This window comes from Cryptomeria japonica, chromosome 7 (assembly GCF_030272615.1).
Source record: "Cryptomeria japonica chromosome 7, Sugi_1.0, whole genome shotgun sequence".
In the NCBI taxonomy this organism is placed as follows: domain Eukaryota; kingdom Viridiplantae; phylum Streptophyta; class Pinopsida; order Cupressales; family Cupressaceae; genus Cryptomeria; species Cryptomeria japonica.
The window spans coordinates 9,214,269-9,286,357 of record NC_081411.1 but is presented as its reverse complement, the minus strand read 5'-3'; the positions used below and the strand labels follow the sequence as shown (position 1 = coordinate 9,286,357).

Genomic DNA, 72,089 nt, shown 5'->3' with positions numbered 1-72,089 from the left:
TTCTTGCCCTTGTCCAACACCAAGACAACTAGTATCAGTAGTAGTACCCATGCCAACCCCACCAATCACAACCACACTTGACTGAACAATAATAGGAATACTATCCCCAGATTCCCCACCAGTGGTAGTGGCACTTGATTCACCACCAATGAGAATACCATGACATGGTGGTGGTTGTGGATTTGAACCTGAAACAAATGTAGGTGGACTCTGAGGGTAATGAGTAGTACCTATCGGTGATGAATCTGAAGAATCAAGTCCAATGACTGGTTTATAAGGACCTTTTGATTTTGACCATGATGGAATTTGTACCTAAAGTGGATACCAAATGCCCTCTCCTCTGGGACCTAGACCACCACCTTCAAATCCCATTTTTTTCTTAATGCTTGCCCCTTTGCTATATTTGTCCTTCATTGCCTCATGGACTGCACCTAATATTTTAGGGACTGTAGTAGTTGTTTGAGTGGGCTCAACCTCAGGCTCATACTAATCATCATCTTCACTCTTGTCATGTGATGTTGTGGGATGCTCCATATTCCACAATTTGCTAAACTCTGCATCCTTGTCGATGCTCTCAAATTCTGCACTTGTCTTTGGTTCACCGAGATTCCTCCTTGTAGTCCAAAAATCATTTATTTTAGTTTGAGTCCAATAATTCTCTTTACATTCGTGCAGAATTGATTTGGGAATAGTTTCTTAGATGGATTAGCAGATTTTAGGTAGAAATTGTAGGACCTCCTATTTTGGATGCCCTGGCCCTCTTTTGTTGTCCTCTATTTGTGCAATGCCATAATTTGTGATGAAATTTCTTTTGTTGAAATGTTATTGTCAGCTGCAATTTTCTCCATCTCTTTTTTAACCTCATCCCAGGATTCCATGTTTCTAAGCTTTTCTAGCAATGGTTTACTTTCATGTTGACATAATGTTGAAGAGTTCCCATTTTTCTTAAGCCTTGCTTGAACTACATCGATTGGATCATACTGCTAGAGACCCTCACCACTAAAGTTAAAAACTGTCAAAAAATCATGTGCCACATTGAATGCTTTTCTCTCAAATGTGACCCCTCCACATGAGAAAGGCAAGGAAGGAAATATGCTCTTCTTTTGTTGACCATGGAAGTGCCTATCTATGCTCTCCAATTGTCGTACATACTCTAATGCAAATACCCTCTCTGTCACATGTATTGGAAGTCTATATGGTTTTACTGCCAATCCGTAAAACCTTAACACAGTGAATTCTTCCATGAAGAACCATTCAGCCAATTCTATTTGACTTCCGAGTTGAATGCAATCTCTACAAGACATAGGCAACCTAGGCATTGGAGTGCTTATACATTGGTGCCAAAAAGAAGTCTACAAAATGGTTGTAGTTCTTTCTATTATCATGCATCCTTATCTTTGGTGTCCAATCATATATTGGACACTTTGTTCTCTTCCCAGTTTTCTCATCAATCTTATAGCTCACAATTTGAAGCTTGTTGGTCTCGAATATTGCATGATACTTGGATAGAAGGAGATAGCACAAGTAGGATGAGAACCTAAATGTCTTACATGAACCTTTTTTGATCATTAGTAATTATTTTTGCATAGATTTTACAATGTGCTCAATAAAATTATATCGTACTGGCTGACCTACACAATGGATATTATAAATCATTTCAAGAAGGCTTGCACTCACTTCCCTATCATTTTCCAATCCCAGGCAAAACAACAGCAAGGAAATAGTATCCCCAACCCATGGAACAAAAATGTTAGAATCATAAGAAGGCTTGTGATTCTGATCCAACACAATACCAGTACCACTCTTTATTAGAGCTTTGATAAATGAATCTCTGCAACTTGGATCGAGACTCTCATAATTTCCTGCTAGCTTTTCAAGGTCAATTTGGACATTTGAGTTTTGGGCTTCAAATCCTAGGTTCAACAAACGAGCAAATTCTCCCTCGTTTATGGATAAAATTTCCTCTTTTGTATTTTTATTGACAATTGCTTTTTTATCTTCATCATAATTTTCAGTGCAGACCATATGACAAAATCAGGGCAAGGGAATACTTCAAGTTACACCATGCTTCCCAATCCAACATCCCACGATGCGATTTTATTTGTTTTTTGTTTTAACATTGGGTTGAAAACAGTAAATTTTGCCATGGATGCATCTGTCGCCTTACTAGACAATGTATATCTAATATCTATGATATGCTTTTCACCATGGATAGCAGGGTCATAAATATCATGGTATTCATCAGTGAAACCTGGTGTTTTAACCAGTTCGGTTAGGTACATTTTGTTTTTCACTTGGTTTTTTGTTGAACTACTGCTTCCCGTTTTCCCCATCACTATTATTGTTAATAATTCAAAATAATGCTAGATAAAAACCTAAAAAATGCTAACCCTCAAATTGGACCAGGTGATTACCAAAAGCAAAAAAGGCGGGATATAGGTGTTCTAGATTTTACCCAGAAATTGGAATTTTTATTTCACTAGATTGGCACAGACAATCTCTATTGCAACTTGCATTCCTCAATCTAGTAGTTGTTTCTGAATCTCCCTCGATTTACAGGTTTGTCTATGAAATGAAAGACGATTATGATTTACGAGTCTCTTATTTTGAAAACTCTAAAAAGTAAAACCTAAAGGGCAAAATATCTAGAATCATGTTGTAATTTTATTAATTACTATTAATAACTATTCAATGCCGAAGGACAAAACATTCATTACTTTTGTATAAATTCTGAGGACATTAAGAATCATGTTGCGATTTTATTAATTATTATTAATAACTATTCGATGCCGAAGGACAAAACATTCACTACTTCAGTATAAATTCTGAGGACATTAAATGTAATATGTTCAATTCCGGGTGAAGTTCCCCCAAATGTGTTCACTTCCCACATTCGGGCCGAAATCCACCCTAAGTCATTGATATTTGTTCATCCAACAGACGAGGGACCAAGGTACTTGTTGTGACTTTGCGGGTCTGTTTTTTAAGTCTGTTTAATAATTTTAAACTTCTGCTCGAAAAAGTGCTTTATAGACTTAATTATATTTAATTAAATTTAAAACATCTCAATTCCGGGCGAAGTTCTCCCAAATGTGTTCACTTCTCACATTCGGGCCGAAATCCACCCTAAGCCGTTGATCTTTGCTCATCCAACGGACGATGGTACCTATTGTCAGTTGTCATGGGTCCCATGACTTCTGCCAGTTTTCGTGCACGTCACCATACTCGTGTCACTTTTCCGGGAAAAGTTTTCAGAAAGTTGTTCACTTCCCACATTCGCCCCGAAATCCACCCTAAGTCGTTGATCTTTGTTCATCCAACAATTGATGGTACTTGTTTTCAGATGTAGTGGGTCCCACGACTTCTACCATTTTTCTGGCACGTCACCATACTCGTGTCACTTTTCGGGCTTGATTTTTAAGTCTATTTAATCATTTTAAACCTCCACCCGAAAAAAAGCTTTATAGACTTAATTATATTTAATTAAATTTAAAATGTCCAATTCTGAGCGAAGTTCTCAGAAAGGTGTTCACTTCCCACATTCGGGCCGAAATCCACCCTAAGTCGTTGATCTTTGTTCATCCAACGGTTGATGGTACCTGTTTTCAGATGAAGTGGGTCCCACGAGTTCTACCTTTGTCCTGACACGTCACCATACTTGTGTCACTTTTCGGGTCTGTTTTTAAAGTCTATTTAATCATTTTAAAATTCCGCCCGAAAAAGAGATTTATAGTCTATAGACTATAGACTTAATTATATTTAATTAAATTTAAAATGTTCAATTCTTGGCAAAGTTCTCACAAATGTGTTCACTATCCACATTTGGGCCAAAATCCACCCTAAGTCATTGATCTTTGCTCATCCGACAAACGATGATACCTGTTGAGAACTTGAGTGTTGTTAGATGTCATTGGTCCCATAATAAGAGACATTTAAATTTTAAAGATGTGCAATAGTTTGAGATAACTATTAATTATAATGTTAATATTATTTGTAAAAAATTGAAATTCAAATATAGTATAAAACATGAAACTTAGTTTCTAGAATAAAACAAATAACTAAATAAAAATATAAATTTTGATACACAATTTGAAAGGTAAAAGTTTAATATAAAAAATAAAACATTCAATATTAAATCTAAAATATTAATTTAAAGTTTAACAAAAAAATTTGAAAATATGTTTATGATATATAATTTTAAAAAATAGTTTAAAAATAAAATAAAATATATATATATATATATATATATATATATATATATATATATATATATATATATATATATATATATATATATATATATATATATATATATATATATATATATATAAGTTCAACATAAATTTAGTGTATTAATTTAAAAAAATGTGCAGTCCTCAACCTGTTAAGGCGAGAAAATTTGGAAAGTACAAATGCCAAGGTGGCGATTAATTGTTGCAGAAGGAGTTGTTTGCGGCATGTCGCACGAACGGAGGAAGGGGAGGATGGCAGAAAATCTTTTTCTTGATCTCATGGCATTAATGCCTTATCGTGCACATTCATTACTCGACCTATAAGACGTAGGCAAAATTTGTTACCTTTTGATCTGTGTACCAATTTTTGCTTTGAAGTAGAACAAATCTATAGTTCGTAGAATCGTAGCTTCTTCAAGACATTTTTTGCAGGAAGTATTTTTGAAATTGCAGGTGACCATGGAGGCCAATTTCACACTTCGAATAGACAAGAAGTTGGTGCCTTTTTGGGCAAAGTATCTGATAAACGAATGCAAGGACTGTTTAGGTTTAAGGAGGAGAAGTTGTGGGCGGCAGCTCGACTGATGCTTGTAGAGGAGGTGGCACATATCAGTCACCGGTATCGAACTAACATGGAGGTTTACTCTCTGATTCTAGCGTGGGCCTGTGAATTCGAACCGGAGGTGGAAAAGGTAAAACTCGCATTGGTCAAATTGATTGATGGGGATTTTTTTATTAACCTGGATTCAATCTTGGAGTGGGTGGTGCTGGGAGTTGGCATTCAAATTAAGGAAGTGGACAACCAAGATGAATTACTTCCTTTTATTCGTGGCCCAGAGGATGAAATAAAATACCAGTGCCATGAACGTGCCCGAGTGGGGTGGGAAGCGATGAAACTCTTTGTGAAATTAACCAGGGTGGATGAAGTCCTGAAGGCTTTGCATGTGGTGGCAAGGATGGAGGTTGGTAGGGAATTGAGAGATAGGGTTGAAGAAGGAAGGGCCATACAACTACTGGCAAGCTTGGAGGGCGACCCCGACTTCAGGTGCCTAAACTGCATTCCAAAAATGAAAGCTGAAGCGGAAAAAGGGAAAGCATCGACCTCCGAGGAGGGAAGGGATAGAGAGGAGGCGACCTAGGGGGATAGTGAGTGAGCGGCCTATCATATCGGCCAATGTTTTTTAATTTGCTTCCAAATGATTTATTACTGCTGGAACATTTGTTAGAGATATCCAACAATGAATTGATTTTTTTGTCTGCTCGCTATAAGCTATGGGTAGTATGGTTTTCTCTCTGTCTGCGTTTATGCATGAATGACTACAAATTTTGTATCTTGAAACTTTTGAATTAATAGAATGAAAAAACCTTTACCGATAAACTTTTGTATCTTGAAACTTTTGAAATTTTGTATTTTGAATGACTATATATTTATAAAATTATAATTAATAATTAATGGAACGAACTGAATTTTTTTTTATAGCATTACATAAAAAAGATCATAGTATTAAATTAATTTCCATTGTTTAACAAATAATTGAAATAACATAGCTCATATACAAAAAACATTTAAAAGAAATTAATTAATAAAAATGAAATAGAATTATAGAAAGCATTTTTATATCCATAAGACTGTAAGAGGCAAAGTGAAACAAACTGGAATTTGAAAAATTATCATTAATATTTATGCTTTGGAAATTTACAATTTTTTCGTCTCAAGTCTGAGACCCTCAAAAACTTAAAAGCCAAACTGAGTGAGCCACTGAGCCTGTTAGGTTTCGAGGACATAGGAAAAAAAAAACTACTAGGGGCCCAGGGGGGCGAGGCTAGGGCACAGGTAGTGGATGGTTTACAACTTTGCATTAATAATCTAGCCCTCCTTCCATGTAGAATTATTCAGACAACATAAGCTGAGAGAATTCTTCAAGCCAATTGTAGTTTGGAAAGTCGTCCAGGAGCAACTGTTTCCAGAGGAAGTCCCTGCCAATCTGCGCCCATTTCCTGTGACGCGTCAACTGCTCCGCATTCAGGTTCAGGAGAAACGGTTGCCTGGCCACTGGCACTATTTGGTCAGGGAGGAGAAGCTTGGATAATTCACTCGCCCAAGGGATCCCCACCCCTACTTTTGCAAAGACGACAATAGTAATGTCGTCTCCAAGGAAGTCTTCCTTAAAAACCTTCCTCAACAGCATCAGGATATCTACCTTGTCTCCACCGAGGTCCAGAAGAGGCGCTAAGAAACGAGATGTAATGTCCGTGTTAACACGGTACCTATTTTTGTTTCACAGAAACTCTCTGCCTAGCACCATTCGCAAAGCCTCATTGGTGAACGACACAACCTCCTTGCAAACTGATTGGAGGGTTGGGTCTCTAACAGAGCCTAGAAAGGCCCTCTGCTCCTCTGCAGAAGTGCTTCTCAAGCGGATGGGAGTGTCCATCTTGAGAAAATAGATTAACAAATTAAACAACCTGAGCCTATAAACCTAAACCAGAGGAAGAATTTAAATACAACTCCGACGATTTATCTACCAAATGGCAAAGGCTAATTGAAGATGAAAGAAGCAGAGATCGTATATAAATAGTTGAAGCTCTTGATTGTAATAATTACTTCTTTAACCGTATTAATTGCTTTAAAATTTTTAAAATCTTTCTTATCTCTCAAATCTTTCCCATAAATGCACTTTTGTGTGAAAATGGAAACAACTATAAACCAGTACCAAGTTGACAAGTATCACATTGGAAGTTGTGGGGACATAGTGGATTGCAATTACTGAAAAGATATTTATTAAATGAATGAAATTATCGATCGTGATTCGTGACATTTGATACGTGTTTATTAAATCCAATTCCATTCCGGGCACTTTCTGGTGAGCTATGTTCTTTTTAGAAAATTGGGCCAAAATAAAACTTCAGCCATTGATCTACGATCATCAAACGGTTTAAAATCATTGATAGATTTTAGGTATGTGTCACCCTTCACGTGTCAAAGCGGCCGCGGTTATTGATACATCGAGCAAAGTTCAAACTCAATGTATTAATGGCAATTTATGTGATGTGATGTGCCTTGTCTATTAATGACAACGAATAATTTATGTGATGTGATGTGCCTTGTCTATTAATGGCAATGAATTCATGAAATCGCCAATAAATTATATATTTTTCCATAAATAACAAAATATTCGCCAAAACAAATTCAATAATTTTCAAGCGGTGGATAAAAATCGCCAATACATTTAAATAATTTTCAAGCGGTGGATAAAAATTGCCAATACATTTAAATAATTTTTCCTTCAGAGTAAAAATTTTCGCTCATACAATTATATATTTGTTCCTTTTAACAAAAAATATTCACCTCCCACAATAAATATTTTCCCCATACAAGAAGGTATTATTCGCTAGAAATTAATGGAATTTTCGTACCCTAGAAAAAAATCGCCAATACGAAATAATTTTTTTCCCTAATTTAAAAAAAAATTCACCATCAATTATGAAAATTCCCCCCCGAAAATAATGTTTGATTCACCAGGATTTTACACAGTTGCCCGGGGGGTGGTTTCTTAAAGTTATCCCTGCTAGACTCACAGTGTCCTCATATCCTTGGACAAGTCATAGCATTACTAAGAGACAATCCACAGACAACAAAGAAATTAGGTGACGATACCCCATCCTTGCCTTTCTAGTCAAAGACATCCCGGAGATAAAATCTCTAGTCAGAGACATCCCGAAAAAGCTAAAAGACATGTCACCAAAAGATAAAATCAAAAGAAAACCAAGACTCGACACCAACATCCGCTGTAGTCCTCAAGTTTAGTGTCTCTTGTCACTTGTATAAGTCTATTTGATTGTGGTCACAATGTTTACTTTCACAAAAGGATAGATAGCACTGAACCATAATGTTGTATGAGTCTGTTGAAAGATTTGATTTGTTGAAGCCCATTGTTGCTGCTGTGTCTCATCTGAAACTGACTGAATCCATGAAACTGATACTTTATTGCGGAGAAGATGAAACTTTATTGCGGATTGGCGATGCAAATGTTGTTTTATTGTGGATTGTACGTAGATAGACTAAAGAAGACTGGAAGAAATTGTACTCCTCGAAACGTGTGATGCTTTCAATTCCACACCCATCACTAGATGTAGGATTTTCCTTAGCCACAGATAGGAGTTGATTTATTATGGACGGAAATGGGTGAAAAGGGAGGTTTATTATGAATGGCTAACCAATCTTAGGAAGATCAATAACAAGCCATGATGGGAATGAGTAAGTTTATTATGGATGAAGGGGTTGTGAGTGTGTGCAAAGTGAAGGATCAAATGGAATCCTGAAGGAGGGAGGAGCAATGTCTCTACACATGGTGTCGGTGACTCGGTTTTCACCATGGCACTTGCCCAGGGCACCACTGTAGTGGTTTTCACCGTTGGATGAAATGTTTTTTGTTTTCCAATTTGTTTTGTGTCACAAGGCGCCTGTTTGCCAGGTTTTCACCAAACTTAACAATTTTTTTATTTTATGATTTTTTTGTATTTTTGAATTTTTTTGATTTTTTTGTATTTTTGAATTAGGATATTTTGAAGAGCTATTTGTAAAACCTACGAAGGTGCATGCTATTGATAGGATCCTCCAAAGGTTCGTCCTCTGGGGTTGAGAGCTGATATGCACCAGATCCATAGACTGTTGTAACGATGTAAGGACCAAGCCAATTTGGTTCGAACTTGCGCTTCTTCTCTCTATCTTGCTGATTTTTGGGATTCTCCTTGAGAACTAAGTCACCCACCTCAAATGTATGAGGCTTAACCTTATGATTGTAGTTGTGTCATTCCTTGACTAAATGATGTGTAGCTCAAGTGACTGTCTTCCTTGATAAGGGAACAAAGATAGAATTACTAGCGTGTGGACTACATAGGCTCATATGCATGTCACCTAAAGAAGTTTGGGCATCCCTGATAACAAAGTCCTTCGAGGAAGTTCCATAAAGGTCCATGATGTATCGCTAGAAGGAAAAGGATGTGCGAAACAAGTGGATGAGTTATGAAGGTTTATGACTGCGAAAAGAAGTGAAAGTAGGATAGCATGATGGAGACTTAGGATCAACAAGGATGCTTTTTCACTTGAAATTTTAGAAATTTTGCCCCCAGTTATTTTGATATTAGGGGAGATCAACTCTTGCTCTTTTTTGTTCATAGGATTTTTATCCTTGACTTTGATTTTTGCAGAGTCCAATAGATTTTGATTTTGATTTGGACTAAAGGACTTTTCTTTATTTTTGACTTTTAGATTTTTCTTTTCAAAGCTTGATTTTTTATCCCTAATGAGTGAGGGCTTTTGTAATTCTTGTTTATCCAAGTCTAGGAGAGGAGTGGAAATGGAATGAGTGGATGAAATGGTAAGACTATGTGAGTTCTCAAGAGGGCTGGTGATATGCTCAATAAATTCTTCACTGGAACCACTTGTAGGACTATTGATATCAAGAGTTGCTTGCACCACTAGAGGAGATTTGCATTCAGACTTAGTAGCCACAACACTAGGTGGTTCACACCCAATTCCTTGCAAATTGTTTATAGATTGTTCTTGTCGACTGAATACCTTAGGAGATAGTGGGAGTTCATCAACATGAAAGATATACTCACCACATCCCAGGTCTTTAACCTTGAACTTTTCTTTGATCTCTACTTGTTTTGATGTAGAAGCTTTCAAGGATTCAGGATCAATATATGTTGAAGATGGAATAGCTTCTCGATTGACTGGTATTGTTATTTCTGATCTAGGTTGTAGATGGTTGCAATATATGAATGGATTTGGATTAGCTTTGACGGTCACTTCAAATCCATTGTGTGGAAACTTGATACATCGATGATATGTTGATGGGACTGCCCTCATCTCATGAATCCATGGACGTCCTAGCAATATATTGTATGTGAGATCCTGGTCTAGGACTTGACAAACCACATCCTTTGTAACTAGCCCAACTCTGAGAGGTAAGGTGACTGTGCCTCTGGATGAGCGCTCTTCGTCATCATATGCTTTTATGGTAATTTTGTTTGTAGAATTCATAGCTTTTTCAGAATATCCCAATTGTTTAATAGTGCTCAATGTACAAATGTTCAGACCCGCTCCTCCATCTATTAGGACTCATTTTATTCGGTGTTTGTGTAGGAAGGCTTTAATGTGTAAAGGTTCATTATGTGATTGGCTCACAGAGGTGTCGCCAGCTTTTGTGAATGTAAGGGAGTGTGGAACAGAAAGGTATCCCACCATGGCTTGAAATTGGTCCATGTTCAGATCAGTGGGGACAATAGTGTCTCTCAAAGTTTTGTCAAGAATGGCTTTATGTGCAGGGGATATGCGTAAGAGCTCGAGGATGGAGATAAGCGCGGGTGTCTTCCCTAACTGTTCTACAAGGTCATACTCAGGTTTGGTTGATGAGGAAGTGGTGTTTTTGGCTGGAGCACCTTGCAAAGTGAATTTACCCCGACAAGTTGTAACATTACATTCAGAGGTAGGTTCAGAAGAAGATCCAATGCCTTTTAGGACAATCTTGGGTCTTTGGGCAGAATTCTCAAGTGTTTTGTCCTTGATGATAATGGTAGAGACATAATTGTCCATCCAAATGTGATTAACAGTTGAATCATAGTTATAGGATGGTCTTGTATAGTTGGTTTGCTCATTTGTGGCTTTAGCTTTTCCCTTGTCATGTTTTGGGAATGGTTCTTTAAACATTTCATGTTCTTGATTGGATGAGTGTCCTTCAATCTCAATGTCACCTCTATCAATGAGATCTTGTATGATGTTCTTCAGTCGATGACAGTTTCCTATTTTATGTCCCTTGCTCTTATGAAATTCACAATATTCATCATCATTCCACCAATTTGGTTTAACCTTTGGCTCATATGGAGGCAGATCTGGAATTGTTATTATTTTGTTTGCCACTAGCTTCTTGAAAACTAATTCTAGTGGTTCTCCCAATGGGGTGCACTTCCTTCATGACTTTGAAGTTGTTTGAGTATTCACTTGATTGTTTGTAGAGCTTTATCCGGAAAATACGATTTTTGGTCGTATTGTATTGGCATCAACAACACCATCATTGACTGTGTTCTTGTTTTTATTCCAAAATCTTGGCTTGTCTTTTCCTTTAAAGTTCTCTTTGTTTTCTTTGAATATTTTGATGATGCCTTGCTCAATTAGGACCTTTTCTGTCACTAAGCCCTTTTCAATGACGTCCTTGAAGGTGGACAAACAAGCTTTTCTCAAGTCATAACCAATGTCTTTGTTAACATTCTAGGTGAACATCTCTACCATTTGTTTTTGTGGAATTTCATAAGAGCATCTGCTAGCTAGATTTCTCCATCTTTGTAAAAATGATGAAAAAGACTCTCCATCCTTTTGCTTGGTGTTGCACAAAGTCGTGATTGATATGTCTATCTCTATGTTGTATGAGAAATGTTGGATAAATGCCTCTGCTAAATCACCCCATGACTTAATTCCAGGTGGGAGTTGGGAGAACCATTCCATAGCTTGATCACCTAAGCTCTGTGGGAATAATCTCATGAAATATGTATCTTCCGCTGCTACCTCAATGCTATGAAAAATTGTCTTTTATGTGCCTTAGGATCCCCTTTTCCTCTGTACTTATCAAACTTAGGTGTCACAAAGTGTGTAGGAAATGGAGGCATTGGAATATTTTTTTCAAATGGATAGGGACATATGTCTCTCATTGTGTAAGCTAGCTTCAGTGTATTTATGTCCTCCATTTTCTTTTGTAAGTCCTTGATTTGCTGTTCCAAATTGTTCTTAGGTGGAGATCAACTTCTTGGACCATATCCCATACCTGAACCACCGGGTGGAGGAGGAGCATACTACATATACAGACGATATTGATCATACACATGTTCATATGGAGGAGGTCTATAATGATGTTGCGTATAAGGACCACTTGGTATAGAGTCATGGTGAGGAATGGAATATCTACTCAGATTATTAATATCATAAATGATGATGAGGAAAGGGTTGTAGATAATATGAGTTTTCAATTGAATAATCTGTCGAAGTTGGAATTTGGTATGATGCAAATTAATTTACAACTATAACATATGTTAATAAGGAATATGTAGATCATTTAGCCAAGATAAATCAATTCTTTTAATTAGAATTAGATAAATCAATTTTTCTCATCAGAATTATTGAGCAGAAAAGGGACAAATACAATATTAAGCTATATTATAAGTTATCTTAGGTGGGACCTTGCCAGATCAAGAAATCACGCATACCCACAGTTATAAAATGAAACTAAAATGTGCTCAATTTGCATTTCAATGGGTTATTAGAATTGATTATCTTGTTATTTCAATATTTTCTGCAACCATGTGTTGTTTTCTTTATCTTTTAGGCATTTGCACTTGTTTGTTTTGGCCATAATCAATTCAAAGGATGACACATCTTCATCAAGGTCTACGCCATTTTATTAAGGATGGCTCCAACTTTCTCTCAAGTGGTGGACAATGTATTGTCTTTTGTTCTATCAAAGATGCCTTTGGCATATTTATTAATTTTGATTGATTGTCAAATGAGTATTTGACACTTGTACATGGCCCAATGCTTGTTGCTCCCTTGTTTTATATAAGGGATTTCAAGGCCATTGTATAGGGTTCTGAACTCATGTTTTGGGTGGGTAGAATATAGAGGTGTCGAGTCTAGTGTTAGAGAATTGTATTAGAGAATGAATGCTTGAATTTTGATAGAAAATATCAATCAATTTTTTGAGCAATTAATGAAAAATATTGCAAGAGTCTTCTCCATATTATGTACTCAAATTTCATATAAATCAATAATATCAAGGATGTTTTGGTTTATCATTATAGTATTTTTGTAATTGTGTAATTTATGTATGGATTTCTTTCAATGAAAGATTTAAATGCTTTATTCAAATAATTGTGAGTTTGAGGAGATAAGGTCGATCTGTAAGTAGGATGTTGTAATAATAAAAGTAGATGCATTAATTAAAATTAATTTGTTATTTGAATGCATTTATGACCTAAAGGTTGACTCCATAACCTAGGATAGGCACTAACCTGAGAAATTGTCTAAGTCTGGTTCAAAAACAATTTTACTTTTCATGTTGCTAGGAGTAGTTTAGGTTAGAATATTGTTTTCCATTGCTAGTTAATGCGTGATAACTAAGAATGGAGCCAAATTCAAAGTTAACCATGCTTTCCTTTGTATATTTTCATTGAGAACCAATCAACTTAATTATAATTTTTGAGCATATCTTGTTGAAGATCAAAGGAATTTGTAAAGGGAAACCCACCTTGGTTTTGCAGAGCCTAAAGTGTAGAAGACATCAATCTTGTGATTGAGTTTTTTATTTGGCCATTGATCCAAGATTATGATCATTTAACATGGTTAATTCATAGGAAATCTTGGGCAATCAGTTGGAATAACCAATGCCATTAATTCTCTTTTCACTATGGAATTAGATTAATGTCTATAAAAATACTTCTAAGGAAGCAATGTGGCTACACACATTTTGTTTAGATATTGACTTTGAGTGTAGAATAGTGAGTTAACTATGATAGTCTATATGTTTCTTTGGTCAAAATATTGATGTACCATACTTGTATATGTTTAAACATTAGAGGGCCCACATAGAGAACGCTGTTATTTTTAAAATGTTTTATTTTAGATTGACTACTTGTCATCGAGGACATATAAATTTTGTTGGTGTAGGGATGCAATGTGTCTTTCAATCTCTAGGACTTAAAAGTTATTTTTTTGTTACTCTATTATATCTTTGGAATATAAATATCAAGTGGTAAAATGCTAGGATTGGGGTCATATTCACCTTAAAAATCAAAAGGTATACCCAAAATAATACCCATAAAGAACACAAATGACATCTATCAAAAACTTGACCAACTTTTAATTTTTTTTTATCACACTATGCATGATATAATCATAATAATTTTGAATTTTTTTTGTTGGATTGACCTAGGGAATAGACCTATGTCTTGGGGCTCATTAAAGATGACCTTTCCTATGTAATGAGATTAGAGGTTTCATAGTTTTCCTAATTGAACTTGAACCAACACATACATTGTTAGCCAATAATTGGGCATATCCACTAGGTTCAAATCATATGACAAATTGACATCAATTCAATGATAACCCAATAACACAAGTCCACACTATAGTAAAGGAAAATAATACTCTGGGATCAAGGATTATTACTTGGTACACATACAAGATCATCACTAACATACATCGCCCTTCTTATGCTAAGATAACAAGAGAGTTACTCCATTATTTCAATAAAGTAAGATCACAAAATGACCTCTAAGCAAGGATCATCCCAAAATAAAAGTAAAAACATTAGGTCATAAATAAGATAAAAACACCTCTTTAATTTTGATATCTTGGAACACATTAATAGAATTTGAAGAAATGCATTTGTCTCTAGAGCCTACACATGGATAAGAATACAAATGCATTGGTTCAATCAATTGGAATCAATCCGTGTGTTGCAACAGATATAGATGAAAACTTATAGAGAAAACTCTAGAATTCTTAGGGAGATATAAGATTAGTGGCAGTCCTTCCTCCTCATCTCATGACTCACTTAACACATGGCTTTTGCCACTCCTACTAAACCTAGGGGGAAGATTAGTAGATATGAACTATGAATAGGAGTGTGACTTATTGTAAATGTGGATAGAGATGAATAAAAGTTACAATAATTTAAGACAAAATAATAAGTGCTTCTTCCCCTTCTTCATTCAATAGACATTACATATTTAAAGGATATATATGTATTTCCTATATTTTTAAAGAACTTCCTATAACAACTCTTGAAATATATGAGTTGTTTTAACAACTCAAATCCCTACAAAAACACTCTTAGATCTTTACATGAGTTGTATTAACAACTTACATTATTATTTTCACACACATCTACACACTTACTAAAATATTAAGTTGTTTCTCAACAACTTAATATTTGTTACACATAATTAAACACGTGAACACTAATAATACATTTCCCAACATCCCTTCCTTTAGTGTGAACTTGGTAGAACTTACACCCTTCATTTGCAATAAGCCTAACTCTTGTGGCTCATGTTGATTTATAGCTAGGTTGGATCCCTTGCTTGGGCCGACCTAGTTCACTTAATTGCTAAGTGGCCTTAGCAATTTGGCTTTACGTTTATCTGGCCCTATTTGGGCATTCAACTTATGTGTCATGTAAGTGTTATGGGGCATGACCTATTTAATATGTAACTTGTAAATGCAATGTATATTTGTAATCTTTCCTAGATATTTGAATTGTTTGGACAAAAGAGAGGAGGCATGCAATGTATATTTTCCTCTCAGACATAAACTCTAAAGGATTCTAAACTCTTGGTTAGATTTTGTATTTCTATATTATCTCTCCTTTATTTATTTATTTATTTATTCAATAAGTAACTTTTTAAAGTATAAAACCTTTTTTTGACTAGAAAACTACACTATCAAGTCTTTATAGCAATATCATAATTTGAGTTATATCATAGTTTGACTTGCTGTAGAAAGCATATCCTACTTATATCAATATGCAAGACTGCAAGTATACAATCTTTTTCTTTCTTTTATTTCTTTTTTTTTTTACTAAAAAAACTGCTTTATTGAATGGTAACAATATAATAATTTGACTTGTTCAAAAAAAATATCTCCTACTTATAATATAATATCTTCATACTAATGACATTCATGAGAAAAATAAATTAATTATAAAAAGCGGAATGAACATAAACCCTCTAACTAATTGGACAAAAATATTTAATTTATTTAAAAACTTTCATGGTCTTTTGGATATTTGTCTGCATTCACTCGTAGCAAAGCCCTAAAACAGGATCGAATCTCCCAAGTGCCAAAGTAGCAGGATTACCAACCATGATGATGATGGAGAAGCTTTTCTGTCCCTTACTTGGTTCCCTCTCATTCACTTCTACTGCCAGGTCAGGAAAATTTACCTTAATTGTTTTCAAGAAATTCTTCAGTCAAGTTATCACGGCTGATGGCATCGCACTTATGCAAAACCCCATCGCACGGTTTGACGCCTCCAAACTTAACATCTCTCCGGCCGATATCGAGCGTATGTTCAAATCCTTCCCAGGTTTGCAGAAACTCAAATACCTGGAAAAGGTGGAGCAATTTGTTTGTGTGTTGGAAAGTAATGGCTGCAAACCAGACCAAATCGCAAAAATAATTATGGGCTCTCCCAAAATTGTGACGATTGGTGTAGAAAAGATGCAACCCAAGCTCCAACTACTGAAAGAGTCGGGGATTGAGGGGCCAAATTTGGCAAGGGTTTTGACATGCAAGCCGCAGTTGTTGGCCACAAGCCTCAACCGCGAGCTTCTTCCTAAAATTAAGCTTCTTAAAACTACGTTTGTATCTCACGATCTGTTCATCAAGGCCGTCGTAAGAACCCCCTCAATTCTTACGTATAATCTGGAGAAAGCCATGAAACCCTCACTTGCCTTTTTCGAGGGACATGGTCTTCGTGGTATGGAACTGGCCACATTCTTATATTCGAGACTGAGCCTTCTGCGAATCTCTTCTTTCACGCCTGCCCAAATTGAGCTCATTGGCAAGACGGGCGTCCCTAAAGAAAGCAGAATGTACAAATACATTTTGGACGTCGTGGCCACTTACCGATTGGAATCATTAGAGTCTAAAATGCACAACCTTCAACTTTGTGGCCTCTCGTCTGAGGAAACTATGGAATTATTTAGGAATAGTCCCTTGGTCCTTCATTACTCCACAGACAAGGTCAGGCAGACAATGCAGTTTCTTATCAATGACGTGGGACTCCCTGCAAATTCCGTGGTCAAGCGGCCTCACCTCTTAGGAAAGAATTTGGAAAAGGTAATAAAGCCCAGGTTTCTGGTTTTGCAAGAAATCAAATCCTTGAATGGGCTTGGGAATTTTGATGCCAAACAGTTTTCTTCGATTATCACTATGCCCGAGGCAAAGTTTCTTAGCAAGATTGTGGAAGGACATCCTCAATCCACGACACTTTATGGAGTTTATGAAAAGGCCATATCTAATGTCTCAAGTTGCACAAAGATCGCAAGGAAAATCAATTTTTATTGAGCCTTTGATCTTTCGATTTTGAGCTGTTGAGACTCACGGTATAAAAACCATCACACACATGTTAGTTGCTGATATTCAAAGAATGGCTTGGAACGACGCAAAATTAATAGGAATCATGTTTGCAGTACTTCAGACTTCAGAGAAAGGAGGCCTTTGTGCACACAGGTGGCAATACAGCTTGACTTGGTTCTTTGCAGGGACCTACAAAAATTCCTGCGCTGAAACAGCATCGATTTTCTGGTTTCTAAGTGTTAATACTCTTCAGGTAAGGTTTACTAAGATTTTTGGAGTGACCTTTTAATTGCTTTCGTTTCAGCCATTTAGTTTAACTTAATTACAGATTTTTGAACAATTTGAAACTTCTAGCAAATGAAACATAGTAAAAGTTCTATCGTGAACTTGATGTCTCTCCAGAATAAGGAGTGGTCAGTTTTATAAAATATATTTATATTTTAATTTTTCGAAAATTTGTGATAATGGGATTGGAGTACTGTGATTTCAGTATATTGAAAACTTTTTTATTGAGCAATTTTACCAATGACTTCTCTCTATATGAAATTAACAAGTTATGTGATCATTTATTTGTGTTTATCCGAGCTTCCAGGACTGGAGGATGGGGGGCAGAAGAACCGGGGTTTTTGGGATGGCACAAAATTTCCAAAATATCAGGGATGATGGGGCATACATATATGATTATATGATAATTTTTAAATTCATAATTGAGAACACACTACATAGCTAATAGTTGATGACAATGTCAATTGTCAAATCATAGATCCAAAAGCCTTCCCTGCACTGTTTTATAAAAAGGACCATTTCAGAAAAAGAAAGGCTTTCAATAAATTCAATTCATTCATAACCCAAATGAGATAACAAGCCATTAACTCCTTCCGATAAGCCCTTCTGTTACATTCTGTCACTGAAGTTTACGTAACATAACAACGGGCAGAGTGCCCATTTAATGAATTTTGAAGGGAAGCATGTCTTTGACAGAGGGAGGAGTTCATGGTCCCATTCACGTAGCTTGGTGTTTTTGAGTTTCTAAAATTGCATTGGGGCATAAAATGGTTACTGCATTTCTGTGAAGAGAAGGGCAATGGGTATTGGAAATTTTCTGAGAATGGGGAATTTGAGTCCATTTAATAATTAAATGGCAGTTTTAATTAAAGCTAAGATATTTCTGGTTTCTAGTGTTTTATGCATTTTAGTATCGTATTTTTTTCAGAGTGTTAAATTTGATGTTCTTGGGGGACATCCTGGTGTCCTTGGGATGCCACAGGGATGTGGGGATGTGTTGACGTGTATTTTGTACACAATCATACACAGAATAAAATACCGACAGGCATCTTATCCTCTCTTGAGAAAATAGTCTCTAACTGCTGAAGATCTGCAAAAAGGATCAGTTAGATAGACTCCAAGGTTCTTTTAGTGGGGTCTCCACGTGTGGACAAGCTTTTTTAGTGGTATGATGTGATTTGCTGTTTCCTTCAAGGCGTCTTACGGATTCAGAAGCTCGAAGATTTTACTAATCTAAAGGAACTTTTCAAAAAAATGAAAAAAGATAGGGTTTAAGGAAGTCTAGTCTAACCCTATGAACGACTTAGCATGAATGAGATTTGGCAAGACTCAACTAACTTCAATTTTGCCATAAGGTAACAACTCAATTGAAATTAGGGCGATCTTCTAAGGTAATAATGGTATTCAATGCATCAAAGACCGAGGACACTACTACGAAAGTACATCTCCTAGATGCGAAAATGCTTGAAGGTTAAGGACTCAAAATGTTTTCCAGTCGACCACGCAAGGCGTTCCTACAATCAGCAAGAAGCTAGTGGTTTGGATAGCGAATCCTACCAAATATCAAATCTCACACTTAGTCTTTCAAATTAACAAACTACTTTGATTGAGCGTGATTCAAGTACATCCAACAACCATGAAGATAACTTAAGAAATTTGCAACAAAACACCATAACTTCAATATTTTATTGATTTCCAAGTCATCATATACAACAATTGCTTGAATTTCTCTCTTCAAGACTCAATCTTGCTACAAAATAAAAATTGCTTACAACTCTAATCTCTCTATTTCACTCTTAACTCTATTCTCTATTTTCTGAACTCTAATGAAATGAAAAAATGGGGGTATAAATAGCATCCCCAATTACAATGAAAGGTCCAGATTGAAAGTAAATCAATGGACAAGATCATGACACCTAAACCCTAATTAGGGTTTGTTACAAATGACCTCCTTTTTACTGAACAATATTAAATACATAGCCAAATATTAAATTTGGCACAAAAATCTAGGAGGTATCAACCAATGAGAAATAAGATGTCATGTCATCTGTAACAACCTTTCATCTAGAATCTTATTCCCTTTCCAATTCTCTTTCTTAGCATATGCAATGAATTTTGTCACGATTCCTTCGATTTCTGTGCTTGGAATCTCGGGAAGATTCTTGATACTCTCTTCTAAGTGGATAACCTGATCAAATGCATCTAGAAGAGCTGTGTCCCAAGTAGGTTCAAGTTCCTTCGTTCTATCAATCAGGAGCATGGTAGCATACATCTGATCATATTGCTCATCTGTAACATCTGCGTCCTTGCGAAAAATGATCTTGATTCTATCTTCAAATTCTTGTAAATCCACATCTGTCTCGACCTCGATCCTTCTGCCAAGAATGGTACGAAGTACCTCAAATACTCTGTCCTGGATTGGATTGATCACCTCCTCAACTTGACCACATCTAACACTGATGTCCTCAAAGAGAACACTCTTTATATGGAGTAAGGTTGACCACTGAAACAAACAGTGAGAATCACCTTCTAAGATCTTCTCTTGTGCTAGAATTCTTCTGGATGTATGTCTTATAACTTTCAAGACAGGGATGACAACGTCCTTGGTATAGGCAAATGCAGCTACTGTTGCCATCAATCTGTGAATAATCTCAAGAACTTGGATAGCATGATGGGTGATCTTCGACATCCTTGTAACAAACTCAATGGCCACCGTGTGAGATCTATCCATCCAACTACATGTACGCTGGACCATATTCCTGAATCTTTCTGCTTCATTGATTGATTGAAGGGGCAATGCCTGCAATGGTGATCTAACTGGATCCTGACGTCCCAAAGGTTCATTGATGTGACTGAAATATGTCCTCCATGCACCGACCTCTTTCTCAAGCTTTCTATTCTTTTCTACTTCTTCTCTAAATTTGTCCTTCAATGCCTCAAATGTGTCGGTGGCATCATCTAAAGTCTGCTCTGCTGTGGATGGTCCTAACTCAATAGTCTGTATATGATAGTCTTCTGCTAGGATCTCACCCTCGTATTTGTCTGATGCCGGTGTAGCTATCTGCAGTTTTCTAGATCCAGTCTCATCTCGAATCATCTTGGACATCTTTGTAGCCTTCTTCTTCTCTGTTGTCATATGTGAGCGTCCCACGAGGCTCTCTAAATCAATTGCACTGTCCTCGTCCTCAATTACGATCACCTTAGTCAATCTTTCCTTCAACCAATCTGGGATATTTGATCTTGTCTCTTGAACTTGAATTTCTTTATGTACTATTTCTTCTTGTCTGGGAGGAGATGTTACTTCGTTATCATTATCTAAATCATAGTCTTGGAGAGATCCATCGGATGAAACATGCTGTGCCTGTTCTTCTTCCTGTCTGTCATTCTGTACCATCGATTCCATGGATTCTTCCACTCGAACTGTTCTATCCTCTGGCCTGGAAGAAATACCTGGTGTTTGATCTTTGTTGGCACCTTGCTTTTTCTTGGAAGGCTCTTTCTTTTCTGATCTTTCCTTTCTCTTTGAACCTCTCGAATGGAGATTGCCCTCACTGGCACATCGAAGGTTACCTTCACCTGAATTCCTAGGATTAGGATTGCCTTCACTAACACTGGCTCCACCTTCGGCTGGCTTTTCTTCCAAAGTAAAAGACATGGCTATGCCTTGTTCTCTCAACTTCTGATGTTGAACGTCTACCCATCTGCGAGTACAAGACAAGACTGGTGCCATCAAATCATCTAAATCCATGGCCTCGGGCTCATTCCAATTCAAACTTATTGTTTTGCTTTCTCTATCATATGAAGATTGGATGTGCCTGCCGTTGTCCTGAGCTTGGTCGGCTACTCTGTAAATCTTACATTTCCTGATGAAATCCAAAGGCAATCTAGAATGTATCTTTCGTTTCACTTCGAGATCATCTAGGAGATTCATCATAAAATCTTCAATCTGGTACTCATGTCTAAATCTTCTACCGACCGTCTCCTCTAAATGTCCATGTGGATCAAAACTATTCCTCCAAGCAAAAGATGAAAAAGGATACAAGGCTAACTCCCTCTCTGCGTCATCCATGGCTGAGACATTGGGACATACCTCAACTGAATTACCCAAAATAATAGGTACCTGAACTCCATTCTGATGTCTGTGTCTGAATGCCTTCACATATGCTGCTAACTGCCTTGTTACTTCAAGTAACACAATTCTGTCTGTCGGGTACCTCGGCAACATGTATGGAGGTAAAGGACATCCATACACTCTAATGTAAGTGAACTTGGGAAACTGAATGAACCAAGCACCGTACCTCTTGATGAATTCCTGGGCATCCTGAGATAATCTGTTGTGAATCCCTCCTTGCAGCGTCCTTGTGATGTTCATCGTGAAAGTATCATTGATTAACTTGTAGTTCTTCCCTGGTGGATGATGCAAGTAGGTATAGGATTCACAAACTCTGACCTCGCCGGGTCCTCTTCCAATCACTCCTCTGTGAGGTAGTCCTGCGTACTCAACGCTCCTGATTAAGGCATAGATGACGTATGAACTCATGTGGAAGGACTTAGTAGCCCTGAGTCTTCTCAACTGTACGTCTAAGCAATGGCTAATTATCCTAGCCCAATGTATTGTACCCTTTCCTTGAACAATCACCTGGATGAAGTAAAACATCCATTTCTCAAAATAGAAGGCATGAGGTGCCCCAGTAACTCTGTTGAGCATGGTAATTAAATCTCTGTACTCCTCCTGGAAATCAATCCTGTGTGGTGTGTTCGGTACTTTGCTCAGACGGGGACGACTCTTAAGTAGCCAGTTCTTGTTGATTATGCTTAGGCAAGCATCTGGATCATCATCGTACACCGATCTGGCTCCTTCAATGCTCTTGTATATCATGTCCCTGTGCTCTGGAAGATGGAAGGCTTCACTTATGGCTTCCTCTGAAAGGTACGCCAAAATGTTTCCCTCATTGGACACAATTGTCCTGGACTGTGGATTGTAACGACGGGCACACTCGATCATCAACTCGTGACATTGAATGGCTGGAGGAAAACCGGCCGCCTTAATGATGCCACTTTCTATTATTCTCCGGGCGACAGGTGATGGCTTGCCGATGTAAGGGACCTCTCGGAACTTCTTCGTGCTAAAGTTCCCCAAGTTTGTATCTCCAATGTTGCTCCACTTGGACACGATCTTGGTCTCCACTTCTTCAGTCTTCTGATCTTCTTTCATGAGAGCCGAGCGACTGGTGGATGCTCCCGCCTTTGGGGTCGCCATACCTACACAACATTTCATTATAAGAAATAGATTTTTGCAATAAATAACGTAAATAAGAGAGATAAATTTTAGGAAACCTCATGATAAGTCTCTAGAGTTATCATTTCCTAAAATACAACGACTGAGCCAAGAGAAATTCAAGATTCAAAATTTCAAAATTTGAAATATGACGATAAAGGAATAAAGCAATAACAATTAAATCGCCATACCTCGATAGAGAGATAACTCTAGAATGCAAAAACAAAATTTGCCTAGGCAAAATTGAGGTATAAAGATAGTCTTCAATATGATCCCCTCAAAATTGACTTCGCCACCCTTCGTCTAGAATGTGATCTTCACTTATCGCCTTGGACGTGGTCTCAAATGGATCTTCAAATTCGCACTTAACAAATCTCCAAGTCTTTAGCAAGTTCCCCTTAGTGTATCCTCAAGCTCGCACTTGGTGTGGTCTTCAAATTCGCACCACCCCTTGATTGCTTACGCCACCTTGGATGGAATTCACACCTCTTCAAACACACTTCGCACGCCTCGCACCACCTTGGGAATGTCTAAGCGCGCCACCCTTGGATGAATGAAACTCGCACCACCCTTGAACACACTTCGCACTATATTCGCCTCCCTTAATTCGCATGTAGAGAAGGTAAAATAATGATGTAGAAATGATAACTTTTACCCCCCTTATATAGCGCTTGCATCCTTTACCCCTTAGGCCGACTTAATAAAAAAAAAATAAAACCATTTTTTGAATGATTTGCAATAAAATGACAAGGCCGACCTCCACATATGAGCGCTCAAATCGATTTTTTATTAATTAATTAATTAATTATTTAATGCCTTGCGTTTTTTTTATTGAGGATTTCGATTTTAAATAAAGGCAAAAATAATTAATAAGTGTTTAACGCCATATTAAATGCCAATAAAAAATAAGATTTTCAATTTTTAAATCGATTTAGCATTTAATGAAATTCGAATTGTTTAATTTGGCGCCAAAGATATGAAAATAAAAGGACGTACCTCATCGCTCTGGTCCCTTAGAGAGGGACAGGAGCGATCCATGATTTTGGTCTAGATTCTTGCGTTTTTAACGTTCAACTCCTTCATTTCCACGTCCCAAATTGATCATCTGGTGGTCCTTTCGAATTTGAATGCCTTTCTTGTGCGAGCCAATGCATCTCATGATCATTATCGCCCTGGTCCCTTGGAGAGGGACAGGAGCGATCTCCATGTCTTCATGTTCATCTTGTATCTTTGACCTTCGAAATATCAATGCTTGTGTTCTTTTGCGCTTATTCCCATTTGCTTTTATTATGTGTTTGGATGCATTAAACGGACCATCGCCCTTGTCCCTTGGAGAGGGACAGGAGCGATCCATTATTTCTCCTTGATCTTGGCGACTTTTAAACTTCGATCTCCTTTGCAATGTCCTTCAAACGTCGTCCTTCGCATTTCCTAACCTCATTTCTCCTTGATCCTTGAAGGAACGTGAGTGTTTTGATAGGATCGCCCTGGTCCTTGTCCAAAGGACAGGAGCGATGTGGGGCCTTTACACCATTTGGCGATGTTTGGACGTTCAAAACTCTTGTTTATCACCTTGTTGTCATACCATGGACCCTCCAGAACATTGCAATATATTGTCCTTACGTGAATTTTGCATGAAATGATCAATACATCTAATATCGCTCTGGTCCCTTCCTGAGGGACAGGAGCGAAGTTCATTATTATGTGCTTGTTCTTGTTTTTACCAACTTGCAATTATCTTCATTGCGTGGAATGATGTCCTTTCGACCCTCTTGGTAACTTGAAACTTGTTTGCCTTTTGAAATTTACGCCATTATGTAGATATCGCTCTGGTCCCTTCCTGAAGGACAGGAGCGATCTGGGTTATAGAGCGCAAATCCTTCCATGTGATGACCTTTGCAACGTTGCGCTTGATGGAAATGCCTTGAGATGTCTTCGCCACCCTTCGTCTTGACTTGGATCGGCCTTGAACCTTGGAGGGACGACCTTGAACTTTGGAGGGACGTATCATCACCATTGTATCGCCCTGGTCCCTTGGAGAGGGACAGGAGCGATCCTCCCTTTGTGGCCTTCATCTCACTTTGCCAGGTTCCAAGTTTATATTCAACGGAGTCGTCCTTCTTCACTCTATCCGCCCATGCCTTGACATTGTTTGTAACTTTGCGAAAAAAGGCAATTATATCAAAAATCGCTCTGGTCCCTTCCTGAGGGACAGGAGCGAACTAGGCATTTAACACTGGTATGGACGTCCCAAAAATCTTCAATTTATATTCAATGCATTCGTCTCATGTTCTCCTTCGTTTTTGAACGTAAACTTACCTTGACCCTTGTCTGGATTTTGCAAAATGAAGGAAATCGCTCTGGTCCCTGGGAGAGGGACGAGAGCTACAAGGTACTTCGCTCTGGTCCTTTGGAGAGGAACAGGAGCGATTTAGTCAACATAGGTCATTTTCCTTCGTTTTTGCATCTCAAATTATATTCATTTGGCAAAGCATCTTCCCTTGAACGTCCTCAAATTGCTAAGTCATTAAAATCTTGCAAGGACGAGGTGAAATTTGATTCATAGCTCCGGTCCTTCACTGAGGGACAGGAGCGATTTTCTTCCTGGAGGCATTTCTGTGCTCATGAAAATCTTCAATTTATATTCAATGGAAAGATCTTGTCGTTCTCCATCACTTCAAACGTAAAATTTGTCTGGGCTCTGCAAGGATGATGAGATATTTGAAATTGAGCTCCCGTCCTTCACTGAGGGACAGGAGCGATTTTGCTCCTACAGGCCAAAATAACATGATTTTACACATTTTATCACTTCACAAGGCGAAAACAAATCAATTCCAATGCCCAGGATCAAACTTCAAAAAAGTCAAAATTTGGTCAAAATATTCAATCAGACAAAAATTCATATTTGACGGTCAACACTTAGACAAGTTTAAGCTCTGCATGAACATTCCAATTGAAAATTAGACCATTTTGGCGAATTCATTGCATCCAAAATTTGCATTCTAGAAAAGAAGCTCAAAAGCACTCTCAAAACGACTGGATTTTGGCTTGAAAAGGCAAAATTTAAAACCCTAAGGCTTAGCCCTAAATCCAGACTACTAACTGACTAACAAAACCCTAAAAACAAAAGCGAAAACGAGCGAAAAACAAGCAAAAAGAGGGGGTCCCCATTTGCGATGGGGCGATGTGTGAAATGGTCACAACAGGATGGCAGGCTGTCATGCTCTGAAAAAATGGGAAGGGATGGGGACTTTCAGCAACTGCCCCTAGGATCCCCCCTGCGCTTGAAACCTTGTAAAAAACCTGGGGACATGTCTCGAAGGAACACTGTTATTCATTCTCTTATATAATATGATTCACTGTGTTAAACTAAAGGTGAGATATTTGGCAGTTTCTAGTGTTTTATGAATTTTAGTACCATTTTTTTTTTGTCCTTGTTAAATTTGATGCCCTTGGGGGACATCCTGGTGTCCTTGGGATGCCACAGCAATGTGGGGATGGCGGGCTGTCATGCTGTGTAGAAAAGGGAAGAGAAGGGGAATTTCTGCAACTGTCCCTAGGATGCCCCCTGCGCATGAAACCTTGTAAAAAACCTAGGGACACGTCTCTAAGGACTACTGTTATTCATTCTCTTCTATAATATGGTTCACTTAACTTGTTTTATATTTTTTGTTTGTTACAAGTCATAATTAGCCAATAGGCTATTTAGTGTTGGCATTGCCCACCAGATTCAAGTATGTCTCACACCTGGGAAAAAATCTGACATCTGAAAGCAATTGGATATTGGGATAAGCTAAGAATCTGGATGTCTTTTTTCGCTACCAGAATCTGCAACTTTCCTTTCATAGATCACATGAAAGCCATATATTAGCTTTGACTGCATTATTTTGATGGTCGTTTTTTTAACTAGCACCAAGAATGCAAGGGCCCTAAAAGCCCGATATTTTCAGATCTAATTTTCATTTATTGTGAATAGATCTGTGCTCCACGGGGACCTGTCCCCTGTGCTGGTACCCGTGTTCCTGTACTGGGAAAGGTACAGTGATTCTAGGATAGTGTTGGGGACAGTGTTGAAACTTACTCTGTCAAGCTGTGAGATGACCATGTTTTGGTCTTCACAGCAGGAATCTCTGACAAACCAAAGGACAGCAGAAAGAAACCTTAGCCATCCACCCGAAAAGTTTAGCTGCATCCATACCTAGTGCACAAGTGTCAGTGGTTTTATTATTTTATGCAAGCTCTGGTCTAATTTTATGTCCTTGGGAGCCCTCCTTTAATCCTATTCATGTTTCTTTCTCAAAGATGCCTTTCTGGATTCTATTTTACAAACTACCCTTCATCTGTAGAATGGCCAAAATGACACCCCTGCTGTCTGAAAAGATTAGAGTGTTTGTGAAAGTGGAGGCAGATCAGAACACTTCCCGTAGCAGGTTTGCTAGAGCCTGTGTGTGTGTGGACCTTACTACACTGGTTCTCTTTACTCTTCAACAATCTTTCCCTGTGCTCCATGGAGACAATGAAAGCATTTGAATTTTGTTAATTTCTTTGTTGATTCTCGTGTGAAATCTCAATTCAAGTCTGATGCTATGTATTGAATTTTAACAATGTTTACGATGAATGCTTTATCAATGTTATGATATGTATATTTGAAATTTTTCTATATTTTAAAAAATTCCCTTATTTTTTTGTAACAGCCGCAGCGTGTAGTCTGTCAAGCTGTGAGATGACCATGTTTTGGAAATTTCTTCACAACAGGATGACCAATCTTTGGCAGGAATTTTTTTTGACAGAGCTATGGATGCAGCTAAACTTTTCGGGTGGATGGCTAAGGTTTCTTTCTGTTGTCCTTTGGTTTGTCAGAGGATAGTGCATTTTTCTGGAACAAGTGTCAGTGGTTTTATCATTTTATGCAAGCTCTGGTCTAATTTTATGTCCTTGGGAGCCCTCCTTTGATCCTATTCATGTTTCTTTCTCAAAGATGCCTTTTTGGATTCTATTTTACAAACTACCCTTCATCTGTAGAATGGCCAAAATGACACCCCTGCTGTCTGAAAAGATTAGAACACTTCCTGTAGCAGGTTTGCTAGAGCCTGTGTGTGTGTGGACCTTACTACACTGGTTCTCTGCATCTTCAACAATCTTTCCCTGTGCTCCATGGAGACAATGAAAGCATTTGAATTTTGTTAATTTGTTTGTTGATTCCTGTGTGAAATCTCAATTCAAGTCTGATGTTGTGTATTGAGTTTTTACAATGTTTATGATGAATGCTTTGTCAATGTTATGATATGTATATTTGAAATTTCTCTATATTTTTAAAAATTCCCCTATTTTTTTTAATAGCCGCAGCCTGCCGTCCCCAAAAATATGACCCAAAAGGACCGTTTACTGGACACATGTTCCACTGTCCCCTGCTGTTTCCATCCCCAAAACTCAGTGTAACATAGGAATAGATTGAAGCAGCAGCTCTAGGGTGGTAGGTTTTGGTTTATCTTATTTTTTTTTAAAGTCTACCTTGGTCAAGTCCTGTGCCATGGTTTCAAGAGATTTATTTGGGAAAAGCTGTATACGGCCGGATCACTTTTTTGTTGTGTTTTATTTCATTCTAAAACAATTATGTTAGCTGTTAAATGAAGGCATTGGTTGAACGATTTTTTCTGTGGCTATTTTTTTGGTTTTATTCAGATCAGTGTGAGTTTGCAGCTTTGAGTTTTGGATGGAGGTCTTTTTAGCTATATTCCACGGGGACACGTCCCCTACCCTTTTTCCCTCGTACCCGTACTAGGGACGCGGGGACGGGAATTTGCTGTTTCCTAAGTGTCCCCTTTTTGGCAAAAACACGGGATGTTTCGGGGATGGCTGTTGGGCAGTAGGGGACGGCATGGGATGGCCAGTTGTCGCCGGGTTGTCCTGGAGACGCCTAGGCATCCCCTGATTGTCCCTGGGACAGCTGGCCGTCCCCTATGGCTCAAAATTTTTATTAGTTAAAATAAATAAATAAACACATTTTTAATTTACAATAGAGGTTCGGCTGGCCCCACCAAGACCCCAAATAAACATTAAAATATAACAAACCCTAATCTAATGTATAAAACAAACAAAAGGAAAAAAAAGACACTCATTTTGACATTTGCAAAATAGGAAAAGAGCAGCAAGAAGAGAAGAAGCAGCTGGTTAAGGAGTGAACAACAGATGAAAAAGAAATTGGTCCAGTTCCTATGCTGCAAAGAGGAATTGGTCCACATATAGCTTCATTCAATCAGTCAAGAGGAACCACCTTACCTCTAGAGGATCAGAGAAGTTAGTGGCTGTTCACAGTGCATTGCGGCTACATGATCGCCAGACTCTTGAGTATCGTCAGACTCCAGCCTTACGTTGGGATGTCAATCTTGAAAATGCTATGCAAGTTGAGGAGGATGAGACACCTCCAGGATTGCTTGGGGTTCCATTTGTTGAGGAGGCAGCCCTTCATATTGATAGTGAGTCAGACAAAGACTCTAGCTCTGATCTTGATTTAGACTCTTAGTCTTAGACCTACCATGTGATGATTATGGACAACCATATATTTTTTCCGCCGAAGGCGTCTCTTTCTACGAAATGGACAAGCTAAAGTTTAGGCATCGACATTGAGGAGGCAGCTCTTCGTATTGATAGTGAGTCAGACAAAGACTCTAGCTCTGATCTTGATTTAGACTCTTAGTCTTAGACCTACCATGTGATGATTATGGACAACCATATATTTTTTTCGCCGAAGGCGTCTCTTTCTATGAAATGGACGAGCTAAAGTTTAGGCATCGACGGTGGAAACGGTTGGAAATGGGATGCAAGACGATCAAAAGCATCGTAGCCGTTACATCTTCGTTGTTTTTCGTTTTTCGAGGTTGATGGATGGGACCCTTTGCAATGAGAATCAAACACGTGACTATACTCCCGCGGCCCGTTCTTCACGGCATTAATTCATGTGGTCTGTCCACTATTAACAACGGTTGTGTGCATAGATAACAATGCAGAAGCGTTTTCACCGGTTCCGTAATGGGCAGCCAGATAATCATTACGTCCAACTTGCCTGCACACGGTACTATTTGACAACTGCTATTAATATTACTGCCACGGTGGAATGGATTGTACCGTAAAAAATTGCTTTGGCATGGTTTCTACCTAAATATTTTTCCTGGGTATTTTTCACTCCTCAGCATAACTGCACCGCCACATAAGTACGGAGGATGTATGTTTGAAAATAAATGCAAATCTATTTGTTTAAAATAATTGAAAATCGCTTAAAAGTAATACAAGACAATTACGTTAATCTCGACCATTCATTTTATTAAATAAGTTGTAACCAGCTCCTACATACTTTGCCTCTGTTGATGCATCTCTGTTATTTGACACCAGCATAAATTCATCTGTAGTTTCTAACATATTGTCAAATCTACAAAGTTAAATTGTGGTATTTCAACAACCACTTACCTTAATGCCAGAGGTTTTATTTATAGATGGAATACCCAAAATGTATGAAGTGATCATTCCAGATATCTCCTACTATGTGCCATTAACATAGTTTTCATACTCTCTTACCGCTACTCGTACATGTGGTTTTGAATCCCACAAAAATGTTGGTTTTGCTACATTTGGCAATGTCACGGAACTGTTCGACATCATCATAACAACAGTCCACATATCTGGCCAGTTTGCCACATGCATTTGTCCATTAACCATAAATTTTAAAGTAGCAATAAAATTCTGAAATTTAAGCTTCTTTTCTGCAGTCTCTTTTTTTGGTAGCTTCTCACAAATTTAAGCTTCTTTTTTGCTATCGGCTAACCAGCTAACTAAAGCAAAATTAAGATGAGATAATATCACATTAATAGCTGGTAGCAAAACATAAGCACAGATTAAGCCGACTCTGAAAACGAATTGTAGACATCCCAAAAATGCTGATAATATTGGGCAAGATCTATAGCCATAGATAATTTGTATTTCTTGAAGAAAAAAAAGAGAGAAAAACATAGTGCCACTTCCAAACCTATTGATTCTTTGATAAATCCTTTGCAGAAGGTGTTCATTGTCCAGGTTTGTAACTTTGACAAGCTGATGCAATTGCTACAGAAATTTGGTAAACAATACTGAATCCATGTCTGAACTACAACTCGTTATTGCTCATGAAATGGCCACATATAGCATCTAGTCCTTACCCGAGCCCATATTGCATATATCACTCAAAGCATTGTGCAACATGGTTCCAAGTGTAGATCGATGAAACCTGAGAAACATGCAGCTCCACAGATGGCAGGCATTGAACAGTTTAGGAACATGACAATAAATGGAAATATATATTTTTGACCTACATCCAAAAACTAGAAGATAAATTTTAATTTTAGTTTTACATTGTAATATACAATTTATTTATTTATTTTTATTTAGCAAGTTTCAAAGTAAAGTTTTTGTTAAAGAAAAGACATTTCAAAATGTTATTACAGTGTATAAAAAAATCAGATTCTTTACATTTTAACTTTAGTTTTAACTTATAATATAAAATCGCTTTTTATTTATTAGTCACAATTAGTAAGATTTATGTTTTATTTATAAAGTTTTAAAGTAAAACTTTTGTTTTTTTATATTATTCTATACTTATTTTATTTTTCAATTTTTAACTTGATAGTATTAATTAGTCAAGAAAGAAATTTCAAATTGTTATTATACCATATTATGATGATACAAGTAATTTTTTTCTTTTATTTTAAATGTCTTATAATTTATTTAATTTTTATCAATGCAACAAGCAATTCAAATCAATTCAAATCATTGCTATGTTATACACATTAAAATGGAATGTTAATCAAATTCTCATGGTGTTCTTCTTATTGATAGAACATAAAAAATGGATTTACAACTATTCCTACTTACATCAGCAAAGGATTGGAAGATCATTAAATTTATTTCTCTTCTAATTCTTTCTTCCAACTGTGCTATAGGCCCAAGGGGTTAGAAGTATTTTTTTGCAAACTTTACTAAAAAGTTCTCATTTTCCATTTAACATTGCCTACTTCTCCAATCATTCCTAAGTTATTCTTGTTCATGACAACATCCAACAAATTTTGACATAGAATAGATGCACTTTCAAATTTACAAACATGCACTATAAGCAAAGAATGTTGCCCTACCATATTTGTCTACTCACCAAATAATAATTCTATTTGTAAAAGATGTTTCAATGACAAAGGCATACATCAATTTTCATCATGTAATAATATGAAACCTAAACCATACCCTATCCCTCTTTATCTCCTTATGCTACTATCTATCCATGCCACTCTCTCTACTCTCTTTATCTCGTTCTCCTTATCCCTTTTTCTCTCTCTTCCTATATATATATATATATATATCTCTTTCCCTATCCCTTTGTATCTCTATATATCACCGTTTGTATATATCTATCCCTCTCTACCTTTATCTCTCACTCTCTCCCACCTCTTCTCCACCCTTCTCTACCTATCTCTTCCCCTTTCTTTCCATTTCTCTCTCTCCCTACCTCTCCTCCTCTCTCCTTACCTCACTCTCTTCCCATTCCCTATCTATCTCTCTATCTCTATGTGTCTATCTCTACATCTCTATCTATTTATCTCCTTCTTCCTCTCTTGATCTATCATCATGTCTACCTCTATCTTCCTCCACAAAACTATATAAATGTATTCTATAAAATTGTATAAAGTACCTACTAAAAATCTTAATCCTTGTGGCTATAGTCTTTTTAATGCCTTGCTATGTGTGTGCACTAGACTTTCTTCATCCCATTCTCTATAAATACAGTTCAAAAGAAACATATTAGTATTGTTTCACAAATATATTTTGTAAGTAATTCGACCAAAAACAAACATCACATGAATTTAAATATTAATAATAAGATATCGTTGTGTTCATAAAGCATCCATATTGAGTATTGCCTATAGTAGTAAAGAAAAGACCATTTCTCGAACTAACATTTTGGTTAAAATTTATTTATTGGTAATGTGATTATCATGTTTACTTTTTTGTTAATGATTAAGTAACTTAATAAAGCATTCTCTGTATGGTTAATTTTTACGCTAACTTGATTGAGGGAATCAAATTTTTCAAAGTGTTTTTCCCTAATGATCATTGAATCACCTTTGGTTTTGATCCTTCCATCTCTCCCTTTTGTTTTCTCCCTCTCTCTTTCTCTCTCCATATTTCTATCATTATCTCTCCCCTATCTAGATCTCCTTACCTCTCACTTTATCTCTCTTACTCTTCCCCCTCTATCTTTCCTATTACACCTCTCTCTCTCTCCCTCTTTTTATCCCCATATCTCCCTCTCTGCCTATTGTAAACATAACATGAGCCTATCAGTAATGGATGGCAATTACCCTCCCCATTCATAGGTTTTTTGGTCATGTTTGGATACTTGTAAGAGGATGCATAGTTGTTTTGAAGCCATCTCTTCTCCATTGAGACCTTTATTGCACAAACAACATCATTTCCTAAACAACCTACCAATTGAACTCAAGTACTACACAAATGTATGCAAACAAATAAACTAAATTTTTTCATAACTGGGTTTCCACACATCTTCGGTGTATCCATTGCACACCAAGGTGCAATTGCTAGTCTTAGTTTATCCCGAGTCTTGACATTATGATAGACAGTTGATTATGGACTTCTATGTTTTAACTTTTCTATTTACAGTTTATGTCATCTCATAGTTATGGATGTTTATGGCATATGTTTGTTGGCAATGATTGATTCAAGCATTTGAATTTTGGTAAAATGTTTGTTAATTCTCTTGTGAAATCTCAGTTCAAGTCTAATGCAATGTATTAATGTCTATGATGAATGCTTGTTATTTTTTCACTTAAGTGGAAGGGTCTGTGTGTCGTCAAGAGGAGGCCCCTTTTTAAGTCTAGGCCTGGGCGGGTTTTGATAAATTTTAATTTTTGCCTAAAGTCTTAAGTCTTTTCCTATGTCTCTGTCGGGCTTCCTAAAGATCGAGTAGGTTCTTGTTGCTCTTAAGGCTGTTGCTATACCGCAACCCAAAAGTGCTCGATGGTTATCAGCCGCGACATGGTGACTAAGTGGTGGGACCTGTGAGAAAGGGGCGGAGCGCAGAAAGTCATCATCGACCATCGGAAATTAAGTTCTAAAGTTATCCCGATGACCCGATGGATAGTGCAGAGAAGTGCGGAGCATGGAAAGATGGCATCGGCCTTCGGGTTTGCATGTTTGGAGAGATCCTGATGACCCGATGGAAAGGGCTAAGGCAAACCTTTTATCCCACATTAGCCGCAGGGAGGAGCATTTCAGTATTTATATGCAAGGCCGCATATATCCTAAGTGTCAAAGCTTTCAGGCTTTTGGCGAGTGGCCGATCAAGCAAGCGCCCTCCCCCCCCCGCCCCACGTGCACGTGCATCTCAGAGCGGCCTTATTTTGCAGTAAAAGGGCGGATTAAACAGTGAGCAGGTTGAATGTAGATCCATGACCATCGCTATACCGCCATGTGAAAGTGCTCGACTGTCGACTGTTAACAGCCACGACTTGGCGACTGATGAGCTGGTAGGCCAGGTGGCACCGAGGTAAGCATGAACAAGTAGAGGTGCCTGTTAGGATTGATGATAGTCCCAAAGATACTGAGAGGGGGGGGGGGTGAATCAATATCTAACCGGTTAACAGATTCTTTAAGTATTTTGCATTCCAAAACAATGTACCGGTAAACAATAATTAATGCAGTAAATAAGAACAGTAAAGACAACATAGAAAGCACACCATAACACAAGATGTTTAACGAGGAAACCCGGTGTGGGAAAAATCTCGGTGGGATTTGTGACCCACAATATTCACTCACTGGCCAATGAATGTATATTACTTACAAGAGGGGCCTGCACATGCTGCACATGCAGGAAGACCAACTGCCTAGAGCTCACTGCTTGATTACAAAAGGAAGTCTCACTGACTTACAAAATGGATTATGAAAATCCAATATAATGTACTGCTATAATTCAGCGTCTGCTATGCCAGGTTCAGTACCGGTTTAAGCTCATACAATAACCATAAACCCTTATACAAAATCTACATATTCGCTCATTCTATCCTCGCATATCTCGCTTTTTATCTATCATCCATCATCCATATTACAAAATGATTTACAAGACCTCATATATATGAGTCTTATTACAATATGCCTTGTCGGCTTTACAAAAGATATTTACAATCAAATACAATAAACAAAACTTTATTCTTGTCGGCTGGGATGTCGGTGAACATTGTTGCCACTGCCGGTGAAGTGTATGGCAGTGCCGGTGCCGGTGCCTGAAGATATCCACAAGGTTGCCGGTAAGTTGCCATCAATGACAACACCTTCAATCATCTTCAATTCTCATTGGAGTGTGCAATGCCAACAATCTCCCCCTTTTGCATTGATGGCAACACTCATGAGAAAAATCCAATAATCGTATCCAAAAAATGAAGTCCAAAATTTTACCAAAAATGTGTGCTCCCCCTGAGCAGATGATCTACTCTGGTAATCATTTTTCTCTGCCCTACTACTCCCCCTTTGACATCAATGACAAAGGTTGTCAAAAATGCCAAATGAGTGCAGTCTTCAATTTGAACCTTGTAACCGGTTGGTTACAACATGGAATAAGTCAACTAAAACCAAATTCAAGCTTTGAGTAAATCTGTTACTGTCCTTCATAGCTGCCCATGTTCTCTGAATTGTACCGGTGAGATGATGCATTTGCTCTTCCGGTGTCTTCTGTCCTTGAATTAGTGCCTTAGAGATCTCTTTCCTTAGAGAGATGAGGTTATCTAACTTTGGACTGAGTCTACATTTTATGTCTTTGGCTTTTCCCTTTATTCTTTCCTTATCTTTCTCTAACTTCTCCAGTTTTTCCTCAAATCCAACAATTTCTTGTTCAATAACTGATATAGGTTCAGATGAACCAATGATATTATCAGCTATGTCATTAATCTCCTTTTGAACTTTGCTGATTTCCTTGTCAATATCCACTATCAAAAGATTTGTCTTACAAGTGTCTCTGTACAGTTCCTTGAACTCCGTAATTGTTTTATTTAGTGCCAGTAAAAGAGTGTCAATGTGTTCTGTGCACTTCTTTATTGTTTCTTCAAAGAATTTCTCTCTTTCCTTCTCCATTTTCTCTTTGAATGTTTCCTCATTAATTTGATCAACTGTCAGTATATTACTAGTAATATATTTAGACAATGTGTCTAACTGACCTATAGAATCCTTTACTTGATCTAAATTGCATTTGGGTGCAATCATCTTAAGAATAGGAATTGTATCATCTATTGCCTTATAGGCCAATGCATTACAATCTGTAATTTTCTTTATTGATTCCAAAAGTACTTGAGTCACATTGGTGGGTCTAAATTCTGTCATTGAAGTAGTAGATGTCTGCCTGTTGTGACCATTTCACACATCGCCCCATTAAAATGGGGACCCCCTTTTTTTTTTTGCTCGGTTTTGCCTGTTTCTCTCTCTGCTTTTAGGGTTTTGAGTAGGTGAGTCAGTTGTCTGGACCAGGGTTAAGCCTTAGGGTTTCCGTTTCGATGATTTTAAGCCAGAGTCCAGTCCAATTTTGAAGATTGTTAAGCTTCCTCTCGTAAGATGCAATTTTGAAGTAAGGTGAGTTGTCAAGGGGTCAAGTAAGTCTGTCTAGGTTCAGTCGGAATTTTGAATGCAAGTCTGAATTTTTGCCTAAGTGTTGATGATGGAATTTTGAAATTTTGTTTGAGTGATTTTGGCCAAATTTTGGAAATTTTGACAATTGATCCCAAGCATTGGAAATAACCTAACTTTGCCTTTTGAAGTGACTGAGGTCCTAAAAACTTGATATTTTGGCCTATGGAAGCAAGTTCGCTCCTGTCCCTCAGTCAGGGACTAGGGCGAAAATGATATTTTATGCATCCTGGTTATTAATTTATTTCATTTGTCTTGTGCAGGGTCGCCAGGGGATGCAGTTGAACGCGATTTGGAGGTTTTTGAAAGATTTTGAGATTCGAAAATGGCAAATTTTTGGAGTTTTAAGCCAAATCGCTCTTGTCCTTCAGTCAAGGACCAGGGCGAAATGACTCACTTGGACCATTTTGACCTCATTTTGATCAAATTGAAACGTCAAGGACGCAATGGAAGGTGGAATCAACATGACAGAGCGCCAGGATTTAGCTGTTTGCAATGGAAGTTGAACTTTTGCCCTCAAGGACAAAAAAAATCGCTCCTGTCCCCCACTGAAGGACCGGAGCTTGAAATCCAAAATTGCCTTGTCCTTGAAGGATTTGAATGATTTCGCGATTTGAGAAGAACAAAGGAAGTACATCTTATCAGTTGAATATAACTTGAAAGTACCATAATGAGGAAAATTGGCACTAGAAGCAAAATCGCTCCTGTCCCTCTGCCAGGGACCAGGGCGAATTTTAGTGATAGCTCCCGTCCCTCTCCCAGGGACTAGAGCGATTTTCCTTATAAAACAAGTTTTGGGCAAAGATCAAGTGAGTGTTAAGTTTGAGGCAAGCAAAGGAGGCGTAACGAACCCATTGAAGATAATTTGAAGATTGTAAAACGCCAAGTGAAGCCCATATTGTCCTAGGCGCTCCTGTCCCTCTCCAAGGGACCAGAGCGATTTCTTCCTTAGACAAATTTCTTGCCAAGTTGAAACGAATTCCATGTCAAAGGTGAACGAAGGGGAGCATGGCGGATCCGTTGAAGATAGTTTTAAGTATTGGCAAAGAATGATTGAGCCTACAAATGCAAGTTCGCTCCTGTCCTTCAGTCAAGGACCAGGGCGAAATCTTAGTTATTTTGCCTTCCCTTCTGATTTTTGATGAATCCAGACCAAGGTACAAGGGGGCAATGATGTTTGGAACGCCTCGAAGAGAAAGTAAATTGTCAAAGACCGCAAAAGTGATAGAAACGCCCAAGTTCGCTCTTGTCCCTCTCCAAGGGACCAGAGCGATTTCTTCCTTATGCAAATCTCCCACAAAGTTAAAGTGAGTTTCATGTCGAAGATGAATGGAGGGGAGCATAATGAGTCCGTTGAAAACAAGTTTGAAGGTTGGCAAAGCACGAACAAGCCTACAAGTGAAAGCTCGCTCCTGTCCCTCACTAAGGGACCAGAGCGAAATAGTCAAATGTGCTTAAATGTTGAATATCACTCCCATTTCATACGTTCAAGAAGGAATAAAGGACATCATTTTACGCCTTGAAGACAATTTGATATTAATATGATGAAGGATTTGCACCATAAACTAAAATTCGCTCCTGTCCTTCAGTCAAGGACCAGGGCGATATTCACTAGACTGGTCATTTCTTTCAAAAACCACGTCAAGGCGAGATTGCACAAGGTCAAAATGTCTTTGGAAAGATGATAAGCAAGGAACCAAACGTCAAAAAGCGACTAACTTGAGCAAAGAAGCAAAATCGCTCCTGTCCTTCAGTCAAGGACCAGGGCGATATTCATAAAACCAATCATTTTTCTTCCTAGATCACATCAAAGCAAGGTTACACAAGATCCGAAATGTCATTTGAAAGGTGATGAACAAAGAGTTAAGGTTAAAAGATGACGAATTTGAGCTAGAATTCAAAGATCGCTCCTGTCCCTCACCAAGGGACCAGGGCGATATTCACTTGAATATCAAATTTACCTTGTAAAGGACAGGTAAAGTACGCGTGGAATGAAAGGATAAAATAGTTACTTGCCTTGTGATGCAAAGTGGTGATTAAAGAAGCGAAGACCAAGGAGTAAACGCAAAATGGCTCCTGTCCCTCTCCTAGGGACCAGAGCGATGTGGTTTGTACCCCTTACATCTCCCATGTTTTGGCGCTAACATCATTTTCAAATTATTTCAAATGCTAAATTTCGATAAACCTTGATATTTTTAATTAAAATTGGCATTTAATAAGTGCACACAAGACATTTAATTAATTAATTTTGTCTTTTAAATCGAAACTATTAAATACGAAGGCATTAAATTAATTAATTATTATTTTAAATAAATAAATTGGGGCGCTTGGGTTTTATTTTCCATATTTTAAAAAGGTCGGCCTTGATTTTTATTTAAAATTTGTTTTTATTTTGCCTTATTTCCAAAAGTCGGCCTAGAGGTAATTGAGGGGGTAAGCGCTTATATAAAGGGGGTGTGATATGGCATTTTAAAACATCATTCAATCATCCTTTGCATGCGATTTGGAGAAGACAATTACAAGGTGCGAATTTCATCAAGGAGAGGTGCGAAATTTCCATTCAAAGGGGAGTGCGAACTTGGTTTGTGTTCAAGTGGAGCGAATTTGCCATCAAGACGTTGAAGACCCCACAAGTTGGCGAAGTTAACAAGGAAGGCGCCTTTGCTAGAGGAGGATCGCATTGATACTTCAAATTTCGATTTTTGCCTAGGCGATTTCCTTATTTTGCATTTTTTTAGAGTTAGCTCTCAAGTGAGGTATGGCGAAGTCTTCCCTTGTCTTGAATTTTGAGTATTGATCTAAATTTTGAATTTTGAAAATTTGAAATTTCCAGTAGCTCAATCGTATTTAGGAAATGATAACTGAAGGACTTATCATGAAGTTTCCTAAATTCAATCTTTAATCTAATCTATATTTTTACATTGCAAAATCTATTTCTTATTATGAAATGTTGTGTAGGTGTTACAATGGCGACCCCAAAGGCGGGAGCATCCACCAGTCGTCCAGCTCTCATGAAGGAAGATCAAAAGAACGAAGAATTGGAAACCAAGATCGTGTCTAAGTGGAGCAACGTTGGAGATACTAACTTGGGGAACTTCAGTGTGAAGAAGTTTCGAGAGGTCCCTTACATTGGCAAGCCATCACCTGTCGCAAGGAGAATAATTGAAAGTGGCATTATCAAGGCGGCCGGCTTCCCTCTAGCAATCCAGTGCCATGAGTTGATGATCGAGTGTGCTCGCCATTATGATCCACAGTCCAGATTGATAGTGTCCAAGGAAGGAGACACTTTTGCTTATCTTTCAGAGGAAGCTATCAGTGAAGCTCTTCACTTGCCAGAACATAAAGATATGATTTATAAAAGCTTAGAAGGAGCCAGGTCCATGTACGAAGATGATCCAGACACTTGCCTAAGCATCATCAATAAGAACTGGTTACTCAAGAGTCGTCCTCGCCTGAGCAAGATCCCGAACACACCACATAGGATCGACTTCCAGGAGGAGTACAGAGATTTGATAACATTACTCAACCGAGTTACAGGGGCTCCTCAAGCCTTCTATTTTGAGAAGTGGATGTTCTACTTCATCCAAGTGATAGTTCAGGGAAAAGGAACAATCCATTGGGCTAGAATGATTAGCCATTGCTTGGACGTACAGTTAAGAAGACTGAAGGCTACCAAGTCTTTCCACATGAGTTCATATATCATATATGCCTTGATCAGGAGCTTTGAGTATGCAGGACTACCTCACAGAGGGGTAATTGGAAGAGGACCTGGGGAAGTCAGAGTTTGTGATTCCTATGTTCACTTGCATCATCCGCCAGGAAGTAACTACAAGTTAGTCAATGATACCTTCACGATGAACATCACCAGGATATTGCAAGGCGGGATTCACAATCGGCTATCTCAGGATGCACAAGAGCTTGTAAAGAGGTACGGTGCTTGGTTCATCCAATTTCAGAAGTTTACATATATTAGAGTTCATGGATGTCCTTCACCTCCCTATATGTTGCCGAGATATCTGACAGACAGAATTGTGTTACTTGAGGTAACAAGACAGTTGGCCGCTTATGTGAAAGCATTCAGACACAGACATGGAAATGGAGTTCCTGTGCCTATCATATTAGGGAATTCAGTTGAGGTATGTCCTAATGCTCTAGCCATGGATGATGCAGAGAAAGAGTTAGCTTTATATTCATTTTCATTCTTTGCCTTGAGAGAGAACTTTGATCCATATGGGTATATAGAGGGGACAGTCGGAAGAAAATATAAGCATGAGTTTCAGATAGAAGACTTTGTGATGAATCTCTTGGATGACCTTGAAGTGAAAAGAAAGATGCATTCTAGATTACCTTTAGACTTATCAGAAAATGCAAAATTTACAGAGTGGCCGACCAAGCTCAGGACAGTGGCAGACATCTCCAATCATCTTATGATCGAGAAAGCAAATCAGTGAGGCTAGATTGGAATGAACCCGAGGTTGTGGATCTAGAGGCTTTGATGGCTCCAGTCTTGTCTTGTACTCGCAGATGGGTTGATGTGTAGCATCAGAAGTTGAGAGAGCAAGACATATCTATGACTTTCACTTTGGAAGAGAGACCGGTTGAAGGAGGAGCAAGTGTAAGTGAGGGTAATCCTAATCCCAGAAATGCAAGCAAAGGCAACCTTCGAAGTGTAAGTGAGGGCAATCCCCCTCCAAGAGGCTCGAAGAGGAAAGAGAGACCTAAGAAAAGAGAATCCTCCAAGAAGAAGCCAGAGGCCAACCGAGATCGTTCATCCGGCACATCTTCTCGACCTGAGAAGAGGACACTTGAGATGGAGGAGTCTATGGAATCAATGGTACAAAACGATAAAGAAGGGCAGGCACCTCGAAGGTGACCAAGTGGGTCTCTCCAAGCTAATGAGTTACATGAAGATAAGGAAGATAATGAAGTAATATCTCCTCTCAGAAAAGAAGAAACATTGTCTAATGAGATACAGGTTAGAGATACAAGATCTGCCATTCCAGATTGGTTAAAGGAGAGACTAACAAGGGTGATTGTGATCGAGGACGAGGATAATGTGATTGATTTAGAGAGCCTTGTTGGAAATTCTCAGGAAGTGACAGAAAAGAGGAAAGCCACTAGGATGTCCAAGATGATCAGAGATGAGACAGGATCCAGGAAATTACAGATAGCTACACCAGCAGTGGACAAGTATGAAGGTGAGATCCTCGCAGAGGAATATGATGTAGAGACATTAGAGCTTGGTCCACTCACAACCGAGCAGACGTTGGATGATGCCACTGATTCATTTGAGGCACTTAAGGACAAGCTTAGAGAAGAAATGGAAAAGAATAGGAAGCTTGAGCGAGAGGTCAGTGCTTGGAGAGGCTACTTTAGCCATCTCAATCAGCCTTTGAGGCGTCAGGATCCAGCAGTATCTCCTGTGCAGGCACTTCCCCTCGAATCAGTTGGCGAGGCAGAGAGAGTCAGGAGTTTGGTTCAGCTTATGAGCTCATGGATTGACAAATCCCATACAGTTGCTATTGAATTTGCAACAAGGATGATGCAGACCATTCATCGAGCTATTCAAGTTCTTGAGGTCGTCCACAACTTGATGATAACGGTAGCTGCTTTTGCTCATACTAAAGATGTTATCATTCCTGTCCTGCAAGTAATCAGACAAACATCAAGGAAGGTCCTAGTGCAAGAAAAGATAATGGATGGAGGACCTCATGGTTTACTTCAGTGGTCGACTTTACTCCAGATGAAGGAAGTTCTCTTCGAGGACATCAGTACTAGATGCAATCATGTTGAGGAGGCTATCCACCCGATCCAGAACAGAGTGTTTGAGGTACTACGTACTATTCTTGGCAGGAGGATCGAAGTTGAGACAGATGTGGATTTACAAGAATTAGAAGATAGAGTCAAGGTCATCTTTTGCAAAGATGAGAATATTATTACAGATGAGCAACGGGACCAGATGTTTGCTACCATGCTCCTGATTGAGAAGATCAAAGAGCTTGAACCTGAATGGGACGCTGCCCTTCTCAAGGCTTTCGATCAGGTCATCCACTTAGAAGAACGAATGAAGAATCTTCCCGAGATTCCAATTGCTGAGATCGAAGGAATCGTGTCTAGATTCATTGCATATGCTAAAAAGGAGCATTGGAAAGGGAATAAGATTCTAGATGAGAGGTTATAGATGAGGTGGCACCTTAATTGTCATTGGTCTATGTCTCCTAGATTTTCATGCCAAATTTAATATTTGGCTATGCATTTAATATTGTTCAGTAAAAAGGAGGCTATTTGTAACAAACCCTAATTAGGGTTTAGGTGTCATAATCTTGGCCATTGATCTTCTTTTGATCTGGACCGTTCATTGTAATTGAGGATGCTATATATACCCTCATTTCTTTTCATTTTAAAGCTAAAAACTAGAGATTAGATATCAGCATTAGTGATTAGAGATTAGCAATTTGATAGAAGCAAGTATTTTGTAGCAAGATTGAGCTTTGAAGAAGGAATTTCAAACAATTGTTGTTCATGATGGCTTTGAGATCAATAAAATATTGAAGTTATGGTGTTTTATTGTAATTCTTGTGGTTATCTTCATGGTTGTTCGTTTTCTTGAATCATTCTCAATCAAAATAGTGTTTTAATTTGAAGGACAAAGTGTTGGACTTGATCGTTGGTGAGGTTCACTTTCCAAACCACTAGCTTCTTGCTGATTGTAGGAACGCCTTGCGTGGTCAACTGGATCGACTTGAATCACTTAAACTTTCAATCATTGTTGTATCTTGGACATGTGCCTTTGTGGTAGTGTTTATGATCCTTGATGAATTGAAAAATCATTTGTTACCTTAGAAGATCTCATCAATTTCAATTGAGTTGTTACTTTATGGCAATATTGAAGTTGGTAGAATCTTGCCAAGTCTCATCCACATTAAGTCATTCTTAGGGTTAGATTAGACTAGATCTCTCGCAAGCCCTACTCTTTTGATCTTTTTTTGAGAGCTTGTTAGTATTAGGAAACCCTGTTCCTGTAGTTTGGATTTGGCGTAAGACCCCTTGATGAAAAAGCAATCACAACGGCCACTGGTGCTTATCCACACGTAGAGACCCTACTTAAAAGAACATTGAAGTCACCCTAACTGATCCTTCTTGCGATACCTTCAGCAGTTAGAGATTTTATTCAAGAGAGGATAAGGTACCCTTGGGTATTTTATTCTGTGTATGATTGTGTACAAAATACACGTCAACACTGCCCAACTACCTTCACAATCTCTGTGCTGCTAGTGGGAGTAACCAATTTGCCTGAATCGACCTTTGGTGGGTCAGTCTGTGCCTACATTTCCACTAGCAAAGGTTTTGACTTTTCAATGGTTGCCGGTGGCACTGTCTTAGTGTGTACCTGTGAATCAACCTGTTTCTCTGCTTGTGTTTTTACAGTGTTATCTGCCGGTATCTCTGTCTATTTTTCTGCCTTGTCCACTATAGGTATCTTAGATGTTGTCTTTGTTGGTTTCTCAATGCTTGCATCAGTGTTATCAGTAACCATGCCACTAACCAAGGGATCAATTGAATGTTCAGTTTGCTCTGACCTCTCTGTTTGAGTCTCACCCCAATCTCAATGTTTTCAGTAGGTTGCTCAGTAGCAACATCATTTTTCTTTTCCTCAGTGCTTTCTTTATCAACTACAATATTAACCTCCTGAGTGTCAATGTTCATCGTGTACGAAATTTCAGACTTAGGGTTTGTGTCTTCATGTGGTGTTTCCACATTCTCAATAGCCGGTGTACTGTCAGTCTGCACCGGTGGAGTAACTGAAGGTGGTGGTAGGTTATCAGTCACTTTTATATTAGGTAGTCCACCTACCTTGCCTTTTCCTTTGTCCTTTTGATATACCTTGAAAGTTTTAGGTCTTTTCAGTTCTTCTTGTTTTTCTTTCTCAACAAAGAAAATGTCCCATTTGTCAACTGTCTATTCTGAAATTTGATTAACTCTGCGGGTCATTATGCTCACATGCCGGTGTCCACTTGAAAAAACTGATCTGTTAGCCTCACTAATAAGTTCATCAATCTCTTCAATAGAGTTTACCGGATGTACAACTAGCAGTTTCTCAATTTTAATTTTCTTATCTAGCTCCATAATTGCTAACCTCTTAGCATCTAACCGCCTATACAATTCACTAGGCAAATCATCTACAACTTCTATTAACACTTTCTTATATATGTCAAGATGTAGGATGATGCTATTCTCTATACTTTCTTTTTCCTCATTTGTGAATGTATCATACAATTTGCTTACATTGGATAAGTTACCATCATCTGTTATTTCATTTAGTAAGTTGTCCAATGGTGGTATAACTTGTTGCTGCTTTTTCTTCTTTGGTGTCAACTTCTTTGCCGGTGGTCTCACTGCTTGTTGCTTCTGCCTTGTTGTTCTTGTTTTCTTGGGAGGAGGAGAGGGTACCGGTGAGGTTTTTCTCTTCCTATCAACTCGCTTAAGCTCAGCAGGAATTTCACTGTCAGAAGATGTACCAACTGGTGAGAGATGTGGCTCCGGTTGTAATATTCACTCACTGGCCAATGAATGTATGTTACTTACAAGAGGGGCCTGCACATGCAGGAAGACCAACTGCCTAGAGCTCACTGCTTGATTACAAAAGGAAGTCTCACTGACTTACAAAATGGATTATGAAAATCCAATATAATGTACTGCTATAATTCAGCGTCTGCTATGCCAGGTTCAGTACCGGTTTAAGCTCATACAATAACCATAAACCCTTATACAAAATCTACATATTTGCTCATTCTATCCTCGCATATCTCGCTTCTTATCTATCATCCATCATCCATATTACAAAATGATTTACAAGACCTCATATATATGAGTCTTATTACAATATGCCTTGTTGGCTTTACAAAAGATATTTACAATTAAATACAATAAACAAAACTTTATTCCTGTCGGCTGGGATATTGGTGAACATTGTTGCCGCTGTTGGTGAAGTGTCTATCGATGCCGGTGCCAGTGCCTGAAGATATCCACAAGGTTGCCGGTAAGTTTCCATCAATGACAAGACCTTCAATCACCTTCAATTCTCATTGGAGTGTGCAATGCCAACAGTGTCGCGTGGTGACATGCAGTTAATGAGGTGGAAGGTCCAGTGGTGACGCGACAGACAGGTAACATATCATCAAGATGAATGTCGAGCAAACTGTGGTTTCGATGGATCTCAGGGTGGACTCACCTAAGGCATTAGTTTCATCGACATGAAAGGTGTCGATGAAACTAAGATTTCGATAAGACGAGAAAACAGTTCACCAAGTGCTCGGATCCATCGACAAGGGCACATCGAAGAGATTTCAACTGATTTCATCGAAAACTGAAGGCATCGATAAGACTGTGGTTTCGATGAGACAAGAAAATGGATAGCCGAAGAGGAATTTTAGCCGAAAGGTTGAAGCCGAGCAAGCTGAGGAAGAAACAAAGAGCCTCATTTCGGCGGTGAACTTAGGCGGTGCTGAGGTGGCAGGTGGAGAGCCCGGAGTGAATACCCTCGCGACAGGTGGTGCCCAGTTGTGAACTCCGAAGCCAATCAAGTTGTGACGCGACAGATAGATGGCATGTCACCAAGGGGTGATTTATGGAGCAGGCCTTGGCTTCGATAGACCTCAAGGCGAACTCATCGGAGGCTCAGTTTCATTGACATAGAATGGTGTCGATGAAATTGAGGTTTCGATAGGAAATGTGAATGGCTGGCCAAAGGAAGGATTCCACCGAAATAGAGACCAAGGTGAGATGGTGGGCCCGGTGGCACTAACGTGGCGGATGAGGCCACTCACAGGTGGATCCATAGGCAAACCAGGATATGACACGTGTCAGGCCCACCAGAAGAGAAAGTGATAGATGGAGCCGCTCAGGTGAGGTAAAGGTCGGGGAAGTCAAGGCAAATCAACGGTGATGTGAGGGAGATCAACGACTGTCGCCAAGTCGCAACAAAAACTTGCTCGATGGCTAATAGCCGCAACTTGGAGACCAAGCGGTGGGGCCCGATAGAGAGGGAGAACATTTCAGAGGAAGTAAAGAACAAGCAAGTTCAAGGAAGATCTACAGTTGTCGCCATACCGTGAGATGGAGGTGCTCAAACGATAATGGCCGCGACTTGGCGACCGATGAAGTGGCAGAATAGGTGGAGTCTAAAGGGACTCATGAGAAAACCAGGAGGTGACATGTGGCTGAGATCTGCGAGGGTTAATTTTTGCCGAGATATGGATTTATCAAATATCAGTGGATGGCTCTCGATCCGAGGAATTTGATTTTGCAGTCAAGTGCAACCCACGACAAGTATTTTTGGGACAATGACCTCGGGATCTTAGGGTTTATTCTTCAATCAAAAAGATTGGATTTTTTACAGGCCAAGTGCGGTAGCGATTAAGTTTTTAACAACCAGAGACCAAGTGGTGGGGCATGTTTCTAAGCGGATTACCCAGGGAGGTTAAAAGGCATGTTAGTTTACCATGATCGGATGGCTTGGCTGTCGCTATACCGTGATGGAAACTCATCCGAACTTTAAAGGCTGCGACATGGCGACTAAAGGAAAAGTGCTCAAAATCAAGGCCTCTTGATCCCTTGGCGCCAAAGAATTTTAAATATTCAAAAGAAAATCGATAGAGCTATGCAAGTTGCATCTTTCATTGCTTCAAGATGAAAATGAGTTGGTGAGAGGTATCCAGGAGATTTGCAGAGGACATAATGGTGCACTGCTCTGTGTTTTCTTAGGTAGAACCATCAATACTCTGGCTCAAGATTATACACCGGCAATATGAAGCTGCCGGTTGTTGTAACCAATTTTGGGAGATTGAAGCCTACCCTTTCAGCTACATTCCAACTGAATGCCTAGTGAATTAATGAAGCATGCATCCCAGACAAAATGTTAGGTTTCTCCCTCAACTACAATGGCACAAAAATACAACTTTTGCAATAAATGACTGTTAGGGTAAGATTTTCTTGGAGGTAGCTCGAAGCTTGTTGCATTCTGATTGATATAAAAGGATACCAAGGCTACCTAGAAAATGAGACATAAATTTTGTAACAAAACTTTGGCAAAATTAATACAGGCCATGTTCTTGGCAAATTCTGAGTCAGATATGTTGTACTTGTAACCTTTTGACAGAGGAATGAAATATACAGTCCAAAGAATTTAAACTCAGACTTTGTATTGTCTCTGTGTCATAGTATTGGCATTCATTCTTTTAAATAATCAAAGATCATTTATTTGAATGATTTGCTAGGCATCTAATGAAGTTGTTCTTAGTCTTTTTCTTAAGGAGTAAAATATGAAACACTCTGAACAAGGTAATTGATATCGGTATTAGTTGGTGTGGATTTGATGACAAAGTCTGGTTCAGATTATAGCTCTGTTTATGTCAGGCATATTCAGAGTTAATAGATCAAAAACTTGTGATTTGTGTATTAGTTCTTTCTGTCAGGTTGCTGTCTATTGTGGATGACTCTGTTGCCTGGATAAGGCACTGGTTTATCTGTTGGGCTTTTGGGTGCATTTTGTGATCCTTTCAAAAGTCAAGTCAATTTTCCATTTAAGTTTTGTTGTATTGGTCAGTAAGGAATGTTTATAGGAATTTACACTGGTTTCCTGTAAACCATTTACTATTTTTGTAAGAAAATATTCTTAAAAGGGTTCACCTGCCCAACCTTTCATTAGCTTAAAGTGTAGGAGGTTTCCTAAGTCTGGAGCCTCATTATGTTGTCTTTGTTTCAAACCTTTTGTTGATTCTCTTCCATTGCAGCACAAAGGCAGTACCTTTTACTTTCAAGAGAAGAAACAAAAGTTTTCAAAATGGAGAAAAACAGGCTATTTGAGTAGCTCGAAGAAATGTTCCTACACGAGGATGACCATGTGGATAAAGTGGATGAGGTTACATGGTTTGTCTTTTACCTGTCTTTTGATGACTTAGCCACTTGGATGCATGGGAGTTGGATGATGCCATTTCAAATCAAACTCTAGGAAATAATGTATAAGGGTGCAACTCTAATATGAATCAAGTTTGTTAGTCAGTGGGGTGAGGCCTAGAGACATTGGACCGATGGTGTCACAGTATCTTCACATTTTGGGTATGCGAGTTCAGACAGTGATCAAACCATTTGTAGATTACCCTGTAAGTCTAGGAATTCCCAAACACGTTTTTGCCACAATGAAAAAGGACCATATATTCTTCCATATGATATGGAAGAATTAATGAAGCCCAATTTGGAGAGCCTGCTTACTTTTGGTGTAGGGAAAAGGGCTCTTCCTTCTGTGATAGCACAGTATCCACAGATTCATGGGACTGAATTGAAGCCAAAATTATTTTCGTAACACTATTAATTTCAAGGAAGATACAACAGAGTCATTGGTAGAATTCTGGAGAAAAGATGCCACGCATTGTTAGCCTTCCTCAGACATCAATTGTAAAATGAGTAGAATGTTTGAGAGGGTATAGTTTCACAGATGAAGATATAACAAAAATGGTGGTTGCTTGTCACAAGTGTGGATTGTGAAACTCATGAAACATAGTTTTTACTATTTTAAGAGTGTGATGAATAGGCTTCTGCAAGAGTTTGTAGAATTTTCTGTTTACTTTACTTACAACCTGGAACTCAAAGTCAAACCTTGTTTTCAGAGGATGTTTTAGATTTAAAAAACAGTGTTAACTAGGGCGCTGACCCTTAACAAAGTCATATACTATCAAAAAGAAAGAAATCTCGTAGGCAAAAAGACAACACATTGGAGCAAGTCTTGGATTAACAAGTTTGAACAAAGGAAACCTGTCCAACCATCAACAACAAAGACCCAACTCAAGAAGGGGTGTGGAGACCCGATCCAAAGGGGGGGGGGGGGAGGACTTCCCCTTCCGCCTGCGACAAACAACAGTCCAGGCAATACTGTTATCGAGGCCATCAAGGGAATGACCAAGCGGTAAGGAACTCGGTTGTAAACCATCAATGGAGCTAGCAGCAGGCCGCTGCGAGACAAAGGCATCATTGGCAGTTTAGAATGTTAAGAAAGGGCATCATTGACAGTTTAGAATGGATCCTCATTTGCAGATCAAAGGTTTGAAGAAAGACTAGATGGTTTGGTGCTCAAACACGTAAGTGATATGTGAATATTGTTGGAACTTCACTGATATGTGTATATTGTTTTCAAAGGATGTTAAGAAAGGGCATCATTGGCAGTTTATAATGGATCCTCATTTGCAGATCAAAGGTTTGAAGAAAGACTAGATGGTTTGGTGCTCAAACATGTAGGTGATATGTGTATATTGTTGGAACTTCAATGTTTGAGGAAGGTTTTCCTAGGTTCCAACAACTTGATGATGATAAGTAAACAAGTCTGAAACTCTGGTGTGTTAGTGACACACTATTGATGAAACTTCAATAATCACAGGAACCATCCTTTCGTTCCTGTGATCTGGCGATACAAAAGGAAAGTTTGATGTAGCTGGTGACATGTATATCGTTGGAGCTCCTTTATTCAAGGAAGCCTTCCCCAAGCTCCAACAATCCAATGACAACAAAAAGAAAGGGCGACTCCGATGGTGGTTCCACTCCTTCTAAGCATTTTGTCAGACCTAAGGTGATTGCCATAGCTCCTTGTGGGTTGGACAATGATCCAATCATGAGTTTTAAGCTTGTGTGGATGTTCTCATCATTGAAGCCAATACAGTATTGACAAAATCTTTCCAAGGTTCCAATGATCCGATGATGGAGGTAGGTGTATGACATGGATACTGATGAAAACATACTTCTTTCTTGCTGGAATATCTTCGATCGTTAGGACGATTCAAAGGTCCTAGTGATCCAATGATGAGTGCCACGACAGATTCTTATGATACAAAAAAGGGTTATTGTTGAAGCTATAAGCTTTGCGGGGACATGAAAAAGTTTTCAGCAATCCAATGAGAGAGAGTTATGTGGCTTGATTTTAAAATGTCAAGAAGGTGCTACCCCATCATGCAAGGAAATTCAAACTTCACCAATGGACATTGATTCTTTTAGAGTGGCTGCTAGGGTTTAATCATGAGAACAACTCATTGACAGTGTAAATGCTAGCATGAATTAGCATTAATGGTTCCAATTGAGGAAGATATAATCAGATTCTTGTCGATTCTTTTTCACATATGGAATCAATAAGAAATATCAAAGTTCAGTGCGATTTGTGAAAGCGTAGTTCAAGGGTTTCTCTGAGAATAGTGAAGGAATTCTCTCAGGGATAGAAAGCAGCTTGGTGCCAACAACCAGTAAATGCTCAGTAGCTTTTCCTCCTACAATTATTTCATGCTTTCTTCTAGGGTATAGATTGCAGATAGTTGTTGTTGTTTTCACTCAAACCCTCGTTTTATCAAATAATTATGAAATTGAGTAGGAGGAGCAGATAAACTATATTGTGGACCAGCTTTTGATACTGACACTAATGCTTTTGTAATTTGGTTGCTATACCCACCAAACAAGATGATCCAAGTGAAATTATGGGAAATCTTTTTGTTCATAGATTGGAAGATACAAGTCTGGTTGAAGTTGCCAGCTTAACTACAACTACACATGTAGCCATGTTTACTGAAGCAGCTACGATGTAAATGTTTGCTAAAAATGATAAATATAAACAAGAAATTTTATCATTAAATGAGAAATTGAATATTGCTACAGGTGCCATACCCCCACCACTTCTTCCATTGCAGACTGATTTAGAAAAAGGAGTTATAGAAAGAAACAATTGAAAAAAGAAAGTTACAGAAGGTTGTGCTGGAGAGGAGAAAGAAAGAAAATGAACTTGTCCAAGATTTAAAGCTAGCAAAGTTTTATATTGTTGTGGGTTTAATTAATAGAAAGTTTGAAAAATTGATGACACATGTTGATGAACTTTGGGAAAAACATGAAGCAACAAACAATGTATTTATGGAGATGATTTGAGTTGAGATAAGATTAAGTGTATGGAGAGGTACATATCTTCCAGAATAGAACTTTAAAATATTCTTGTGCAGCAAAAGAAGTGCTTTGACAAAGATTCTTTAAAGCATTTAATATGAATTTGTGATAGTGTCAAGATGATGAAAAGCATGCTAAGGCATCACAAAACGTTTCAGGGACTTATTGTTAAGGAATTGAAGCGCTATGACAAACTAAAGGGATATCTTATACCATCCTTTTGAAGGGAAGATGGAATAGAAAATAATCATGGAAAGTGGAAGGAAGAATTTGCGTAAGCTTCTACTCAGATTATTAATATCATAAATGATGATGAGGAAAAGGTTGTTGATAATATGAGTTTTTCAATTGTATAAGTTGTCAATGTTGGAATTTGGTATGATGCAAATTAATTTACCACTATCACATATGTTAATAAGGAATATGTAGATCATTTAGCCAAAGATAAATCAATTCTTTTCACTAGACTTTGATAAATCAATCTTTCTTATCAGAATTATTGAGCAGAAAAGGGATAAATACAATATTAAGCTATATTATAAGTTATCTTAGGTGGGACCTTGGCAGATCAACAGATCGCGGGTACCCACAGTTATAAAATGAAACTGAAATGTGCTCAATTTGCATTTCAATGGGTTAGAATAATTGATTATCTTGTTATTTCATCATCTCTCCAACCGCGTGTTGTTTTCTTTATCTTTTAAGCATTTGTACTTCTTTGTTTCGACCATAATCAGTTCAAAGGATGGCACATCTTCATCAAGGTCTACGCCATTTCAGCTCCAACTTTCTCTCAAGTGGTGGAAAATGTATTGTCTTTTGTTCTATCAAAGATGCCTCTGGCATATTCTTTAATTTTGATTGATTGTCAAATGATTATTTGACACTTGTACATGGCCCGATGCTTGCTGCTCCCTTGTTTTATATAAGGGATTTCAAGGCCATTGTTTAGGGTTCTGAACTCATGTTTTGGGCAGGTAGAATATAGAGGTGTCGAGTCTAGTGTTAGAGAATTGTATTAGAGAATGAATGCTTGAATTTTGATAGCAAATATCAATCAGTTTTCTGAGAAATTAATGAAAATAATTGCAAGAGTCTTCTCCATATTATGTACTCAAATTTCATATAAATCAATAATATCAAGGGTGTGTTGGTTTGTCATTATAGTATTTTTGTAATTGTGTAATTTGTGTATGGATTTCTTTCAATGAAAGAATTAAATGCTTTATTCAAATTATTGTGAGTTTGAGTAGATAAGGTGGATCTGTAAGTAGGATGTTATAATAATAAAAGCAGATGCATTAATTAAAATTAATTTGTTATTTGCTTCGATAACCTAGGATAGGCATTGAACTGAGAAATTGTCTAAGTTTGGTTCACAAACAGTTTCAAAGAACGATGCCATTTTACTTTTCATGTTGTTAGGAGTAGTTTAGGTTAGAATATTGTTTTCAATTGCTAGTTAATGCTTGATAACTAAGAATGGAGCCAAATTCAGAGTTAACTATGCTTTCCTTTGTATATTTTAATTGAGAACCAATCGACTTAATTACAATTTATGAGCATAACTCAAATTTTAATTGAGAACCAATCGACTTAATTACAATTTATGAGCATAACTTGTTGAAGATCAAAGGATATTGTAAAGGGGAACCCACCTTGATTTTGCAAAGCCTAAAGTGTAGAAGAGATCAATCCTGTGATTGAGTTTTTTTATTTGGCCATTGATCCAAGATTATGATCATTGAACATGGTTAATTCATAGGAAATCTTGGGCAATCAGTTGGAATAACCAATGCCACTAATTCTCTGTCCATTATAGAATTAGATTAATATCTATAAAAATACTCCTAAGGAAGCAATGTGGCTACACACATTTTGTTTAGATATTGACTTTGAGTTTAGAATAATGAGGATTAACTATGATAGTCAATGTATTTCTTTGGTAAAAACATTGATGTACCATACTTGTACTAAGAATATATGTTTGGTACCAAATCTTTGTTCATGATATGTTTAAGCATTAGAGGGCCCACATAGAGAACATTGTTATTTTTAATATTATTTATTTTAGATTGACTAAGTCATTGAGCACATACAAATTTTGTTGGTGTAGGGATGCAATGTGTCTTTCAATCTCTAAGACTTAAAGTTATTTTATGTTACCCTATTATATCTTTGGAATATAAATATCAAGTGGTAAAATGCTAGGATTGGGGGTCATATTCACCTTAAAAATCAAAAGGTATACCCATAAAGAACACAAATGACATCTATCAAAAACTTGACCAACTTTTAATTTTTTTTTATCACATTACACATGATATAATTATAATAATTTTGATTTTTTTTTGGATAGACCTAGGGAATAGACCTATGTCTTGGGGCTCATTAAAGATGATCTTTCCTATGTAATGAGATTAGAGGCTTCATAGTTTGGCTAATTGAACTTGAACCAACACATACTTTGTTAGCCAATAATTGGGCAAATCCACTAGGTTCAAATCATATGACAAATTGACATCAATTCAATGATAACCCAATAACACAACTCCACACTATAATAAAGGAAAATAATACTCCGAGTTCAAGGATTATTACTTGGTACACATACAAGATCATCAATAACATACACCACCCTTCTTATACTAAGATAACAAGAGATTTACTCCGTTATTTCAACAAAGTAAGATCACAAAATGACCTCTAAGCAAGGATCATCCAAAAAAAAAGTAAAAACATTAGGTCATAAATGAGATAAAAACACGTCTTAATTTTGATATCTTGGAACACATTAATAGAATTTGAAGGAATGCATTTGTCTCTAGAGCATATGCATAGATAAGAATACAAATGCATGGGTTCAATCAATTGGAATCAATCCGTGTGTTGCAACATATACCGATGAAAACTTATAGAGTAAACTCTAGAATTCTTAGGACTTGGAGATATAAGATTAGTGGCAGTCCTTCCTCCTCTTCTCATGACTCACTTAACACATAGCTTTGATCACTCCTACCAAACCTAGGGGGAAGAGTAGTAGATATGAACTATGAATAGGAGTGTTGACTTATTGTAAATGTATGTAGAGATGAATATAAGTTACAATAATTTAAGACAAAATAATAAGTGCTTCTTCCCTTTCTTCATTTAATATACATTACATTTTTGAAGGATATATATGTATTTCCTATATTATAAAAAAACTTCTTATAACAACTCTTGAAATATATGAGTTGTTTTAACAACTCAAATCCCTACAAACACTCTTAGATCTCTACATGAGTTGTATTAACAACTCACATTATTATTTTCACACACATCTACACACTTACTAAAATATTAAGTTGTTTCTCAACAACTTAATATTTGTTACACATAATTAAACACATGAACATTAATAATACATTTCCCAACACCCCTTCCTTTAGTGTGAACATGGTAGAACTCACACCCTTCATTTGCAGTAAGCCTAACTCTTGTGGCTCGTGATCTTGATTCAGAACGAAAGGCACCTCCCATTAACCTTTCATGGTTTTCACACAGGTTTACCACAAACCTACACATGAATAGGAACCCACTCATCTGTCCACCTCATATTGTTTTCTGGATTACCACGAACCTTTTCAAGATCCATGAACTACATTACACTGGTGCTTTTGTTCATTTTACAATATTTTACAAGAGGGTTCCATTAGAAATTGTTGATGATCGTGCCACTCAATCTCCAACAACGACGAAAATTTTTACTACAACCAGAGACATAATATTGAAGTTATATTCTCCCCCATTTTGTGAAATTTTCAATTATTGGAAATATGGAAGCACACATTACAATAGAAATGATATGCAACCATAATTGATAAGCGACCTTCTCTGTGGTGATTGATGAGAGGATGTTGATTGTCCTCCTTCCTCCCTCGCCTCCTACCTCCAATCTTGAATTATTTAAAGCACATATTCTTCATCACTAGGACATGACAACTCTTTGTGACTAGCATATTCTTTCCAATCTGTTTCTTCAGACAAGGAAGCATGATGATCTAGTTTATCATCTAGTAGATCTTGTGCCCTCTTCTTGCAATTCAAAATTGCATGTCCTGTTTCATTACAATAGAAAGATTTTTTTTTCTTTTGAAAGAATATTCTTAGATTTGTACTTTCCTTTTCTTGCTCTGTTATTTACAAATAAGACCTCTTCAGATTCCGAGTCTTCATTATGATCAAGTAGAGTAGATATTACTCCTTCAAGACTAGTGGTTACCTTGTTTAATGTGAACATCATTCCAAACATATTTTTAGGCAAACTATTCAGAAGTATTGCTTTGACATCACCATCTTTACTTTCTCATTAATCCTAGCTAGCTGATTTAGGAGAGAGTCAAACTTATTGATATAATTTGTCATTTTTGTATTTTTATCCATCTTCAATCCATACAATCTCTGCTTCAATGTTGTCTTGGTACTTTCTGCTTCATATTTGAAGAGCTTGTTTAATGACTCCCAAATCTCTTTTGCCAATTTCGCAAAATCCACATAGCGTAAATATGCTTTGATAAGCAAAGACCAATAGTTCCCAAAGCTTTCTAATCTTTGAAACTCCATTTCGCAATTTCATTTACATCAATTGTTATCACTGAATTTGTTTTAACAACATCCCAAAGATCCTTTTCTATCAAATGTATTTACCACATGAAAATATATCATTGACTTTATCAATGAAACTTAATTTGTCCATGATTACACTATCAAGGCTCTACTAAAAATGCACCTTGAAATATTATGACAATTAACAATCTCTGAAAAAGATATAATTTAATATTTAGACCCTATTCTAAAAAAATAATACCACGAGGACAAAATAACTTTAAAATACTAACCAAAATGACACACCTTGAATTAATTGGCAACACTACTCTCATCGAACCTGACAAGCGTAAACCTCAACTCCAACGTGGGCAGTCAACTCCAAAGCTAAGAGAACTATTTGGTACGATAAGAATAGAAGAGATTTGCATTTGAAGCACATTTGAAGTCGCACACTTTTCTTTACAGTTGGCAAAGCTCCTTCATGCTGAGTCTATGAACTTTCTAGCATACTTCTTGTTCACGTTCTGCCTAGGTATCTTCTCAGAAATGGTTCCACGGCTTGTAGAGTTCTTGAAAATGGCCATGCTACAGTTCCCTTAACGTGAGGTGAGAGCTTTGTTGCGCTAGACCGAGTCCTAACGGCTACAAGTAGAGAAAAACGGTTCCATCTTGTGCAGGGTACCTCTAAATGAATGAATATGTCAAGGGAATCGCAGGAGTACCATACAAACTCACTATTTTCAAATCTGCTACAAAACAATTGTCTTATTTCTCGTCTTTTGTTTGTGGCTTGCACTAAAAATTGCTTCAGGCATTCTTCAGATCTTCACCACCAATGTTTAGTATTCACAAGCATAGGAAATAAATAATTCCAACTCCTGTCTCACAACAAACCGCATTAGTATTTTCCACTGCGGTCTAAGTCTCCTCTCAATAACAGACATAAAAATTATCCTTGCTCTGATACCATATTGTAAATACGGGCAGAGATGAATAGATCTTACAATAATTTAAGAAAAAATAATATGTGCTTCTTTCCTTTCTTCATTCAATAGACACTTCATATATATTATAAAAAAAATTCTAATAACAACTTTTCAAATATATGAAAAAATTCTAATAACAACTTTTCAAATATATGAGTTGTTTACAAACACTCTTAGATCTCTTCATGAGTTGTATTAACAACTCACATTATTGTTTTTACAAACATCTACACACTTACTAAAATATTAAATTGTTTCTCAACATCTTGATATTTGTTACACATAATTTACACATGAACACTAATAATACATTTACCAACATGACTGCTGGCTTGAGATCCAAACCAGACAAATATGATATTGATTATTGGGAAAGGAAAAATATAGTGCCCAAAACGACCAAAGGGCACAACATAGTATCAAATTTCAAACACAAACACTTGACTGAATCATTTTTTTTTCAAAACAACAGATCATTGCGTCATTTCAGCTAACATAGCATAGTGTATTTTTTTAACATTGAGAACTAGAAGCATCAAAGAAATAATCATAAAAATTTTGAAGCAAACTTTAGAAGGACAGACCTTGGGGACAAATATATGCCTCTGGGTCTCATCCAAAATGGCCTTGCCTACATAAAAAGATTAGAAGCTTTGTAGTTTTCCAAGAAATTTTTTTTTATCTGCTAATTGGAGCCAAATAAGGTAGCAATGAAACGGTCATAAATTTTATGCTAACATGCAATAGAAAATAAATATGTAGAACAAGACACTTTCCATGAACAAAATATTGACTCTTGATCATGAAAATGTAAACAAAAAGGTAGTTAATCTAAACTAAAGAAACATGATTGCAGAACTCAACCTTTTAATGGATCCCGTTAAAATGAAATTTATTGGATCAATTATACATATTAGATAATTGAAGGTATGTGGTTCTCATGAAATGAAGAGGATCATGCCACACTATAAAAATGGCAAGTATCCTAAAACCCTTGAGCAACACTTTCTATCATACACCATTCATGTAGCACTGAGGATCATATGGCATACCTTTGTAGAGTAATCTTAGTTCTCTAATCTTAATTGACCCAATATATGAAATAGAGGGAACATGATCTAGAATTTACATAAAATAATATGCAATGCTTAATAACATCATGTAATTCTTCTATTCCTATAAATAATGATTACAAAAAGAATTAGAATTTATTTTATGGAACTATACCTATGAATATTGTATGAAACAAGGAGTTGAGATATATAAAGATGAAATACTCTCAAGATTTAAGCTTTCATAATAAACTATAGAATCAAGGTGTAGCTAATCAATAATAAACGTTGAGCTTTATTAAAACAAATTAGATCATAGTGATAGATAATAAATATAACTAACTTGTTTGACTCTTTCATCATGTATATGTCCAGGACCATCAAAGATAACATGCAATAAAATCTATTATATGAACTTATTAAGACAAATTGCAAGTAAACAACAAGACATGTAATCTAATGATATGAGAACAATACTTAAATAATATTAGAGTGATGTAGCTTTCTTTTGGAGGAGTGGCAACAATAACACTTTTGAATTCTGAAGAGGTGGGAAATCTAAATTTGAATTTGGAAGGTGTGTAAGATGATATCAATGGTGCAATTGCAGGTGCATATTTTGGGGGACTGATGTCCTCGATCTTAGGAAAGGGTAGGGTGGGAAAATCATGAGGTGTTAAGTGAGTCCTCATCTATCAAGGACATTGTTTCCTTAAACTCAAGTCAGGCTTGTGAGGAGTCAGTTAGTGCTTTTCTTGAGGCTTCTTAGAACCATCTTCAGTTGGATGGTACCTTTAAAGATTCCCTCTCCAAAGAGCCTTTTGGGGGTAGGGCCTCTTCTAGTCAAGGGGATATTGGACATGTGGGGGTTGCCTCCAAATGGTCTACCCTATTTGGAGTCATGCCTAAGGATAAAAGAACAGTTCCACGTATTCAAAATATCTCTAACCTGACTATTGGTGAGTTTTCTATCTCTATTTTTGATTGCTTGATTCAACAAGTGTTTCCTCGATGGAGATGTCTCTTGTGGGGAAATTTTTGGGTTCTTGCTCAAATATTGATATGGTTCGAGCCTTTTCTAAAAAGAAATTGAAGCTTAAGGGACATGTTGAAATCTCTACTATAGTGCAAGTCTTTCTTTTCCTTCTCTTTCTATTGTGAAGAGGACATGTGGTCCATTCTATGTGGTGTACCATGGCATATTGACATGTTGATCTTGATTTTAAAGAAATGGGAGCCTAGTTTTAATTTCTCTGAGAATTGTTTTAATGTGGCTCCAGTATGGGTTTAGTTACTTGGCCTTCCCATGGGGTTCTAGGTTAAAGAAGTATTCAAAGGTATTACTTGTTCTTTTGGGGAGCTATTAACCATTGATGAAATGACTTCTTCACTTAAGAGATTGGTATTTTCTCATATTTGTGTCAATGTTAACTAATTGTTTCATCTTCCTTCAACAATCAAGATTAATTCAAAGTTAAGAGTCTTGGACCAAAAAGTGGAGTTTGAATCTCTACCTTTTGTTGGCTTTCATTGTAAAAAATTAGGTCATTGGGTGAAGAATTGTCCCTCTAAATCTCAGTTAAAGCCTCATCCCTCGAAGAAGGTGTGGAAGGAGAAAATTAATGTGGTCTCTGAGGATTCAACTTATTTGGGTGGCCTAGGGGCAAATGGATCATATATTTTTGTTTCTAAAGTGAAATCACTTGAGAAGATACCAGCTATTTCTGAATTAGAGGAGAAATTGCTTGAGAAGATTTTGTCAACTTATGTTGATAAGATCTTAGATTCGATTTAGGGGGATGATGGTACATATCTATTGCACGTTCTAACCCCTTTGGGGTTACCGAATGATTATCTCGAGTTGTAGGATATGGTTATTTAGAAGGAGATGCCCTCTTCTGAGGTGATTTTGCAAAAGAAGCTTCCTCCTATGTAATCAAATGTTGGGAAAAGGGTGAAGACCAACTCCATGATGTTTGTGGTATGGAGGTGTCTTCCCTCATTCATTCAGGGGTGGTTGGCCCATCTGAGCCTATTGAAGTCTCAAAGTCTATGGTTGATGGTTCAAGTGTTGAGGATTCAATGAGGACTCCTTTTATTATTGTCAACACTAGGAATAGAGGGAAACCTTCCTCCCCCCTCTTCACAAGGGGTGATTACCAAGAACAAACAAAAGGTAGATTATGATGAAAGTAGGGGGAAAGGTAATCCTTGCTTCAATAGAGTAGGGAGAAAGAGAGTAGGCTAGAAAAAGAGGAACATTTGGGGTGCACTTTAAGAGTACACCCTAAAGGAAATCATGAAAGCCATTTCTTGGAATGTTCAAGGGTTAAATCACCCTCATAAACACGAGATTTTGTCTAACTTGATAAGAGATCATAAGCCAAATATTGTCCTAATTCAGGAAACTAAAATGCAACCTAAAAAGTTGGAAAGGCTAACATACTCTTTTTTCAAAGATTGTGGTCCTCATTTCTCTAATTCGAATGGAGCTTTAGGTGAGATTGCAACTTTCTGGAACCCTAGAATTGTTAATGGTTCCCCTCTTTTTGTCAATTCCAATCATGTGGCTACTTTTTTTACTCATTTGCAAGATGGTTCGTCTTGGATTACCTCCAATATATATGCTCCTAACATTATGTCTTTCAAAAGAAGATTATGGTCTCTTCTTTCTGACTTCAAAGCTTTCTATATTGAGTCTAATTGGTTGGTAATGGTAGATTTTAATACTCTTTGAAAATATAGTGTGAAGTTGGGAGGATCTCAGACTTCTCTTGATAGTAAGTTAGAACTTATGGATTTCATTAATATTAGGCTCTTTTTGACTTGGACTTGTAGGGTGCTTCTTATAGGAGTTGAGAAAATACAACACCACAGGAGCCTGAAGATCTTCTGCAAGCTGAATAACCTGTTACAAGGAGAAGCAATGAAGCAAAATCTGAAGAACATACAAAACACAGAGAATATGCTCAAAAAGAGAGAGCTCAATATTCACAAAAATATGTAATGTGATTCTTACAATGAAAAGAAAGAACTCAACCTTTAATAGGTCAAGAAACCCTAAAAAGGGAAAACCTAGGTTTGCACATAATAATTAATTAAAACAATTAATTATATGCACCTAAAGTTAGCTTAAGTGTAATAGAGATAAAGGGAACTTAAATAATTAAACAAAGAATGTTTAATTAATCAAGTAAATACCCGAATACTCTAACACCCCCCCTTAAGCTAGACTTAGGGAGAAGCTAAAACCTAGAACAACTACTGAAAGCATGAAAGATGGGTCCCGGCAACAAGGCCTGATCAGGTACCCAAATACAATGAAATCTCTATGAACTGGAGAAATAGAGAAAACCACATGGGAACAAAACTCTACTCCAAAAAGAGATGGAAAAAAATATCATTGAAGCATGAAGACCCTGCAAACTCTGTCGAAGAATAACTGCTGATCTGAAGAACATCCACTGAACTAGAACATGACCATGTAGAGAAGACTGTAATCTGCATGAGTGCCCTCAAATGACACTACTCGAATCAGGAGGCAAACAAGGCAAAACAACTGAAATCGAAGATACAGATGGCATGAGAAACCAAAGCCTGAAGAGCTGATCAATCGAAACATGGAAGCATTAGAACCAACAGGATAAACCTCCCCATAATGCGGAAGTGGGAGAGGGACAGGAACACTGAAAAAGACAGCCAAAAACAACTGCATGACGAAGAACCAAGAACATCAAAGGTGCTGAGACACATCATCATGAGGCGAATGTCGTGGAAGGAACACTCACTTGACAAAGGAAGATGGCAAACAAAAGCAAACATCAACCCCCTCATGGCACTTGATCAACAGTGCGTGTACAACAAGACACAAGATATGCAAGATTCCAAGTAAACAATGCATGATGGCAGTTTATCTCAGTGCGTTTGCATAATTACAAGCTACAATGATAAGAAGACTAGAAATAGAAACGAGAATCAAAACAGAGACACCCTACTCAGAAAAGAGATCCCAGGACCTGAAACAACCACGATATCCACCAGAGTGCTTAAAAGCAAAAAACTGAATAAAATATGCATGGACCAGAATCTGGAAAAAAAAATCATATTTATGGAAAGTACACAGAACACGCTTTCCGAAAATATAAAGTTTTCGAAAAACGGAGGTCGGATGCTCATTCTACGTCTCCCGGAGTGCAAAAAAGAGACCTCAATTTGACTAAAAAAAAACACAGTCAAACAACAAAATTGGAATAAATTACCAACACCATGAGGTCGGCTTCGGAACCAGCTTTCCGACGCCTATCTGTTCACCAAAATCCGACTCCGTATGCCCAAGATAGGGCCAAAAAACCAAACCCCCCCATAAAAGGCCCAAAAAAGGGGTCTGGTGGCCTGTTGGTGGTCCGGTGGCCAGGGAGCGGAGCTCCGGTGGCGCACCGGTGGCGGCCGGGTGGCAGGGTGGCGACCGGGTGGCGGCCCGGTGGTGGAGCGGGGGCCAGCCGGGAAAAGGGGCCAGGCGGGCCGGAGGCGCTGGCCAGTGCTGAGCGCGGAGCTGGCGGGGAGCAGCGGCCGACGGCGGGCGCAGTGCTGCACTGGCGGAGAGACTAGCGGCAACGACCGGAAAGGAAGCGGCGGTCGGCGGAGGGCGCAGCGGCTGGCGGAAGCGGCATCCGGAAAGGAAGCGGCGGCCGGGCGAGCTGGCCGGCGGCGACAGGCGGCGGTGGACCGGGCAGCGCAGCGCAGGGAGGCGACGAAGCGGTCGGCGAGAGTCGGAGACCGGGTCGGTGGCGGCCGGAAAAAATAGCAGCGGCGGCCGGCGAAGACAGGCCGTGGGGAGCCGGAGGAATAGCGGCGGCGTCTGAAAAAGGACGGATGGGCCACCGGCGGGGGCCGCAGGGGCCGGACTGACAGGTTTGACAAGCCTGTCAGTTCGGTACCCTGCGGTACCCACAAACCCCAAAAAAAACTTTCCCAAAAATTTTTTTTTTTCTTAAAAAGAAACAAATCTCCCCTTTTTTTTTTTTCACCTTTTTTTTTTCAAAAGAAAATTTCGGCCTGCATGCCGTAAAAAGGCAAATTTTTATTTATTTTTTTTAAATTTTTTTCTCGATCTGCATGCCAGGGCCGTACGACCTAGATCTGAGAAAAAAATTGCTCCCAGAGGCTCAGGAACCAAAATAGGTCAAATTTTATATGACCATAGGGGTTTTCGGGCCTTCTGAGCACGATGGTGAGGTCCGTTTAGGTCCAAAGTGCTCAGAAAAAAAGCTCAAACCCTAGGTACACAAAAAAATTCCTGAAACCCCAGATCTACTTCCAAAGCCAAAAATCTCAAAACAAGAACAGGCAGCTGCAGATCCACGCTTTGATACCATATAGGAGTTGAGAAAATACAACACCACAGGAGCCTGAAGATCTTCTGCAAGCTGAATAACCTGTTACAAGGAGAAGCAATGAAGCAAAATCTGAAGAACATACAAAACACAGAGAATATGCTCAAAAAGAGAGAGCTCAATATTCACAAAAATATGTAATGTGATTCTTACAATGAAAAGAAAGAACTCAACCTTTAATAGGTCAAGAAACCCTAAAAAGGGAAAACCTAGGTTTGCACATAATAATTAATTAAAACAATTAATTATATGCACCTAAAGTTAGCTTAAGTGTAATAGAGATAAAGGGAACTTAAATAATTAAACAAAGAATGTTTAATTAATCAAGTAAATACCCGAATACTCTAACACTTCTTGCACTTGATATAATAGGAGGGGGAGGTCTAATTTGATCCAAGTCAAATTGGATCATGCTTTGGTTTCTCCAAATTGGCTACTTATGTATAATTCCCCCTCTCTATCTTCTCTGTTAAGTATTGGTTATAACCATTTTCCTATAGTACTTTTTGTAGATCTTTTAGGAAGGAAAAAATGTTTTCCTTTTCGGTTTGAGAAGATGTGCCTAAAGAATCTTGATGGTCTATATGATAGGATTAAGGATTAGTAGAATATTAATATTGATGGGACAACAATGTATAGAATTTCTAAAAAGCTCTATTTTGTTAAGTGGAGGGTTAAAAAGTGGAATAAAACTTCCTTTGGTCACATTTTTTATGAGAAAGAAGCTATCAAAAGGGAATTAAAGGGGATCCAAGGTACTATTTAGATTGCTAGTTACATAGATCATATTCAGTTATAGGAGAATTCTCTTCTAGCTCGGCTCCATAACATCATTTCTAGGGAAAGATCTATAGTGAATTGTTAGCAATGTGGGGACAAGAATACAAGGTTTTTTAATTTATCTACTCTGAAGCATATGACCTCTAATAAGATATCTCATATTATAAAAGATGGTTGTATCATTGGTAAGGATGATGAGATAAGACTGGTGGTTTTAGTTTTTTTCTCCATTATTCTCTTAGATGAAGGTAACTATGATGCTAGATGTGAAGACAGTTTCCTCGAGGTCATTCCTAATCTTATTGGGGAAGACTATAATAAATGATGAGTTTAGTCTCTTTTTGATGAGGAAATTAAAAAGGCAGTTTTTTCTTTTGAGGGTAATAAATCATGTGGTTTGGATGGTTTTCCAATGTTCTTTTTCTAGGCTTTTGGGAGATTGAAGGAAAAGATGTCTCTGATGCTATGGAAGAATTCTATGGTTGTAGATCTCTATTGAAGGAGCTCAATTCTACTTTTATAGTGTGTGTGCCTTAAGTGTTTGGAGCTCTCTTTTGATAAGTTTAGACCAATTAGCTTGTGCAACTCCTGTTCCAAGGTGTGTGTCCTTGGTCTCCTTGTGTTGTGCAACATAGTGCTCGGGTTTGTGACAAGGCTTAACCACCTCCCATGGATTCATTAAATCTCACAGTTAAATCAGGCATTAATAGGTCAATCTTTTGGTGCAAGAAGAACCATATTTCTAACAACTCGATATATAAATTTTCTTGTAAGGTCCTTGCTCTCATACTTCAAAATGTTTTGCCTCAAATTATCTCTTCTAAGAAAAATGGTTTTGTTCCTGGTCGACAAATTATGGATTCTATTGCTATTGTCCATGACATATCCACTCTCTTAGTTGTAATAGGAAAGTAGGTTTCCTTCTTAAACTGGACCTTTTGAAAGCTTATGATTGAGTTAGTTAGCACTTCCTTCTCTGAGTGCTAAAACAATTTAGGTTTGATTTTAAGGTCCTTGAGATCAGTTGACAATTCATCTCTTCGCCTAATTTTGTGGTCATCATCAATGGGACCCCTTCCCCTTCTAGTTTTTTCAAGAGCTCTCGAGGTATCAAGAAAGGAGATCCAATATCTCCTTTCTTTTTTATTGTTATGGTGGATAATTTGAGAAGGTTTATTCAAAAAATATTAATTGATGGTTAGCTTAAAGGTCTATCTCGTTCTTCTAACTTGATTTGTACTCATCAACACTTTTTTAATGATACTCTGATTATGGGAGATTCTTCTATTGGAGAGGTGAGATCCTTGAAGCCGATTCTTTTGTGATATGAAGCTACCTCTGGACAGAAGGTTTGCTATGCAAATAATTCTATCTTCTTTCTTAGTACCTTACAGCCTAGATAAATTGCAGATATTTTGGGTTGCAAAATTGAGGACCTACCAACTACTTACCTTTCTTTTACCCTTTATGGAAATTCAATTCCTAATTTTTTTTGGAATGCACTGATAGATAGATCCAATGCTAAAATGGTGGGTTGGAAGGGTGTGCTTCTTAGCCAAGCTGATAAAGTCCAACTCATTAAATAGTCCCTCCAAAATCTTCTATGCTATGAGTTTGCTTAATTTTCCTTCTAAGTTTGTGGAGAATATTGAAAATATTCAAAAACATTTTCTTCGGTTTGAATTAAGGATGAAAAGAGAATTCATCTTTTCGATTGGGGGCATATTTGTAAGCCCAAAAAGTTTGGTATTCTTAGAATTATAAGGTTAAAATAATTCAAATATGCCCTATTAGCTAATTAGTTGTGGAAGCTCTTATTTGATAATTTGAAATGTAATAAAATTATGCTTAGCAAATATTTTCTTCATACCCTTAATTTGAGCCAATTTTTGGAATTTCATTATGATCTAGTGGGATCAGTTTTATGGAATTTCATGCACTTAAATAAAAAATTATGATTTCAAAAGGTTTAAGATGGTTTTTGGAGGATGGAAGGACTATTCAATTCTCAAATGATTAGTGGATTGGTTAGTCCCCCCTTTCTAATATTCCTTCTCTTCGGTCCTTTAGGGAGATTTGTATTGGGTGTTTTAGTGAAAGGGTGGCTGATTATTTCCTTAATGGTAGGTGGAAGGATCTTTCTTTTGTTAATCGAGGTCATCTTTGTTGACTTCTCAACATATTCCTTCTATGGCTACAATGGACATATTGTGTGGGCCCTTCTCCCTCGGGATTGTTCTTTGTTGCTTCAATCTTTTCTCTCCTTGTGTACCTTGTTTCTCCCCCTCCTATGTGGGCTTCTGTTTGGAATTCTAAGTTGATTCCCAAGATTAACATTTTATTTTGGCTTCTCATCCAAAAAGTCCCGACTTTGCATAATCTTTGCAAAAGAGGCTTCTCTTTGGCTAATAGATGCCCCCTTTGTTGTCAAGATTCAGAAACTGCTTTCCATCTCATAGTGGCATGTTCTTTTGTGTAGGATGTTTGGAATCATGTTCTTGTTAAGTGGGATCTAAATTAGGTCTCACCTTCCTCTTTAGGGGATCTTTGGGCTCAATGGTATTCCCCTTCTGTTAATTCTTCTATGATATCCCTTTGGTCCCTAATTGTCCCTCATGTGGCTTGGGGAGTTCGGAAGGAAAGCAACAATTGTATTTTTCAGAGATTCTAAGCTTAACTCCATTGTGGTTTCTTTAAAAATTAATAGGTCTATCGAGGTGAATTTTTAGAGTTTTTGATTATAAGTCTTTTTCCCCGAATGTTGTGGTGGCTGATTATGAATTACAGATTCTAAAGAATTGGATATTAGATTATGATATTTCTAAGCCTATCAAGAATCTTAAACATCCTAGAGACAATGTTGCTTGGTCTATCCATCTTTTGGGTTGGATCAAAATTATCTTTGATGGGGGCAGCTAAGAGAAATCTAAGGTTGACTGGTTGTGGGGGAGCGTTGAGAAATGAATTTGGCAGGCTTCTATTAATGGTGGCACTTCCCTTGGGAACCCAAACCAATTACCTTGTCAAAGCAACTACTACTTTTCATGGTATCAAACTTGCTCATTCTCTTGGCTATAGGAAAGTATGGATTGATAGAAACTCTCTTAATATAATCAATTTTTTGAAGGGGGTTCAAAAGTCTAGTTTGACGATTGAGACTTTGATAAATTATGCTCTTATCCTTATAAGGACTTTTGAATGAATTTCTTATATCCAATATTTTTAGGGAGGGGAATGTTTTTGTAGATTATTTTGCTAATATGGGCATGCCGAGGAGAGAATAATTCCTTTGGAATAGAGGTGACCCCCTTCCTCCTAATGTTCTAGAAATTATAAACTTTGATAGTTGGCATAGCCAGTAATTATATGCTCTTTTGGTGGGTCTTATTTATTGGTTTTATGGATTTTTGGTTAGGGGGTTGTATTAATAATGACAAATGCATGAGATGCCACGTCACTCAGTACCAATTTAAGATTGCCACATGGATTACAATGTTCTTTTTTTTTTCTAAGTCTTGGAAAGGGGTTTTTGGAGAGAAATCGGCTATGAGAAAGTGGGGTAGGCTTCTAACGGTGCAATTTTGGCTTTGTTTAACTATGGGAGGTGAAAGGAATAGACAAAAGCCCATTATTTGTGATGATGTCAAGCATAATACCAAGGTGTGGAGGATTTTGTTGAAGGGTGGGGTTACTCCTTACTTAGAGCGATCCCATGGTGTAGACCCTAAAGATTCTAAGATGTTCTGCAAGGGCCGGAAGAATCAAAATCTTAGTGTTTGACAAGAGCATTGATATCATTAAGGATCTTGTGGCTAAGATAACTAGTCTTATAATGGATGGGAAGAATATTTTCCAGGATAGAAAATCCTCTAAAACTGTGGTGAACATTTTTCGTAAGGGTAAGGAGGGAAGTAAACTAGTGAAGAAAGGCAATGGTGGTTATTGGGTGAAATCCCTCAAAACCTTATGGGTTGCTTTGGTAAAGGTTCTAATGTAGTGTTTTTTTCTTGAATGTAGGTTCACTACTATTTTAATTTTCCTCTTTTAAACTATTTCAAACACAAGAAAAAGGTTTCTTTTCCCTATTATTTTTTGGCCTCTCTTGAATATGGGATCAAGGAACATAACAAAAATGATAGAAGTGACATCCTCCATGATGGTTTAATTCTTTTAATTATTGAGTATTTCAAGTCTTTGTCGTCTTCCTCCAAACGGAAAAGTAATGAGAAGGTCCCCCCTTCTTTGGAAATTTCTAAGGATACACATTTTGGTTCGAGGGAGGATATGGAGATGGAGTTTGGGGAAGGGGATGATGAGTCTATTGATGATGAATGAGAGATAAAATCTAGTGACTCTTTTGACTATGAGAGAGTGACCGACCCTACACAAGATGAGAAGGGTAGTTTCATTGAAAGGAAGAGAACAAAATCAATTTAACCTAGCTCTAAGAATCAAGAGATGGAGGCAGAGGAATCATGAGGCATGCAAATGTTAGAGCATGTCAATAAACCAATTCAAGAAGAGAATTCCTAGAAAAGATATTCTAGGAGATAATAATGCTTCTCTCCCCCCCCACAAGCTAATTGTGGTAAAGAAGGCGATCCCTCATTTCTAATAGGCTTGGAAAATTCTCCCTTTCTTAGCAGTGAGCGCAAAGACTTAGAGGATTTGTTGGGGGTGCCACATGATGTTGCATTGGATCAGTTTAAAATATATAAGTGTCTCTTCCTAGAGATGAACTAGGTTAACATCAATATTTTTTCTTTGAAGAGTAAAATTGTAGCATTTGAAAGGGGTGATAGAAATGCAAGAATGTAGGTTAATGAAAATAAAAGGAAATTTTGGAGAATGATGAGAAGGATGTTAGTCTGATGACGATTGATTATGAAGGTCACATTGGTGTTCTTGAGGAAAAAGTGAAAAGAATTGATGATAATATTTCCAACCTTGTCAACATGAGCTATAGGACGATACACATCAGTGCTAAAGGCATCAAGATGTTGGTGGATTGATGGGAGAAAGCTTGATTCTCAAAGTCTCCTGATAAGACTTTTATTGATCTTGATCTAGTGTGGATAAGGGAAAATAGGTGTTGGATGATAAGGGTCTTGTTCTTAGACTAGAGGGAATCTCAAGAAATCCAAGGAGAAGGTGAATATTGAGTTGTAGGATTTTCAAAATCTATCTCAAAACCTGGATTAGATTGAGGCTAAAGTTGTCGAGGCTCTAAAAAATATTGGTTAGAGTCTTGTTTGGTCTATTCTAGTTTAGTTATAGTCACAATTTTTTGTTGATGGTTGGTTTCCAATAGGCTATGCTTATCTTTATGGCAACATTTTGCATGTAGGGTTTCGGGGTCCCTCCAAAACTCTGTTTTCACTTAATAAAAAACATACTTCAATAATAATAAATATGTTAGCAATATATAGTACTTCAAGAATGCTATATATGAGGATAATAGTTGTTCTAATTGGCAATGCCCAAAAGGCACATGAATCAATTTCATAGAACTAACTCTCTCTCTCTCTCTCTCTCTCTCTCTCTCTCTCTCTCTCTCTCTCTCTCTCTCTCTCTCTCTCTCTCCAAAATTGATCACCATTAAATTGATATTTGAGTTCATATTCATGGTGATACTATGATAAAGTGTAAAATTTATAGTGGCTAAATTATGAGGAATACTTTCACCAGAAAATGAAATTAGTATATTAATATGATAAGAACTATACGTACCTTAAAACCATTCCCATAAAAGAATCCACACATGATTGTGAAAATAACCAATATGATTCTCATCCATATGTCTATGTGCCATATCACAAAATATATATGTTATTTTCCCATGTATCACTATCTATAATGGATATGATTGGAAGACATTATAGAAGGATTTCTCTGATCAATAACACCTTCTATATGTATCATATTATATTCCACCAAATGACATAAAATACATTTCAATGCTAGACAACTCTATACTTACTAGGCACAATATCACTGCATAATATAAGATCCCTATACGTGTTATATGGAATGCACTAGGTGGCCTTAGATCCTCCTTCATGGTATATAATTCCTCTTAGAAGTCCTCAAGGGAATAGAATAGACACATTTATTTTGGGGATTTGTCAGCATTTTTTGCTATTGGCATCTATGAAGTAATGAGAAATATGTGAGACTACTATACTCTTAAGGGGTCCATATTAGGTAGTATGGGGAAGCATATGGCCCAAGGAATTATTGTAAAGGGGTAAATGAGATTGGTATGAAATGTTTCTAATCCATTTCCCAGGAATCTATATGATATTTTTTATATGAAGGGTTCCTCAAGGAGGACACACATATTTTCACTTATGTGGATATGTGGCATTATGATATTGTGGGCTCGCAGAAAGAGCATGATGTCTCCAATAATATTAGAAACTTGGAGATCACTATATTATTCTATTATCTGATACATATAGAACTCTCAAAATATTATCACAAACTATTAGGGAAATGATACAATTAATCTTGATTTATTTCATAGCCTATAATGTTGAGCATAAATATCTTATTTGTGATGATTACAATTGATGATTTATATTATCAAGATACTCTTGTTTAGCCTATATAGTAACTCACTAAGTAGTAGATTGCATGATGCATGATGGGATATGAAATTGATATCTTACATGGTTCTCTTTAAGATTTTTTTAGCAATTTCCTAATATATTAGTAGTAAAGGTCTTGAATATATTATTTTGTTATTGATTATTGTCTATGACCTTATGATATATTTCTATGGCAACATCTTGAATAAGCTAGCTGTATTGGTGAAAAATTAGGGTTAGGGTTAAATTAAGATAATGAGACCACTAAGTTACCTAATTAATCAATACATTAAGGAGACCAAGATTTTGATCAGATTCTAGGGTCTTCTGATAGGGCTCTATCTTCCTTAAATTGAATTGAATTGTTGAAGATTAGGGCAAGATAGTGAATTATTGAAGCAATCTGATAGAAACAATGAGATGCAAATGTTGTAAGGAGCCACCAACTTGGATCTAAGCAAAAGAAGATGATTCCCATATGTTTCGAGAAGTTTGGTCTGATTTTTCTGGACCAGGTAGTATCAATTTGCCACGGTCCTTTGAATTTCTCACAGTTAAAAGCTGAACCTGATTGTCTCTGCAAATCTTGTTGATCCTTCCAAACATAGCTTTGTACCTATTCTTGCACATAGTGAAAAGGGGAAGTTTTTTGAGAACAGGGGTTTTCCTTAGGTCAAAGACCAATTTTAGAATTAACCATGAAATTGAATTGAAAATATAAATGAAGTATTGTAGTAAAATACTTTCCTTTTGAAGGAAAGACAGAGAATGAATGCAACACTAATGGTATACCTTTAATGAAGTTTTGTTTGTCTCCACAAAGGAATTAGGGTTTCATGTAGGTTGTCTTCATAAAACATAAAACATAGAACATGAATGCCATCTCTAATGCTTGAATCTTAACTTCACTTTTGCTCTGATGCTTGATAGAAGATTGGTTTATTTCTCACTTGTATTCGCTAGAGTGTAGATCTTTATTTTCGAATTCGTTAGGTTTAAAATAAGAGGGGTAGACCTCCTTTATACATTCTTGTCTAAAATCAAATTAAATTTCCAATGTAAGCCGTCACAGGATCTAATTTTCCACTCTCACT

The 72,089-nt window shown here is 37.5% G+C and overlaps 1 protein-coding gene across 3 annotated transcripts; it reads left to right on the top strand.

Moving 5' to 3' along the window:
- The first annotated feature begins 16,039 nt into the window (after positions 1 to 16,039).
- On the top strand, positions 16,040 to 52,768 carry LOC131030827 (transcription termination factor MTERF5, chloroplastic). 3 transcript variants are annotated; one of them, XM_057961745.2, is made up of 2 exons: positions 16,040 to 17,620; positions 52,342 to 52,768. In XM_057961745.2, exon 1 carries the CDS (start codon positions 16,150 to 16,152, stop codon positions 17,353 to 17,355), a length of 1,206 nt encoding a protein of 401 aa, XP_057817728.2. In that variant the 5' UTR covers positions 16,040 to 16,149; the 3' UTR covers positions 17,356 to 17,620; positions 52,342 to 52,768. The 3 variants fall into 3 exon arrangements, with proteins under 3 accessions (XP_057817728.2, XP_057817727.2, XP_057817729.2); XM_057961744.2 differs by lacking the exon at positions 52,342 to 52,768 and adding an exon at positions 27,625 to 28,296; XM_057961746.2 differs by lacking the exon at positions 52,342 to 52,768 and adding an exon at positions 17,960 to 17,978.
- The last annotated feature ends 19,321 nt before the right edge of the window (positions 52,769 to 72,089 follow it).

Excerpts from the sequence above, each read along its gene's own strand:
- LOC131030827 (XM_057961745.2), top strand. The coding sequence starts at position 16,150 with ATGATGATGATGGAGAAGCTTTTCTGTCCCTTACTTGGTTCCCTCTCA.